General features: G+C 37.1%; 5 protein-coding genes, 1 long non-coding RNA gene and 3 pseudogenes across 10 annotated transcripts; 5 read left to right on the top strand and 4 right to left on the bottom strand.

Annotated features, from left to right (window-relative positions):
* Positions 1 to 1,427: 1,427 nt before the first annotated feature.
* LOC148847409 (putative disease resistance protein RGA1) lies at positions 1,428 to 4,214 on the top strand (annotated as a pseudogene). Its single transcript, XR_016101266.1, has 2 exons — positions 1,428 to 3,982; positions 4,086 to 4,214. The product of XR_016101266.1 is annotated as a putative disease resistance protein RGA1 (transcript).
* A 1,524-nt stretch (positions 4,215 to 5,738) lies between these two features.
* Positions 5,739 to 11,056, bottom strand: LOC148847408 (protein ABSCISIC ACID-INSENSITIVE 5-like). 3 transcript variants are annotated; one of them, XR_016101379.1, is made up of 5 exons: positions 10,651 to 11,056; positions 8,191 to 9,385; positions 6,488 to 6,559; positions 6,348 to 6,377; positions 5,739 to 6,178 (listed from the first exon to the last, which is right to left on the bottom strand). XR_016101379.1 is itself a non-coding variant. In XM_088952261.1 (5 exons), the coding sequence occupies exons 2-5, from the start codon at positions 9,282 to 9,284 to the stop codon at positions 6,071 to 6,073; spliced, it is 1,299 nt and encodes a 432-aa protein (XP_088808387.1). In that variant the 5' UTR covers positions 9,285 to 9,385; positions 10,651 to 11,056; the 3' UTR covers positions 5,739 to 6,070. The 3 variants fall into 3 exon arrangements, 2 of the variants coding, with proteins under 2 accessions (XP_088808387.1, XP_088808389.1); XM_088952261.1 differs by having other exon boundaries at positions 8,196 to 9,385; XM_088952263.1 differs by having other exon boundaries at positions 8,196 to 9,385; positions 10,533 to 10,661.
* Positions 11,057 to 24,395: 13,339 nt separating this feature from the next.
* Positions 24,396 to 25,706, top strand: LOC148847407 (uncharacterized; annotated as a pseudogene).
* Positions 25,707 to 30,435: 4,729 nt separating this feature from the next.
* On the top strand, positions 30,436 to 31,451 carry LOC148847406 (RmlC-like cupins superfamily protein). The gene has a single exon (XM_088951679.1). It carries the CDS (start codon positions 30,473 to 30,475, stop codon positions 31,142 to 31,144), a length of 672 nt encoding a protein of 223 aa, XP_088807805.1. The 5' UTR covers positions 30,436 to 30,472; the 3' UTR covers positions 31,145 to 31,451.
* Positions 31,452 to 31,720: 269 nt separating this feature from the next.
* On the bottom strand, positions 31,721 to 33,133 carry LOC148847405 (anamorsin homolog pseudogene; annotated as a pseudogene).
* Positions 33,134 to 37,321: 4,188 nt separating this feature from the next.
* Positions 37,322 to 41,463, bottom strand: LOC148847404 (shikimate O-hydroxycinnamoyltransferase-like). Its single transcript, XM_088947965.1, has 2 exons — positions 40,656 to 41,463; positions 37,322 to 38,363 (listed from the first exon to the last, which is right to left on the bottom strand). Exons 1-2 carry the CDS (start codon positions 41,064 to 41,066, stop codon positions 37,452 to 37,454), a joined length of 1,323 nt encoding a protein of 440 aa, XP_088804091.1. The 5' UTR covers positions 41,067 to 41,463; the 3' UTR covers positions 37,322 to 37,451.
* Positions 41,464 to 44,254: 2,791 nt separating this feature from the next.
* LOC148847403 (shikimate O-hydroxycinnamoyltransferase-like) lies at positions 44,255 to 48,042 on the bottom strand. Its single transcript, XM_088952198.1, has 2 exons — positions 47,415 to 48,042; positions 44,255 to 45,309 (listed from the first exon to the last, which is right to left on the bottom strand). Exons 1-2 carry the CDS (start codon positions 47,823 to 47,825, stop codon positions 44,422 to 44,424), a joined length of 1,299 nt encoding a protein of 432 aa, XP_088808324.1. The 5' UTR covers positions 47,826 to 48,042; the 3' UTR covers positions 44,255 to 44,421.
* On the top strand, positions 46,902 to 49,495 carry LOC148847402 (uncharacterized). Its single transcript, XR_016101351.1, has 2 exons — positions 46,902 to 47,315; positions 47,391 to 49,495. It is a non-coding gene; the product is annotated as an uncharacterized LOC148847402 (long non-coding RNA).
* Positions 49,496 to 61,183: 11,688 nt separating this feature from the next.
* On the top strand, positions 61,184 to 70,436 carry LOC148847401 (diphosphomevalonate decarboxylase 2-like). 2 transcript variants are annotated; one of them, XM_088952115.1, is made up of 11 exons: positions 61,184 to 61,342; positions 63,051 to 63,283; positions 63,391 to 63,589; positions 64,693 to 64,756; positions 64,966 to 65,029; positions 65,154 to 65,234; positions 68,026 to 68,112; positions 68,491 to 68,648; positions 68,795 to 68,843; positions 69,707 to 69,831; positions 69,939 to 70,436. In XM_088952115.1, the coding sequence occupies exons 2-11, from the start codon at positions 63,068 to 63,070 to the stop codon at positions 70,159 to 70,161; spliced, it is 1,266 nt and encodes a 421-aa protein (XP_088808241.1). In that variant the 5' UTR covers positions 61,184 to 61,342; positions 63,051 to 63,067; the 3' UTR covers positions 70,162 to 70,436. The 2 variants fall into 2 exon arrangements, with proteins under 2 accessions (XP_088808241.1, XP_088808240.1); XM_088952114.1 differs by having other exon boundaries at positions 61,201 to 61,759.
* The last annotated feature ends 768 nt before the right edge of the window (positions 70,437 to 71,204 follow it).

Raw genomic sequence — 71,204 nt, 5'->3', positions numbered from 1 at the left:
CCTCCGCCAAATTGGTGACTTGCCTTTTCTGACCTGGCGACTTACATCCGCCAACCTGGTGGAAACCTAAGTGGCGACCTCATCCACAACTCAAGGCGGATAACAACACCTCATCTAGGGCCGACCTATGGTACCTTGTCAGTATCGGCTGAAGTGACCTCGATGTGAGGAGCGACCTCCCTCGAGGGCTTGCCGACCTGATTGAGGTCCAGGTGGTGACTTGCGAGACGTGCTCGCCGACTAATTCTGCATGCATCCCGTCACTCTCGGGTCTCTCAGAAGTTGGCTCCCACATTGAATGTTCTGAAGGAAACCGAATAAGGCACGAAGATTGGTCTACGTGCACGACTACCTTCGAGGACTTTGGACTGGTTAGGCATGTTTTCCCGGAGATCTTGAATTCAGTGTGTGATGCCCATGCCAAACAATGCCTATATAAGGGCCTTACCTCCAACCTCACAAGGTACATGCGCAATTTAGCTCTCGCAACTCTCTACCTCTCGCTTGGAGCTCTCTCAAAAATCTCCAACTCGTTGACTTAAGCATTGGAGTGCCCATCCCGGGTAAAGCAACATGGGAGCTTTGACATTGTTTCCTTGTAGGTTGCCCCAGTAAACTATACAACTTGTCATTATTCAGTTAGGCATCCAAGCCACCTTCTAGCTAGGAATTGCAGGTCACCCATTCTCTATCACTCAATCCTAAATTTAAGGATATATATATATATATATATATATATTTCTTGTCATTAAATTCTATTAATTAAATGTATACACAACAATTTAGATAGTATAAAAATATGTATTTTTAAAATTGACATAGGTGGTTGGCAAGAAATTCAATCATTTGGGTGAATTGGACCAACCCATGGTATTATGATTAAATAATAAAAATGCAAAAATAGATAAAATACATAAAACTACGGAAAATTAAGAAAATTTTGGGTACATCTTAAATACTATATATATTTGTTAAATTAAACAAAAATTAGTATGACAAATAAGAAGTATTTTTTATTAATTATAGAAATGCAATACCACATTTAAAACTAAATCATTTAAGAAATAATTCAATTACATTGGGCTTGGACTAGGGTTTGGACAATTGATTTTTTATTTTTTCAAATTATCAACCGAACTGATCCAAATTGCACTCCTATTTAACCATTCAGGTCAAAATGCACCCCCCCATGGTATTATGTCCAGGGCATGCTTCATTTGGTATATTTAATTGCTTTGGCAATAGGGCATGCTTCATTCTTTTCTTTCCTTGCTAATTTTAGCTTGTCCTAGCAAATAAGGTTGGAATATTCTTCCCCATATGAATACACAACATGGACAGGCAACACACATGGAGCTTTGATCTATTTAAGACAATTGGATTCACTTTGTTGCAAGTAATTTCTTGGAGCTCATTAGTTAGAAAGGATGGCTGAAACTGTGGCTAATGCTCTCATAGAGGAGATCATAAGTAAGTTGACCTCCATGGTTGCTAATGAGATCGGTTCGGCGTGGGGTTTCAAGAGACAATTGCGAAAGCTTCAGAACACTTTGGTGGGTATTCAGAATGTACTTGAGGAGGCTGAGACGCGACAGGTTATGGAGAAGAATGTGAAGAAGTGGTTGATGAGCCTGAAAGATGTCGCTTATGAAGCTGATGACATATTGGACGAAAATACAACAGAAATTCTGCGTCGCAAATTTGAGCTTGGAAGCCGCATCAAAAAGGTATGCAACTTCTTCTCACCCTTCTCCAACCTAATTGTATTTCGTCTTAAGATGGCTCATAAGATTAGAAATGTCAATGTGAAGTTGGATGAAATTGACAAAGAAAAGAATAGGTTTCAATTTAGCAGCACAGACACTACCAAAAACCAGAAAAGAAAAGAAGGACGAGAAACCTACTCTTTTCTTGACCATGCTGATTCACCAGCAGCATCAATTGTTGGGAGGGACGAGGATACATCAACATTTTGATTTAAAAATGTGGGTTTGTGTGTCTGATGACTTTGATGTCAAGAGGCTGTTAAGGCAAATCATAGAATCAGTAACCAAAAATAGTTGTAGCATAGATAATTGGGATACGATTGTAGGAAAAATTCGAGATACTTTAAGAGGGAAGAGATATTTACTTGTTCTTGATGATGTGTGGAACGAGGATGAAAGAGAGTGGAATCGCTTGAGAAACTGTTTAGTAGGAGAAGGTGCTAGGGAAGGAAGAAGAATCCTTGTGACGACGCGCAGTGAGAAGGTTGCATCTATGATGGGGGGTGAACCTCTAATGCACCATTTGAAAGGATTGCGCGATGAAGATTGTTGGTCCATATTTGAGCGAAGAGCATCTGGTGGTAGGGTTGATGTAATGGATAAAAATCCAGATTTGGTGAAAATTGGAAAGGAGTTGGTGAAGAAGTGTAAGGGTGTGCCCTTAGCGGCGAAAGCATTGGGAGGTCTAATGCGCACAAAAAGTAAAAAAAAAGGAGTGGGAATCGGTGAGGGATAGTGAAATTTGGAAGCAATATGAAAATGATGAAACTGAAATTATGGCTGCACTAAAGCTGAGTTATGATCATTTGCCTTACCTTTTGAAGCAGTGTTTTGCCTATTGTTCTGCGTTTCCGAAAGACTATTGAATTCATAAAGAGAGGTTGATAAGGCATTGGGTTGCACATGGCTATGTGGTTGAATGTTCTGATCAACAAGTGAAGGTCTTGGAAGATACCGCTGAGGATTATCTCAACAGCTTATTGTGGAGGTCATTTTTTCAAGATGCAGAGAGAGATGATTTAGGGAACATATGGAGATTCAAAATGCATGACCTTATGCATGATCTTGCACAATTAGTCAATGGGAATGAATGCGGTGTCTTAGAGTCGTCGTCAGACTCAGTAGATGATCAACAACTAGTAGACCAACAATTTGTTCATGAAAAAACTCGTCATTTATCAGTTGTTCCATCTAAAACTCCAAAGGTAATTCTAGAGATGTTGTCGTTGTACAGTGGTGGTGGAAGAAGAAGATTGCGTTCTATTGATCTCATGAACGATTTTCCATATTATCATCGAACTTTAAGTGCTTGCGTGTGCTGGACCTGCGTGATGCTAAGATTAGGGAGGTGTCACTCTAGATTGGAAGGCTGAAGATACCTTGACCTCTCAGGTACAAGCATTCAAGAATTACCCAACTCAATCACCAACCTCTACAGCTTACAGACATTAATGCTTGTGGCGTGTGGCAATCTCAGACACCTCCCACGAGACATGAGAAAGATGATTAATTTGAGACATCTGAATATCATGGGAACTGATATCCATGAAATGCCACAGGATATGAGACAATTAACCAACCTCCAAACATTGCTCGATTTTGTAGTGGGCAAGGACTATAGCCTCCGTGCTGGTCTAGGAGAGCTGGGTCCTTTGAATCATCTTCGCCGTTTGTATATCTCTGGCCTCCAGAACCTCAGTTCTAAAGGAAGAGAAGAAGCTAGACGGGCAATGTTAAAGGAGAAGCACAACCTTCTTACAATGGGGTTGGACTGGAGAGAAGATTTTGATGTTTTGGATGATGCTCTTCTTCAACCTGCTAGCCCAAGTCTGGAATTTGAAGTTGTCAATGATGTGCTGGAAGCTCTCCAACCTCACTCAAATCTGGAAGTTTTCTCCATACAAAGATTTCCTGGAACAAGATTGCCTTCATGGATTACAATGATTGAACGAGTGATTATTTGGGAGTGTCCTTATCTGATATCTCTACAAGGAGGGAACCAAGACTCGAGTTCAGTGTCACTTAAACAACTGAACATCAATAGATGCTCCAACCTGACATCTCTGTGGGAAGAAATCCAGGGCTTCACATCACTGAAAGAGCTGAAGATTGTAGGTTGTCCCAATTTAACCAGGAGATATAACAAAGGGACAGGAGAGGATTGGAACAAGATTGCTCATATTCCAAATGTCCACATTGACATGAATTAATCCAAGGTTCGTACAAATACATGTATCCTCCAACAAATATGATTATTAATCTTTTTAAGAATATATATTTATGCGAACTCCAACAAATATGATTATTAATCTTGTTCAGGGTAACTTAGGCTTTATCCCTTCCAATGCAAATATGTTTAGAGGTAATTTTTTCTCACTGCTCTGCTAGCTAGTTATGTACCAAACTAATTTTCCTAATTGGTCATTCTACTTCCTTTTTTCTAATTTTTATCTTCTTAAAAATTGATGGGAAATTGCTTGTTTATGATCTTTGCACAGGTATCCTGATCTTGTTTATACCCCTTCTTTCATTGATTTCCTCTCTTCCTTTTAGAAGATAAAAAGAGTAACCATACAAAGGCATCTGCAGGTGGTTTTTGGTTAATGCTTTTCATTAAAAATCACATAACTAATGTCTCATAATATTTTATTTCTGTTAATAGTTTTTATTGTTTTTCTTTTTTGGTATACAAAGAATCCCAATGTACAAGGAAATTATACATTGTAATCTACGAAGTTCTGTATATATATACTATATTCAATGCACTCAGAACTCAACCTTCAAGAATTGCTACTATTCTGTTTTTCAGAAGAAAGAAACAGCCCAATATGCAAGAAAATTTCACCCACCCAAATAGTATAGTAGTCCAATATTAATTAGGCCATGTTCCCCTCAAAAGTTTAAATTTTGGGTGGAGTTCCAATTGCATTAATTGACTAAAATTGGTCTAAGTTCTTGAAGGCCGTCCTGGTGGTGGATATTAGTACTCGTAGCAATTTGAATTTTGACAGGCCAGACCAAGCCAGGCAAACGGGATTTGATTCCGAGTGTCCGCTAGGACCAGCCAGAGACCCAACAAACTGAACCGGTGAAACCCCATCAGTTGGTTTTTGGAAGCTGTAACTGAGCCACGATCAGTTGGAAGCACTAACCAAGTATAGTTCATTGGATTCGTGAGCTTTGGTTGAAGTCGCTTTAACTAAAAGCTGCTTTGGATAAACCATCAAAAAAGCTTTAGTTTAAGTACAGCGAATTTGGGCTTTCCGGTCGAAAATTTCACCAAGCCGAATTCTAAACATTCTTATAATCTGTTACGATGGGGTCCACCTTGCAAGGCAACAAAAAAAAAAAAAAAAAAAAAACTGCCACGAGACCGAGTCCCGAACAGGGTTAGGAATACGTATACCTAAAACCAAAAGCGGTTGTGGCATCCCCGGAGTTTCCTTCAAAAAAATGATAGATTCTTTACTTGGAAATGGAATATTCCAATTATAAGCAACTTTCACAGAACGGCCACGTCGCTGAAATTGGTGTTTCATGTGTCAGTAATCATTCAATCACCATTCACCAAAGTTGCTTGGATTTTTGGCAGGCACCAGGCAACCTGCTTTATTTATTTTTTCATGGTTTTCAGATGCTTCGTTGATCATCCAATGCTTTCTTTTCCTATTTTATTTTCCTGAGATGTATATACCGTAAGAGCCAACCAGAGATGGTGAAAACTGAAAGCTCACACTTCCAAAACGGTATGTCTGTGGAGAAAGTTTTAAGATTGGTTTGGAGTTTGGACAATTGGACTGCAGTCTGGAGAGGTCGATTGGTATGTGAAAGATAAAAGAAAAGGAAAAGGAGAAGAGAAAAACCAGTATTTTGATACAAGAGACAAGAGGGTGGTCATGACTTTATTTGTTATTAATTCTTTCTCTCCGCGCAGCTTTGCATGCATGCAAACACAGAATAGACAAGAAGATCTATGAATGAAAACATTCAGAGTTTCAGTAGACCCATATATATGATTTTATACCCATCCATGATTTTATATAAACAATAATAAGATATTACTAATTACATATTCAAGAGCTACTGATCTTAAGCACTGTACCATCTACTGGTCTATCAGCAATCTCCATCTCCAGAGCCAAAGCTCAAAAGTTGAAGCTATGTGCGAGACAAGAGGATGCATTCATCTAGCTTCCTATCAAATGTCAATAATATCATCTTGTGTGCCACAGAAGCTCATCTCTTACTGTAATACATATCATTTCATCACAAGCTGAACTTGTATATTGCACTCTTTCATCATCTTACGAGATTTGTCCAGTGGGGCAGCTCACGGTCCTCCTCATCGACTTAAGCTTCACTGCAGTTTTCTGCGCCTTTGTTGGAGGCTTCGTCTTCAACTTTTCTTCCAGCTATATGCGCAGAAACAAAAAATAATGAATGAAGACAACACTCTATTCGTAAGAGAGGAGATATATAACCAGAAATGATAATAGCTGAATCCCCAAATGATAATAGACAATATTGGCAAACTAGCTAACATAGATATGACAAGACTGGAAGAGTAGTTTAATAAATTACCTCCTCTCTCCTTTTCTTCTCAGAAGCTGCCTGTTTCAACATGAGAGTAAGACAAGTTCAGTTAAAGCTCAGCACAACTAAGAAAAGCCCTGGAAAAATTTGTTAGCTTCCACAGATAACATTTGATTCATTTCAATTACCAAAGCTTCTTTGAGGCGAGCATTCTCCTCTTTGAGATGATTCAGTTCTGCTTCCAGCTCCACCGTATAGGCCTACAAAGTGAATAAAATAATAATAGAAGAGTGTAACAGATGGGAGTGAGTCTGGAAGAATACAGAAAGTTTGCAAATTAACGTCTACTCTCAGCTTTTATGTTAACAAGCTCAAAGATCGGAACTCTCTCTCTCTCTCTCTCTCTCTCTCTCTTCCCCACAAACAGACATCCTCTCACAGGCAGACATGCACAACCCACACATATATAGTTCATTGATGGTGTCAAACAATTTGAACTTTTGAAGGACCGTGAGATTTATGGGACAAACCTGTCTCCGAGAGTAACCAGAGATGTCTAACCTCTTCTTCTTAGCTAACTCTGCTTTCATATTCTCATTGAGAAGTAGTAAAGTAGGGAATACATGGAAGAAAAGTTAACCCAGATCAAGCCATCAAGGAGACGGAATCCAGAAAGACCCAAAGGGCAGGAGTGAACTGTGAAGGGTGGGTGAATCTTCCCTGCTGTGCTGTGTCCAGTCCGTGAAGATCGATTGTCTTTTTTTGACATCAGATCATCATCATGTTAGCTGTTACATATGTCCACAGTCCCACACTGATTCCAAAATGGTCTCCATAATCTTTTTTTAATGTGCATTAAAGAAGGAAAGACACGAGTATGCGTGAGCTTTTTAAGCCTTGAATGGGAGCAACTTATTATCGGCAGGTGGATGGCCAGGTGGTAACAGCCTCGAGATGCTTCTTTTTAACACTAATGGAGCGAGGGACGCCTGGACTTTCATTGCTCATCCGCAAGGAATCTGATTATTTTACAGGAAACACAACTTTCCATGTGTACCCAGTAGTTACCCAAGAAGTCCAGTCGACCAATCCTTTTTGGTTTTGGATCCAGCGGGATGAAGAGAATCCAATCATGATTCAAACAGGAATCTGCCGAATGGATGTCCTTTTAAGTGTCTACTGTCTAACCTCTTGGGTGTTGGGGGCTTGGTGATACAGTCATACTCATACAGATCATAACCTAATATTTATATGAGTGGGGAATTGGGACCCACCACTGAATGGGTCCCTTCTAAGGAAGTGCCGACTGCCAATTAATGGGTCCCATGGGAGAAATGGGACCAATTAAACAGTGGTCACGACTCACGAGTATGACTCACCCATTTGTGGATCTTGTAGTCCCAGCACCCGACCATTCGCCCAGTCTAGAGTCTAGTGGGAAGTTCTTTCCGCCTTTCAATCTGTTTTTGTAACCCATTTTTGGCAGGTGGACTAAAAATGGTGACCAAGGTCCTCTGAAAATGGACTATATTTATGGATCGTGGATATCACAAACTAAACTTTTCCAGTATGGTTGCGATCAGATGTGGGACCCATCACATCAAGGGCCCCATTTTGGTCGTCAGAGTGGCATCTCCCAAACACTTGTATCCCACCAACCCATTAGGTCAGACAGAGGAGAAACCCTGCTCAGAGTTAAGTTGATCCAAAGATTACAACTGTTAATCAATGACATCATCTTTGAAATAGATCGCATGGTTTCATGATTCATCCATGCTCAATTGATCTAGGATAAGGAGAGCTGGAGAGCTATTTTATAGGCGTATAAATGGTTATTACTGTCTATAATTCTCTTCAGATTATAGATTGTCTACTAATGTGATGGGCTTACCATACCTGTTTCCTGGCTCGAGACCTGGCCGCCGACTCCCTGTTCTTGATCATCCTGCGTTGCCTCCTCTCCACTACCTTCTCTACTGGACTGTCTATTAACCTCTTTCTCCCCCTTATCCCACTTATATCCACTCCATACTTATTCGCCGTTGTGTTATCCACTTGACTCGTGCACATCCCTTCAGACGTAACTGGACACACCGGTGGCCCCAACGTATTCGCTGCCGCTGCTGCTGCTACATATCCAGCTCCATTTCCTGTTCTACCGCCAAAACAAACCGTCGCTGGAAAACCACCGTTCCTCTTTCCATTTGGTGCATAATTCGATGGCTCTCCCAAAACCGTACCGCTTTGCGGGAATGTTTGGTACGACAGGACACCGTTTGCCACGCCGTTTCCGGTACTCCGTTGCTCGGAGAATCCAAGACCCAATAAGGGTCTCATTCCGAAGTTGGGGTCCACGCCCGCGTTATTATTCTGGTATAACCCATACTGCTGTGTCGCCGTCCCAGTAGGTGGAACAGTCGCCGGAGTCTGAAGCTGGTGCTTAGATGAGGGCCCACAAGCCTGCCGAACAATCCCAGCTCTTATTAAGAAATCCTCGAGAGTCATCTCTCCGAATGTGAGTTGGCGCTGTGTAGTTCCGGGATTACCTCCGTTGTTTGGTTGCTGCTCCTGTTGTTGCCGCTCTTGGTGTTTGTGGATTTCGGCCCAGACTTCGTCGACAGTTTTGTGGCATAGTGGAGCAGGGAGGGTGATTGAACCTTGTCGGAGTACGCTGGGTTGTCCGGAGTTGGCCCTGTTAGCTGCGGCTTCGTCTGGGTTGGATTGCGACCTCTCATTGTTGCAGCCAATAGCCTGGTTCTCTTCCGCAGTCCAGATGTTGTTGAGGAATTCGTCCATGTTCATTGATCCGAAGCTCTTCCCGTTCTCGCATAATGTGTGCTGGAACTCGTCCAGAGTAAGAGAGTAGATGGAAGACTGTCTTCCAAGCGATGACAACGAGTGGGTCTTTGGTACCTCCTCGGGCGGCTTTGCTGTCTTTATTTCCACCTCTACACAACCGCGAGCTTCCGACTCTGGAACCACCATCTTCTCAGCTCTTACGCTTTCTTCGGCTTCTGTTACTCTGGGTTTCTTTGTTCTGGAGAAAGAATCTCTGTTTCTGCGGTTGCGCCGAGCTAGTCCAGTCCCTGAAGAAACAGAAGAAAAATGCCAGAGAAAGATCAACCGAAAGAGATTTCTTCCGGAATGAACGAGAAATGGAGTTTTATGTTCAGACCGGGAACAGGCACGAGATTGCCCTTTCTTTTATTTTATTTTTCTGGAACGACATTTAGTTCCTAAAATACCCCTTCTTTAGGGGACAAAACCATATAACAATTAGGAATCCATCAACATTCTTTAGGCCCCACTCCCACATGATCGACTACTAGGATCAAAATCAACTAATCAACACGATCAGACGATTGACAATCATCTGATGATTCCGATCATTGACCGAGCAGCCATCCAGATGTGATCCATGTGGGTCCGGAGACAGCTACCATCCGACAGTTTCAAGGCTCTAGTCTGGTTAGTCAATTCAACTCTTGGCGATGGTAGCCTGAGTCAGAGATGGCCACGTGGTGGACATGCAAGCAGTGGGTCCCACGGTTTGGAAATCATTGTTAGGACCCACATAAAGCTCCTGATTACTGAACTCAACCGCTATTGGTGGAGGTGGACAACTCCCTTAAGATCTGGTCAAAGATCGAACGGTCAAGATCGCGAACATGACCTATTATAGCGGCCGATATGTTTCGGGAAGAGAAAGAAAGCATGGACGGGAGTCCCTTTCACAGATATTTATGAGGTGTCTTATAAATTTTATTTCCCAAAGTGGAAAAGGAAAAGAAAAGAAAATAAATTGTTGACTGAAAAAATGCCAAAGGCCGCTTTCCTAATTCCTCTGCAAGTGTGAAAATTTAGCTAAACCGAGTGTTAGAATCGTAATTTACGTCATATCAGAGACCTTAAATTGGTAAAAAAAGTGACTAAAGACGCCGTGTCGGCCACAATTCGGCACTCCGGCTGGTCCTACCTGTCCACCACCATGAGAGCAAAAGAAAGTTGCAGAAGCAGAAGAACGCTCTCGAAGATTTTAAATCATCAAAATTTGAGATTTTTATAAAAAACTAAAGAGAGAATGCAATGAAGATCATCAAAAAGGGGGGAAATATTAGTAAGGATAACAATTTTCATGTTCAGAGATTCAGAGATTTTTTTTTTTTTTTTTGGTGAGAACCGGTAAGAGATGCAAAGTAATCAGAGCAAAGAGCGAGGAGATTGATTACACACGGAAAATGAAAGTCGACGAAATCCGCTCATTTGTAGCGTTGGCAGCTAACTTCCGGACGGAACGGAACGTCTACACTCGATGAGAAAACTACAGAAAAGAAGTGGTCAAGACGTGTACCTGATTCTTCTCTTCACTTTAAATAACAGGATCGAGACACGTTCAGAAGCTTGAGAGTTGGGATAGCTACAGAGACCTCAACAAGTAATCTACAAGAAAGTCTGAGTTTCGGCTCCATAGTTTAAACGCAAATGCATTACTCAGAAATCCTTGATAACCGATCCACTGCACTGAACTGAACAATTGCATCTGAGGTGACTGCTATTAACTGGGAGAGAGAGAGAGAGAGAGGGAGGGAGGGAGGGAAAGAGGTTGTCTTCCCGTTGCATTAAATTCCAGTTTTCTGTGAGCTTCTCGCTGACAAAAGCAAGAGCATGAGAGAGAAGGAGCCACTCCTGAGTCCTGAGAGAGAGAGAGAGAGAGAGAGAGAGAGAGAGAGAGAGGGGGCTTGGGCTTAACTGGAACCGTCTATTTTATCTTCACGGGCTTCTTTATAGGCTTTTTGGGGCCCGTTTCCTTGGCATAGTTATCCTCGGTGTGTGGGCCCCATCCACTGTTGTAACTTGTAAGTCAATTAAGTTCGATTTTATACTGCATTTCAGTTCCGGCTTTTTCTTTTCATTTCAGAAAGTCTGGGGACTCTGGGTCGACGATCTTATCGACACGTTTTCGACACGCGTCCTCTCCAGACTCCTCCGGCCTCTCTGTCGATATCTACGCGTGTCATAGAATCTGCGCGCACGTGCGCTTTTCTATCCGATGCCCTGTTCATCAACGCTGATTTGCTGAAGGGTATTATGGTCTTTTAAGTTTCTTTTGGTTTGTCTTAATGATTATTCTATATATCGGAACTCTGCTCGGCTCTTTTGAGCGAAATATCGGAAACCAGGAGATGCTATTTGGGTAAAATCGACACAAAGGGTTAAGGTGTATACCATTGATGACGTGGTGCGGCGTAATTTGGTAATATCGTCTGTATGGGTCAAACGGGAGATCTCCTGCCAATAAATATGTTCCAACTCCCTTTACAACTTATCAGAGACTGAGATCCCATCCGCCATGTATGAAATGTACGGTGTCAAATCATGTTGGAATATGTTGGAACGTATAAGATTGGCAGGAGAACCGGACTGCAAGGAGGTGCATCCGGTTTAATTTAGAGCACGTGACGGTCGACTCGGTTTTCAAGCAGCCCGGCATTGTATCGGACTTTCGGGTGAACGTATCGGATCACGAGGGGGCTCCCCCAGTTTTTAATTGCTTCTGCCGTCTGGTTCGTAAAACCCCGGCAAGCCGAACTTGTAAACCGGGGCATTGACATTTGGAACACATTTTGGGCAAAAGCCCAGGTCCAACTCCTCTGGCGGGGAATTTTCAACTGTTGATTTGGGCTGGGCTGACAACAGATAGATTTAAGTTGGATTGGGCTGATATTGAGGCCTTGGGTTGGGCATCCTATCTTTGGGTCACAGTGATCATATCACTTGCTGTTTAAACAGGGCATCAACATTGCGACAAGGTTGGCTGTGTTTGATTGCAGTGCAATTTTATTTGTGCTAGTACAGATGTATGGGAGTGTAAATGAGAAAAATGTAAGATTTTGCTTAATTTTGTTTTCGGTTTTGCTTTGTGACTTAACTTACTTAATTTGTACTGCAATCAAATAAAATAAGCTAAAATTTAACACAAAAACAGATCAGAATTTACAGTCAAATCATTTGCATTGTTATAGTTTTGCACAAGTGTAAATTTATTTGCATTGCGACCAAATACAGCAAATATAAAAAACCTTATTTTTAATATAATACTAAATAATTAATACAAATAGGTTTTGCACCAACCAGGGCGCCACTAATGAATTACAAATGCCTAAATCAGGGTTTCAGCAGATGGGTTCCCATTGTTTCAAGGTTTCATTCACCCTCTACTATTGCTGCCGCTCAAACAACCAAATGATTGCAATATTGAAGCAGAAAATAGAGGACCAAAATAGTCTTAAGTCAGGATTTTCAGATACCTGAACTGGTAGCACCGTAAAATGGCTCCGACAATCTTTTCTCTTTTTCAAAATAGAAATTCCCCCTCATGAGTGTGTCCCTATTCCCATTTGTTCCTCCCCTCTCTCCATTATAACTTTATAGTTGAGATTTCAAAAATTAGAACAGAGAATCCTCCCGTTCTCCATCTGTGAAATTGAAAATGAAAATTATAAAAACGCAACTTCAATTTCTCCTCCAAAAAGAAGCCAAAAAACATCCACTATCCACCGCTACATATATCTCTCCCCCTCTCCTTGTTTTATCATCTTTCCTGCTCTCTCGTTTTTCTCGGGCAACAGCAATGGATGCCATCTCCCTCCATGAATAAAACAACAAAGAGAACACCCCTCCTTATTTGCAAACCAGATTAGCCCACTTTTTCACCAATAAAAAATATTGATGCATGGATCTAACGTTTTCCGTCTGAGTCAATGAGAGAAGGGAGGTTTTTGTTGATTTCTTTAAAAATCTAAGAAATGTTTATGTTAAAATGAAAGGTTTTTATGATTGTTAAAAACTCGAGAGGTTTTTATATTTTACCTTAAAAAATTAAAAACACACTTTTCCATTTGTCCGTGGGGCAAGGAATTCAAAGAGTTGTACAATATCGTTGTATATTGGAATAATTGTGACAATGTGACAATGATTCTTGGTTGTGAGTACGACGAGTTGTACAATTTTTTTAGGGGATTGACAAGCTTTTCGGTGTCACCGTGTCGGGTTTTATGTGTCTGCCTTGATCCGAGCCCAACAAAAAATGATGCTCCAACCCTAAACCGAACTGATTAAAGCACACATATTTTAATTTTAATGCTACAACATCAACAAATCAGACCTTAATATGGGTTTCACCTGCCTACTTGAAATTAAGGCTGACCCGGCTCTAATCCGATAGGATCCGGTCAGTAGGGTTATCCCTTAATCCGATCCACTGACATCTCTACCTTCCTGCTGTATATGTAACGGTATAAAGTTTTATTTTTTTGAAATAGAAGTAAGTTGAAGATATTTTGGGAATCTCAAAAGATTTTCTACTAGTCCTATTAAACGCATTTACTGTTTTAATGGAAATACGGGCCGTTTTGGAATGGACTAAGCTTAAAGCTTAAGCTTAGCTGCTTAACAAAAGCTGCTCAGCTAAGGAATGGTAGCTGAAAAAGGTCAAGTAACGGTGTTCATTACTTCATTTGGATACTTTAATAATCGATAAAAAAAAGAAAAAAAAAAAAAACGACGCCACGACGGTATCTTGAAAGGAAAGTAGTTCATGAAAAAATGAGAAAAAATAACATTTTTATCTTGTATTAAATGTTTTAATTAAAAACAAGAACAGAAAAGTTAGGCCAAAGCTACACAGGCGAGCTTGAGGAGAGAGAGAAGGGGCTGATCGGATTTTGATACAATCTAATCCGATACCATATGAATTCATTACAAAAAAAATCAGGTTCAATTCAATTTGATAAATATTTTAGATCATTTTGGATCAATTCAATTTAATGTCTGAATCGTCCCATCTATTCAAATATCAAATTGTTATAAATTTACATTGGTTAATTCCAACCAAAGCCTCATCTGTTAACACTTGTACTCTTATCTTTTATCAATGGATCAGATATCGATTCAATCTGACTTGGACCAACATAAAATCATTACAGTCTATATTAACTCTGGACTGATCCAATTCAATATCTTATTGGTCTGTCACATTGATAATGATTTGGACGGATTTCAACCCAAAACTAATCCATTATCTATTGACACCCCTAATCCGAACAAATCACCACCTTTGAATCTCCATGTTTTACTCCAAAAACGTTGCTGCTTTTCTGCTTTTCATGCCTAAAAGCAAGAATTGGATACCTTTCTATAGGAATAATCCTGGTATATAATATTTGGCTCTCGCTACCAAAGCCCCTTTTTTCCTCTATCAAAACGGTTTCCACAACGTGTCTCCCGCCGTTGATCACTTTAATTCTCTGCAACCTTCCTCACCCTCCCTTTCTTTGTTTTCTGGTTTAAAATTTTATTGAAACCGTCTTATTGTTAAAACGTGTTTAGCACCATCAATCTTTTTCAGTTAGTCTCCAAGATCGACTCCAATTATGATGACTTTGAAAATATAGAGTTGGAGATAAGAAAATGTATCTTTTTGAATACCTAATGCATATGATATTTCTTTTTGAATGGATCTTTGATTTAGTTTCTAATAAAATATGAGATAAGTGATTATGATGATAGATTATCTGTTTATTGTACACATTTGTATTTGGTTTGATAGAAAATAAGAGAAACAGAACTTGAGGGAAAGTTATTAAGAAATTTCAAAAGTTGTGTTAAAAATTTTCTCCCAACTTTCTCTTTTTCCTTTATATTCCACCAAACCAAACATGGCCTAAAGAAGATAGACTATGATTTTGATCATAAGTAAAAGTAGGAAAGTAGCCAAAAAAATATAATATTTCTATATGATGAAGCGCGACCCGGTCGGTCTTAACTGTCAACGACCTTGCTTCTGAACTGAATAGCAAGGAACCTGAAACGGAGGAGATGAGGAAGCTCTGGGGGGAACCCGGTGTAACGGCTCCGAAGCTTAAGTTAGAATCCTTCAAAAGCATGATAAAACCAGATAGCGCAAAGTTTGCATACCTTGTTTGTTGGGGGCAGGGGGCTCTTATAATCACTTCGCGCACTCGCTCCGAGGCCCTTGTCAGGTCGGGTATGATTACCCTTATGCTTGTCAATTCGGCCGTCGTCCTTTCTGCTGGGACAGAACCATCACTGCCTAACCGTCTCTCTAGCTGGAGATGGCGGTGTCAGTGGCGGTGGCAGGTGGCCGTTTAGAGAGCGGCCGCCAAGCGTCAGATCCCAAGTCAGTCAGGTGCGGCGCCCTCGGGCACGGACTTTCTCAGTGTCAGGCATGGTACGACTTGTTTTGTTTTGGTGCCCAGAAGGTGACGCAGAGTGGTGAGCGAGGCGAAGTCTTGAGTTCGGAGGTATCTATAGGGTAGGTCAGTTCGACGAGGTGTATCCCGAACTGTTACAAGGTTGGCCAGTTCGGCAAGGTATACCCCGAGCTGTTACAAGGTTGGCCAGTTCGGCGAAGTATATCCCGAGTTGTTGCGAGGTTGGCCAGTTCGGCGAGGTATACCCCGAGCTGTTACAAGGTTGGCCAGTTCGGCGAGGTATACCCCGTGCTGTTACAAGGTTGGCCAGTTCGGCGAGGTATATCCCGAGCTGTTGCGAGGTTGGCCAGTTCGGCGAGGTATATCCCGAACTGAAGGTAGGCCAGTTCGGATTACTTTCTGGTTTTGGGCCAAGGGTGAGTTCGGGCCCCCAGTAGGGAGTTCGGTCCGCTAGTGTCCCCTTGGTGTTCACGCCTTAGGCTTGCTTTTTTGCCGAGCTGTTGTTTTTTCCACGTGTCGCATAACTGTGAGGTCGGGCCAAATCTTCCTTCATCACTATACAAGAAAAGGCAAATAGAAGAAATAGATAGATTTTTCTCACTTTTATTTCATAATAAATAATTTTCAGTTTCTGTCAACATTGTATGAAATGGATGTTGAGCATCCAAGAAACAATTATATCCAAAAAATGAGTGTAACCTAAATGAAAATGTTTAAATGGGTGAATAGGGAAACTATAAAGGATATTATAAAAAAATGAACATATTCGGTAAAGGAAAGTAAACTGAGATGGCTTAGTCATGTGCATATAAGATTATGGTGTCGTTTGGCAAGTCTTTTTTAAAAGATTTAGCATATTTGATAGCCAAAAGATAATGTGAGCTTTTGCATTAAGATCTTAGTAGCTTGAAAGATTGTTTGGTTAAGGTGCATTTTCCTGTGTGTCATTCCACGTGAAGACATGATGAAAAAAGTTGAAAAGCTCTATTTGGAGTTTCCTGAAAATAGCCCAAAATGGGCTTTGCACACCTTGTTGGGGCAGCATCATTTGGCGACTAGATTTTTTCCCAACCAACGGGAAAAGACCAAAGCGTTGGCTGCCAGGCTTCTAAACAAATGATAGCCCACGTGAAAAGACACGCCAAATGGGGCCTATATTTTTAACAGTAGCTAGAGGATGTGATTTGTTACAAGTTAAAAGGGTTTAAAAGAACTAGGGGAAAGCTATTGATACAAATGGGTAACTAGGGGGTGTAAACGGGTCGAATTCGAATAGGATCAGGTAATATTTGAATTTGAATCCGATTAGAAAATCCGATATCCGATGGATATTGAAAATTAATATCCGAATTTGAGTTCGATTAAATATTTGAATATTCGATTTGATTAATTAATTACTTTAGATAATTAATAAATAGATAAAATAAATATTTTATTGATATAAAGTATATAAATATATAAATTATTTATATAACTTAACTATTATATTTAAATTATATAAAATATTTTATATATTATATATAAGAATTAAATAATCGGTTGAATTTGGATATTTTTTGAATTGAATCAGGTCATATCCGAATTTGAGTCCGATTTATTCGGTAAGAATATAGTATCCAAATTTGACCAACTAAATATTCGAATTGTCTAAATTCAATTCGATTATGTTGAATATCAAATTCGAAATCGGATTTTCGAATACCGCTGACACCTCAAAAAGGAAAAACAAAAAAAATATAAAGCAAGTTAGAAACTTTTTTTTTCTTTTTAGAGCAACCCAAAAGCTAATCCTATTCATAAAAAAAACGGCCAGTTAAAATCATACCAATGCAATGCCAACCCATATTTGTAGAGAAGGTAACTCCATTATTAAGATCTTGGTACTACAAGCATAAATGTATTTTTTGTGATTCTTTTTCTTTATTTTTATTTCCCCTACTACCATTACAGTTTGATTACCAAAGATAGGATTAAAGTTTTTAGTCAATTTGTTTGATCAAATGTCTGCTATAGATATGGAGATTATGTGTACTTGGGGCTGGGTTGAGTTTGTTTGGGTGAGAATCTTGTATTTCAGGTTAGGGGCAAGACTGGATATGTCCTCTCCTGTATTTCTTTTCTTTCCTTTTGATAATGGTTAATAAAATTTTAAGGAAAAATATAGTGATATAACAATGAGATTTAAGTATGGTTATAACAATATATAATTCAATTGGAACTATGAGATTTAAGTATGGTGATGTTTCCTCTCTTTCCTTTTACTTCCGTTAGGGTTCGATTACCAAAGTAAAGAATTTTAGGGTTTCAACTGATTCGACTATTTAAGTTATTGAGAAGAAAAACAACAATGAAGACTATTCTTACTAGAAAAGGGGCACATTCGATCAGAAACTTACCATCATATGAATCTTGTAGTAACTCTCTCTCATAGAAAGAAGGTTTCCGTATGTATATAACATAATATTTGGCAAAAAACCCAAAATACCCTTGGATCTCTTTTGGTAGTACAAGGAAGAAGAGCTACACAATTCTAGGGGTAGCATGCAGCCAATTATCTCCAATTACTATTCTTGCTGTTTTCCTTCTCTAGGGATGTAAAAAAGGCCACTACATAATGTTGGTCTCAAACTATTTGGGATCTTGGGAGGGTTAGACTTGATACAATTTTAACCTTTGGTATTTTTTTGCACAAAGTGGACATTCTTAGATCGGAACTCATTTTTCATGCTTGATAGCCCAAGATTTCCTTCTCTAGGGATGTGATGAACTACTGTGTTAATGATGTTCTCCCCTGCTAACACGTCATCTGTATGTCCCATTGCACCATGGCTCCATGGGATGTTGAAGATGCCTAATAGGCAATTCATGGGAATGGAAAAATACATTTAGATGTTAAAGATGATTAAAACCACCAAGTTATTTGAATAGTCAAATGGTCTATGGTCAATTAGGCATTTTAATTGGGCAATTGGATACAAGATTTTAGAAGGAAAAAGGCGTAGTTGAGGTGTAATGACCCACAAAGGTGATGGATATGCCCCAAGGTATAGTGAGATGTAAGCTTCAAATATAAAAAAAAGGAAGCTTAGTTAAAGCTTCTATGTTCCAAGTTTAGAGACCCCAAATTCTCAAATTGTTCAGATGACCAATCATAACTTTTTAGGTTGTCAAAAATTCCCCATCATCAAAATTTGTTTCACTAATGGGATCATTTAATGAATCATCAAATAATTGATATTAAATTTCTGGTTTAATCTATGCAAAGCAAACCTCATAAAAAGAAATGAAATTCATCCGAAAGAGAAATAAGAGGTGAAAATAGGAGAGATAGTACTTTCTTGCATAGAAATAGAGAAAAATAACAAATCTAAATTTTTGGTCAACCAAAAGTGTAGAATTGTAAGGAAAGAAACCCACTTATTTTGACCAAGAACGAGGAGAGAGGAGTGAGGGTTCTTTTTGGCCCATGTTGCATTGAACTCTTCAAAAACCCCAATAGTAAATTAGAATTCTAGTTGCCCTATTGGCTTTTCATGTTTCTCTTTTTTATTTGGCCCATAATTACTAAAGTGACTCTCCAATATATTTTACACTTAGGCTATATTTAGTTTGAAAGAAAAGATAGGAAAAGGAAGGCAAAGGCAGAAAAATTTATACAAGATTTGTAAAGGTTTCACTATCTTTTCCTTCCTTACCTTTTCCTTTAAACCAAACACAGCCTTAGTTAAAAATCATAAACTATTTTCTTTTTTCTATTAAATAACTCAATTGTAACCGGTTCTTGAGGCTTACATCTTTTCATGTGCCTCACTTCAAGGTTTATGCTTCACATCTCGAGTCTCAAGTCTTTTAAAATCATGACCAGATAATCATGGTTTTGGGGACCGGAGAAGGGACATGTTAATGGCCAAATGGTTTAACCATCCAATTTGGTTACAAAATCAATTTCAGAGCACGTAAAGTGTAACATGAAAAATTTGACCTGAGGGGGTGTTTGACTGTTTGTCAATATGTATCATATTGTTTTTTAAAACAAATAAAACTGCCACGTGTGCAATTCCACTCCCTTAGGCTATGTTTGGTTTGAAGGAAAAGATAGGAAAATAAAGGAAATGGTAAGAAAAACTATATAAAGTTTGTAAATGTTTCCCTATATTTTTCTTTCTTTTCCTACATTTTCCTTCAAACCTAACACAACCTTGGTTCTTTATTTATATTGATCTCTAAAGGAATTTGAGATTGCGTTACACTTGTGAAGGTGTTACACCAATAATTGGAAAAATGTTTACACATTGGAAAATATTTAGATATGTAAACATTATCTCTACTTGAACCACAAATTAAAGAGATTTTCTTCATCATATATGTCAGCTTCCACTGTTTTCAGTATTTGCTCTAATCTTTAAGAGGAAAAAATGTTTTATTCTCTGAGGTTGAAGTCTATTTGTGTTTTCATATGTGCATTTCTCTTTAGTTCATAATGCTTTCACAGATATCCATTATTAATGAATTTTAGTGACAAAACCCACATAAATTGGGGTTTGTAGTTGATTCCATTTTAGTTTTATTTGTCTTTCAAAAAAAAAAAATTAGTATTTAATTTCCATTTTCCAATTTGGTTTCACTTATTCATCCATAGTGGATATGTAGTGAAATCTTTATTATGTTTCATTATTTCTTAATTTTTCTTTTCAGTGAAACATGCATGCTTAGCTACTAAATAGCTTGTTGAAAACTTGTTGCTTTCCTATGATCTTTTGCTTTATATTTCTGCATAATCAATGCCACTTTAATGTTTACTATGAGTGTGAATTTTTTGGGGTATGAAGCTTAGGGTTTAATGTTTGTGTAAAACTTGAAATAAAGAATATAACCAATGAAATAAAGCAAAGGCCAACCCATAAGTCAAATAAGTACCAGTGCTGCAGAGGCATGAAGAGTAAGAGAAGCAATCCATATTGCTCTTCAATTATCAAAATACATTTTGTTAGAGTAAAACCAAACAGCATAGCTTCTAGAAGTAGAAATGAACTGTACAGTGTATAACTATATATATTGTAATATCGTAAACCTTATGTTTACACTCTCTCCAAACTGAGCTAGCTTAAGTGAGCAAAATGTTGTGTTTGATTTGAAAGAAAAAGGTAGGAAAACCTGTACAAACCATGTATAAATTTCCTACCTTTTCCCACTTTCTCTTTCAAACCGAACCCAGCCCAAGTGTTTTTTAAATGTGCTTGACTCAGATATCTTCAATTTGGGTTATTCCTCTATTTTATTATATAATTGTTACACATGAGGTCCTAAATGGGGTTCAATATTTTGTACTGGCTCAAAGCAAGCCCAACCTGCTCCAACTCCATCTTTTATCTTTTGTGCAGGTACAACTAGGATGTGGATTATTGGTCTTTGGGCAGCAGCTGGGTTTTCCTTTTCCTGGATTGAGTCTTGAGATTGGGCTGAGCCTTTGGCTAGCAAACTCTCAACTTCACTTTTACATATATATATAGCATAGATTATTTTTTACCCATAAATTTAATTTATTCAAAGTGAAGTGGCGTCCACCTTAAAAATTTGTTAAATTAAGTGTCCATTGATTTAAATCGGAATCAGAATCAGAATCAGAATAAAAATTAGAATTGGCTGAAATAGATTCTCATTCCCGGGGGAGGGGGAGGGAATGACTACTCTCATATGAGAAGGAAATGCCATACCACCAGGAATGAAAATGGGATCCTGATTTCATCCAATCAAACAGTTGAAATCAGAATGAATCACTCTAATTCCGATTCCAAACCCTATTCCTACAAACCAAACAGACTCTAAATTTATAAATCACATCATAACATCAACAGGGAATGGCATAGCCCGCCTTTTGCCCCAATAAACCCCGGCCTACAGAGCTCTTCTTCACGCACTCTCACCTGAAAAATAGGGAGACCAATTTGATCTCCTAAAACCAGTTTTCTAAAATTATTATTGATGTGGCTCAATTTACACCGATCTGATGAGTTGGATGAGGTGTAGGTCGAGTCCGCAAAGAAGGCAGATGTTAGAGTGACCAGGTAGTGAACCTAGACTAAGGAGCTCCGACAATCAAGTTAGTACCGAACTGTAAGAGCTAAAGAGAAAGAGAATTGAGAGCCAGGGAAGTAGAATGATAGCTAGAGAGTAGCGCTGGCATGAGCCGCATTGCCAACAGGTGCTTTTCCGTTTTCCTGCCATCTTAGATATCAGGGTGTTCTGAGGTGGCTTTGGATGTCCACGTGGCAGCGAGTGATTGCATACCATTCTTACCCATTATCAATTATCATAAGCCGTACGTAACATTATAAGAAGAGGGTTCATTAATTCTAAGGTTAGCAAGAAAATCAACTAGCTTATTTGCTTCTCTACTATGGTTTTCAAAATCAGACCGGACCGAATGGTTGGATCGGAAAAACCGGGAACCGGTCACCTGATCGACTCCGTTTCCCCCCCAAACCGCTTTTTTCCCCAAAACCATTGATTTTGGTCAGCAAATCACTGAACTAGCCTATTAACCATTTCAACCGTTTGAACGGTTTTGACCTTTTTCAATTTTTTATTTTTTTGGTCAGAACAGGCCGACCGTTTGAGTCAAACAATTGGACCATTTGAACTGCTAACTGGACCCCTAACCGGTTTGGTTTTAAAAACCATGTTCTCTACACTGATTGAACTAGGCACTGAAAGAGTCACAAAAGCTTTAATCCTAAACACTTAGTAGTGCACTCTCCACTGTGATGTTAGAAATGAGTTGCCAATAAAAGTTCATGGGTAATTGTGTAACCACATAATATAACTACAGATAAGGTTTCTTTGCAATTTACTTATAACAAACTATAAATGGAATTCACTATATTTTTTGGTAAAATGGACTTTATTAACTGAATAAACAATAGAAACATATAAGAATATACAATTGGTTTATATTTTTAACTTTTTAAATAATTAATAGTTACTTATATTTTATATACTACTTTTAATATTTTTTTTACAATTCAAAAAATAACAATAATTAATATCATCTAGGGTTGTTTATCAAACTGATGAAGTCGACCAACTCGACCTAAGTATATCGGTTTTTCATTATTTTCGATCGGCTTTGGTTCAACAATTTCCCAACCCGACTAGGTTGGGTTAATTAGTTTCGCTTTGGCCATTTGTAAGCCGACCAAAATTGAATGATCCAACCATAGATATATACATGGTTCAAAGTATCGATACACCCCTGTGTATTAGTAAGGTTGTATCAGTACTAAAAAATGCCCACTCAATGTTTTTTTTTTCAAAACTTGATTTTTAAAGATGTTTTTTAGTGAAATATTTGAGGGTCTCGAAATACCTGTAAATAGATGTATCGAGACCAAAAGATACGATACGATACGCCCCGTATCGGGCGTATCGTATCGATACTTTGAACCATGGATATATATTAATATTTTATATTTTAAATATAATTTTTAATATAGGAAAGTGAGAAGATTCCTATATTTCTTAGTCTAAAATATTTTATATAATAAATTTGATTTTAAATTTATTTTTTAATAATACCATTGTAATTTTTTAATTTAAACATAATATTTAAATTTAATTTTTTAGTTTAAATCTTTTGAACCAACCGACCAAATCGAAAATCAAGCCAAATCGGTACAACCCAAATTGGCCAATTTTCACTAATGTACAATCGATTTTGGGTGACCAACTCCCCAATCTAACGAAGTTGATTTGGTTGGCCAAACCACCTGCAACCAAATCATTCCAACCCATGAACGCTCCTAATTTTTGCTAAATTAATAGTCTAGTCACTAATAAACAACAATAGTTTAATCTCTAATAATTATTGAAAATATATTGATAATGAAAATATAATAAATAACTAATAAAAATACAATAAATACAAAAATATATATTAAATTAGTCAATAAATAGTGTAATCTCAAATAAAAGTTTAATCTCTAATAAATATTTATCAATAAAATATAACAAAAATACAATACATACAATAAATTAAATTTAAAAAGTTAAATAGTAGTAGTTTAGTCTCCAATAATTATTGAAAATATATTTATCACAACAAACAATAAATAATTACTGAAATACAATAAATAATAATTTTAGTATACATAAATGTATAATAAATATAGGTTAAGATTTTGAAATTATTTTTAATAAATATTAATTTTTTTGAAAGTTATTTTCTATAATTATTAATTGATATAAGTGAAATTAGTTATTTACAATATTGTTTAGTTATTTAAATAATAATATTATTTAAATTTCAAAATACTAATTAGTTATTGAATTTAATAATCTGTAAAATTTTAATTTATACTATTATAACGTAATTTCGTTATTTTTACTATTTAAAAGCTATCTAGGTTAAATACTTTATTCTTTAAAATATTTAGTTATTTAAATATTTAAATAATATATAAAATATTTAAAAAACAACTTTTTTGAATTTTGTTTATTTTAAAGTTATTATATAATATTAAATATTTTGTTATATAAGTATTTAGCTATTTTAATATTCTATTATTTAAGATATTTAGTTAGTGAAAAATTTAAATTTTACCCTTTTTTTATTTTCTTATTAATATTTTTTCTTCGTAATCGCACCTATCGCGTTCGCACTATATATTCAATGCGAAGTGAGATTTCTGTTCTTTTAACCTTTCTCTCCCTTCACGGTTTACGTAGACTTGTTGTTCCTTTAATCTTTCTCTCCCTTTACGGTTTATGTAGACTTGCTGTTCTTTTAACCTTTCTCTCCCTTTATGGTTTATATAGAGAAGAATCTATTCTCAAGATTCTCAATTCGCTCGAATTCAAAATAATAATGATCAGTTCAGTTGCTTCGTCGTTTTTACCTTTTCTCTCTGAGAACTTCGTTTCGGGTTCTACAGAGATATTTTCAATGACCCCAGATTCTGCCATTAATCCCCATCCTCAGCAGCAGAGCTTCCCTACCAATAATCTTTGAAAACGGATGTCTAAGCCTCATTCTGAAACCGCACTGGCCTTGAATACTTTGTCTTAGCTTGCTCTCTCTTATTCTTCTTCCCCAAAAGCTCATCCCAAGGGTGAATTGCCGGAATCATCTTAGGAAGAGATTATACCTAGCAAGAGTCTGGCTTCAATGGTCACTGAGTTCTTGGATATCAATGCAGGGCCCGTTTCTACCGATATCGATTGTGCGACGGTTTCCTCCAGTGATAAAGAGTTTTCTTCTGGTGTGAATTTCAAACTTTCCGCTTTAGTTGATGTATCTGACCAAAAGGTCACTTCATTACTGTCGTCCACTAAATCGTCATATCCTACACCAGCTCCAGTTAACTCATTGAGGCCCTTCAATCATCACAATAACCGGTATGGTTATCATTCTTCTCCAATGGGGTTTCTTCATAATCAGAGGGGGAATTGGTCTCGTTGTAATCAGAATATTTAGACTTATTCAAATACGTGTCACCAGCCGAAGAACCCACATCAACTGTTTCATGGATTTGCTAATGGTTCCATAGGGTTTCTTTCGCCACCGCCACCGCCACTACCACCGCCATCGCCACCTCTTCGGCATTCTTTCCCTCCTTCGATTGCAATTGTCAATCCTCCTTATGCCAATGTTCTTCCTCCATCTCCCCCTCCATTTCTAGTCTGCATGCCTTCGTATGGGTCTTATAATAATGCTTACTTTTCACTTACTGATACATACTATGGACCTTTTATGGAAGCTGTTAATGGCGGACCACCACCATATCCTCAAGAACCTCCTCTGCATAGGTTTCCTCACCACGAAGTTGAACTGTGCACAAAAATACAGAAGCAGATAGAATATTAATGCAGTGAACAGAACCTAGTGAATGATTTCTACCTGAGGGGCAAGATGGATTATGAAGGCTGGGCTCCTATTGATCTTATTGCAGGGTTCAGAAGGATAAAAGCACTAACAAGTGATGTTGACATGATAGTTAGATCACTGAAAATATCAACTACTGTGGAGGTAAAAGATAATCATGTCCGTAAGCGTGGAGATTGGATGACTTGGCCTCTGCAACGCCGTTCCATGAATGCAGCACAAACAAGCTCTGGGATTCTGAATGGTTTTGAAGATTTGCAACTGAAGGAGAAACCTGAAGCAGAAGCACATTGATCGATCGTGGAAAGAAATAAAGAAGAGAGCCTCCTGTGGTGATTTTTAAGCAAACTTGTGTATAGAAGTCTTTATTAGTCGAATCAAAATATTCTTTTATTGAGAGTACTTAGTTTTAGGGTTGTCTAAGTCTGTGAGTGTGTGAGTGAATGTAAGAAAAGAAATGAGAAGAAAGGTACCCTTTTCTCTTTTATATTACAATTCTTTCAACCTATGCTTCACAGTTCGCCATTGCGTTGTACCTGGGAACAAAGGCACCTAATTACTATATCAACACAGAATAGATCAAATTCATTACCATAAAAGATAGATAAATGAAATCATATATATGTCAACAAGCCCAACTAAAAATTACTATATCTGAAGTTTCAAATCCATAAGTTCCATGTAGATTTGATAGTGAACAAGCTATTAGAATTTTCTTTCCAAACCAGCTTATCATTTCCTTGATTAGACCAATTTGCTAACAGAAAGAAGCATCTCACTTAAAATATTTCTTTCCAGAGATGAAAGGCATTCTAAGAGACAGAGACAACACTTAAGTGTTAAAGAGTTAAGACTTCAAATACCTTGAATTCATAAAACGGACCCATAAAAAATTCTTTTCCAACAGCCTAAAACAAGCTTTTTATTACATCATCAAGTAATAAAGTTTTCAAGGGTATAGTGATCTACCCATCTTCAGTTTTCCAAAGCAATAAGATTTTCAGTTTAGCATCTTCAGCTGGTTATCCTGACCCAACTTTCTAAGAATTTAATTCAGACTGGACTTCTGTATTTGCCAATTGCTGGAGGGCATCCTCGTCATAACAGAGATAAGGTGCCCCTCTAAGTGACTCTAGATCTTCGATTATGCTATACCTTCAAAGAAGTCAGAAGTAAGCTTCCTGATCTGCTACTACCCACAAGGCTACCTACAAGACTGCCAGCGTACCCACAAGACACTTCCAACCGCACATCTCAGTTGTGTGGTTGTAGCAGATCGAGTAAACACACCAACAATCTATACTATTACCGGACATACAGTAGTTAACTTGCTTAGTCCTGATTGGTTTTCGTAACCAGTTCTACATGTCTTCTTGCTTGTAGCACATCCACAGTCCTAAAATGCTTTGTGTCCAAGCATGGAAGTAGAGGTGCAACTTGGGTGATCCCAACCTGAGTTTTCTGTATGGGTTTGGCCTGGGTTTTTGGGCTGTGGGCTGGGCCTGGGCCATAAGGCTTGGGTATGGCCTAAACTTGGGTTGCCTGAGCTCCGATTGAGACTCTAAAACTTGGTATTTCAGTGGATTTAAAAACTGGTCTCTAGAATTAGCACCAATTGGTTAAGATATTTTGTACCTTGCTTAGTACTTTTAAAATGGGCACCCATATTTTCATTTTTTATTTTGAAAACTAAGATTAAAATTGCTTTCTGTTGCAGGTATGAGAGTGCTGAATTTTGTTACTCTTATGGCTGCAAATGGATTGGATTCAGTCCCATTCCAATTTGAGTCCAAGTTGTTTGAGTTCAACTGTGATATTTGATTAAGCAATAACCGTATTGGATTGGAATTGAAATTAGTTATATTAGATATGGATAGTACTTCATTTTATTCAGATCAATCTATATAATTTAAAGTTCTTTAGGATTATGTGGGATTTGGGATTTAAATAAACCTATTCCTGTCTGAACTTCAATAATTTAATTGGATTTGGTAGCCTTCAAAATCATCCCTAAATCACCAAAATTGTAAAATTGTACCCATTTATCTAGGGATCGGTGCATTGCAGTTTATGAGTGCTTGTTCTATTCAAGGTTTTTAAAACTGAACCGGATAATAAATTGGTCAGGGATTCGGTTCTCAGGTCGAACGGTCTGACTATTCGAATCAAACAGATGGCTCATTCTGATAAAAAAATAAAAAAACAGCCAAACCATTGAACAATTTGAATGGTTCAGTCCGATTTTGAAAACCATGATTCTATTGCAAGATTTTCTCTGTCCGACAGTCCGATTTTAAAAACCATGATTCTATTGCAAGATTTGAGATCACCTAGAGAGTTGCAACCATTTCAAATCTCTCCAAACTCAGAAATTTTGACGTGTTTGCTGTTTTATTTTGGAGCTGCAGTAATTAGGGAGATTTGAAACATCTCGCTATCTTGTCGGATTTGAGTCTCGCCAACTTCAAAAAATTCAGGTTGTTATTATTATTATTCGGGAGATTTAAATGTCACTTCTATGAGAGAAATACTTGAGATATTGCTATTAGAGATACCTCAAGTCTCGCCAGGTAATCCAACACTACAATTACAAATAGGGGCCCTCCATTTTTGCATCTCTCATCTTCCGAGAAAAAAAAAATATTGCCTCTTTGACACTTTAACTTTAAACGTCCAAAATAAATTCCCAAACAGTTCTTAAAAATTCAACAAGTGCAAAAAGAGAAAGAGTGAAAGATAAGAAGAAGAAAAAAAAATCAGATTTAAATTAGGGTTTTGTTTTAATTTAAAATTGCTTTCTTTACCTTTTCTTGATTTCCTTCCTTTTATTTTCATTTTTTACGTGAGCCTTCAGGTAAAGGTTCAACTTTATCTAAAGTAACTTGGGAAAATGAAAAGGATTTACGTGAGCCTTAAATCCTAAATTCCTAATTTTGAAGTTTAATCTTTCTTTCATTCAAAACCTAGAAGAAAATTTGGTAGAGTTTCTTTCTAGGGTATTGGCGTTTTAATTATACCAAATTAAAATTACCCCCCTAGAAATATGTTCATAATACTATTGGAAATTCTCCTTATTTGTTTTCTTCAATTTTCATAAAATTACTTTGATTTTCTAAAATCTAGTTGTTGTGTTGTTCACATCACAAAATTGCAGTTCCTTAAATTATCCTTTCGTTGCATTTTTCTTACCTTTTTCACAAAGACAATTTTGATCCCCTTGGTGGATTCAACTTCCAGTGAACTCCAGACAAGGGCCATACACACTGCTCTCTAATCTTGTTAAACTTCATTTCCCTCTAATTTTCCTATTTACCTTGAATAGGTTTTTCTCTCATATCTTGATTTAGGCATTTGACCCTTTCAGGATTGTTTCAGTTTAATGAAACTATGGCCATACTATGAATACGAGGGGTGCCTTTTTGCATCATCAATGTAGAGCTTATGAGTTTGTGATGCCTTAAGAAGCTCATTGTTTGGTTATTAACAAGGTTCAAAGTATTGATACGATACATTCGTTACATCTTATAAAACTAAAAAAGGCATTGAACGGTGAATTTTTAGTACCATTATATCCCTACTGAAACACATGGGTGTATCAATATTTTGAACCATGGTTATTAACTCTCTATCTTTGGATGGATTGGAGACTATTGATTATGTTCATTTGTGAGCATAAGACGAATGGAAATCCTCTAACAGTAATAGTGTAACCTTTTGTTTTGAGCCTTTTTCCCTTCTCCATTTTCTCTCATTTTTTCCATTATCATTTCATTTCATCATATTGAATAATTGATCATTTTCCATTTGTTGATATCATCACGACATTCCTTCTGATTTCCTCAAAAGTCACATTCGCAGCTGAAGCAAGCACGAGAAAAATCAGGAAAATCATTCGTTATTATTTTACATCAATAGATTTACTATTGAACATGCAGCCAATCCACATACTTGTCTTTATAACTTTTAGGTGAGTTGGTCTTGTCATACTTCTGGCAGGCTGAAATTGCAAGATATATCTCATTCACCAAGAATATGGGGAGTCCCGATCTGCTCTTCACACTGACCTCACAGCATGTCGGGCCACACATTGAAAACATCTCTGTATTTGCATTATTATTATCCATGGGGATGTTTCCGCTGTGGGATGTGACTGTAAGATCGGTGTGAGGAGCAAATCCCAATTCATACATGGGGAGAACTCACAATAGAATGTCTTATTTAACTACCAAAGAAAAAAAAAATAGAATGTCTTATCTATTTATTACAATTTTTTTTAACATTTTCTAAAATTTCCAAGGAATCACACATTAGGGCCTACAGGTTTCAAAAACTGGGTTTGTTGAAGCGTTTTGACAAGTTCCAAAAAGAAAAAAACTAAGAGGATTGATTCTCAATTAGTCTTGAGACCTAAGCATGTAGAATAATCACATCACTTGTAAGATAATTTCCGTCTCCTACTTAGTATGAGAGGATAAGACAGCACTCACACCTACTTTTGATACTATTCCATCTCACTCAAGATCATCACATCACCCCACTTTCTACTAGAAGACAACACGACACATAAGAGATGAGGTGGAGCTAATAATTCCAACCCGCACTAGCGAGCTAGCGAGCAACGAATATTGTTAAATGACCAAACTGTTCCTAAATTCTTTGCCTCACATCATATCCATGTCTAACAGGGGTACTCTTTTTTTGATCTCTAATTGCCCTTATGACGTAATTCTTTATACCCTTAGTCGCACTATTTCTTAAGAACTAAGTAACTAGGTTTTTTTGGTAAATAGAAGTAACTAATTAGTTAAAAAGGTCAATTATCACCATGCATTTTCAACAAATGGATGGAGGCATCACATTGATGGGGTCTTTTAAAGAGATTAAATATGGCCATCGTATTCTATGATGCTTGTTCACTCTGTTTGGTCAATTTAAGGAATTGCATGCATATATGAAAGGCTGGGGCGTTTTAGTAATTTAACACTTTACAAGTCTATACATACGAAACCATCTCCAACATTTTAGTAGTCTGAAGCTATCGCTGAAAGGAGTATAAGAAAATGTTCCCAACCGTGACTGCTTTGCTAGTTTTTTTTCTCTTCCCTTGCTATACAACCTTGGCCTCTGACCCTGATCCGGTTCAAGATTTCTGCATACCCAATACAAACTCCAGTCTTTTACCTAGCTCAGTAGGATCCACCCGGCTCACCAACCTCCCTTGCAAGAACTCGTCTGAGGCCACTCCAGATGACTTTGTTTTCTCCGGCATAAAAACTGCCGGAAACTTCAAAAAGACCGGCTTCTCAGCCATTTCGGTAAACCCCATGCTCTTTCCAGGCCTGAACACACTTGGGATGTCATTTGTGAGAGCTGATCTTGACGTTGGGGGCATAAATGTACCCCATTTCCACCCAAGAGCGACTGAGCTTGCATATGTAGTAGAGGGCAAGGTTTATTCTGGTTTTGTCGATTCTTCCAATCGTGTATTTGCAAAGGTGATTGAGAAAGGAGAGGTAATGGTGTTTCCTAGAGGTCTGGTTCACTTCCAAATGAACATCGGAGACTCACCTGCAACAATTCTTGGAAGTTTTAATAGCCAAAACCCTGGATTGCAAAGAATTCCAACAGCAGTTTTTGGGTCGGGGATAAAAGAAGAGCTCTTGGGGAAGGCCTTTGGGTTGAGTGCAAGGCAGATTAGTGTGATGAGGAGGAAATTCATCCCCATTCCGTAAGAGCTTAGGTGTATTCTGAAGTGGGAGACTGGGAGTAGAACACTTCAAATTTCTCTTTGTTTGGTCCTCAATTAGGTGACTAGATGTGGAGGATAAAAGATTTTTGTCTTATTATTTTTATTCAACAAATTGGGACTTGTTCATACTTCAAATCATGGTTTATTTAAACCTTTCTTTCTCTATTTCTTGAAAGAAGAATTTTCCTTAGCTAAAGGAACTGGTAAATAACTGCATATGTTGTAACTGAGTTGGTAATGATGGTAGTGATGATAATAATATAGAATTTTACTTCCTCTTTTCTTTATAATTTTGTTGCATTCTAATCCTTAGTTTAGGTATTAAAGAGATCAGGCTAATCTAATTGAAATGGCTAACAGATCCATCTATAGAAGTTGTCAGTCTTTTTTTCCTTTTCGATAGGTTATTGAAGTTGTTAGTTAGTTCACAACTTGTAAAGGGGTTCTGAGATGTTTTAGAAATAGATTCTAAATCGATGATGGGTACCCTTATATGATTGACATTCAAGAAACATCACAACAGTCCTAGCAGTGACCTTGGTGGGTCATACTAAAAAACTTGTATAGAGAGTGTTAGCTCCTCCTAAAAGAAGAAGAATCCAACAAGCAACACAAAATGCAAAAACTGGAGAAATAAATCAGTTTTCTGATTCCTACATCAATTTCAGAATTTTTTATATAACTATTAATTTATCAAAAACAATGCAAAAATTGTTGATAAAACTTTGGTTTCTCCCCTTTGTCCAATATGGGTGGCTCATCACAATAGCAAGGAATTTTCACAGGGCAATTGAACTTGGTTATTATCTGAATCCGTTGAATTTTGAGACAAATGATGACAGAACTACATACCGATTCTGACACCACCTACACAGTCGGAAACCATCTCAGCAACATGATCCTGCCGATAACTTGTTCCTCGACGTTTAAATGCCAGCATCCAGGAAATTCACAGGTAGTGATACCTTCTCACCCAACTTGAATGGAGGGAGACCCCTGTAGGGGCATGTACTGCACCGGAACGCATCTCCTAATCCACAATTGCCACATGCAGATTGAGGGTTATTTATCTGGTCTGCAGTCAGTCCTAGCTTCTCCACCTTCTCCTCTGCCTCAGCCCGCCCACAAGTACAATTTTTACAAGCTTTCCTAGTGCTTCCAACTTCACAGTCGCCAACAGGTGGCAGTTGTGGTTTCTTCAGGTCATCTTCTGTCAAAAGGCTATCTTCATCAATAAGATCTGCATCGTCATCAATTTTGATTTTGGGCAAAATTTTTCATTTTCTTGATAGAAAATGATGAACCAATTTTCCAAGAAGGCTTCTTGGCCTTGATTGTAAGTGGTTGAATATCTTCTTGCTGCATGAACGGTTTCAATTGAACAGCTTGTGCTTCCAGGAATCCAGCTACCAGTAACTTCCCTTCCAAAGTAGTGCTTGGTTTATCCATGTTTTCTGCAGCAGGCTGAGAAATCTGAACTGAGACTGTTCCACCAGGTTTCAACACTCTGAGAATCTCCTCAAGCAACCGATTATCTGGTCCAAGTGTTCTTGAAATATAGACAAAAAGATCCATTGAGAAGGACTCAATCGGAAACTCTTTGAAGGACGAAGCTTGAGTGATGACTAGGGGGTCATTTTGTTGTCCAATCTCTTCACCCTCAAGGTCCTTAATTGCTGCTGAAATTGCACTGGCAGGAACAATCACATGATCTGTAAGCGCCAGCACGTCCCCTTTAATTGCATCCATATTTGGTCTTTCCTCAATCTTAGCAACAATCACGACGATTTTATCCGCAAGCAACGAGGAACAACGTGATCTGCAATTAAAAGACCTCAGAACTTCTCAAACCCTAGATTTATTTTTTTAGTTTTGTTATGATTCGGCATGCCTTGGATTTCTATTTGTCAGAGATCAGTCACGCAGAGAGAGGTAGAAAGGTGGAAGAAAGAGAGAGAGAGAGAAAAGGAGAAAGTCTAGTTTGAATTGGAAGTCAAAAAACCTAAATCCCATTCGGCCGGACATGTGCTTTTATTATTAAAATAAATGGAAAAGACATATGTGCCCTTATTTAAGTAAGAGCACTGGTTCTAACATAATATTACAGATCAACAATCTTAATATAAGTATAAAGACAAAAATATCCCTTACGCTAACACTCCCCCTCAAGCTGGTGAGTATATATCATATAATCCCAGCTTGTTACGTATATAGTCCACTCTTCCCCGACTCAACCCTTTTGTAAATAATTTTGCCCACTAATTTCCTGTATTAACATATGCAGTGTCTAATTCTCCATTCAACACTTTCTCCTTCACAAAGTGACAGTCAACATCAATGTGCTTGGTTCTTTCATGAAATACCGAATTAGAAGAAATATGAACTGTAGCTTGATTGTCACAATAGAGTTTCATTGGATTATTGATGTTGTACCCTACTTCCTGTAGAAGGTTCCTTAGCCACACTAATTCACAAGCAGTATGCGCCATGGCCCTATATTCTGTTTCTACACTACTTCTTACCACGACTGTCTGTTTCTTACTTTTCCATGTCACCAGGTTACCCCCAGGAAAGTGCAATAGCCTGTGGTATACCGCCTATCAGACATAGAACCGGCCCAGTCAACATCAAATACCCTTCTATTTCAAGTTTTTTGCCACTTTTGTATATCAAACAGTGACCTGGAGCCCCTTTTAAATACGTCACAATTCTCAGAACTGCATTCCAAAGAGGAATCAGAGGTTTCTACATGAACTGACTTACCACACTAACCGCAAATGAGATGTTTGGCCTAGTAATAGTCAGGTAGTTTAGTTTACTTACAAGTCGTCGGTATCTGTTAGGGTTTTCAAACACTTCATCCATATCACTGCTTAGCCTGGTATTTGTGTCTATAGGTGTTTTAGTTGGTTTAGCACCCAACAAGCCTGTTTCTTCCATCAAATCAAGCACATATTTCCTCTAGCACAAATTAATACCATACTTAGATCTCACTACCTCTATCCCCAAGAATATTTTAGTATACCAAGGCCCTTTGTCTGAAAATGTTCCTGTAGACAAGTCTTTAGTTTGTCAATACTCATGTTATCATTCTCGGTAATAACAATATCATCTATATACACCACCAACATTATTTTTCCTCTCGGAGAGTCATGACTGAATACAAAATGATCAACTCGGCACTGTTTCATACCAAACTTCTCTACCACCTCACTGAACCTACCAAACCATGCTCAAGGAGACTGAAAATTGTACTCTTTACACCACAAACCCTACGCCTACGACTACCTGAAATCTCACTACTATATGATCACAACTCTTCCTTCGAAATACACAAAAACAACATAAATCCTAGCACACTACTATCTGAAACCCTAGCATATGATCTGAAACATGCTTCCTATTTGATCCATAATAGAAATCGTGCATAGAAATCTCTTACCTTATCATTGAATGAACAACCACACAAGTAGAAAATCAATCCACATAAAATAGCCACTGCACCACACATATAAACCCTCTTCTCTTCATCGATTAGGGGAGGGCTTCTTAGAAACCACAACAACCGACCACACAAGACACCACTGGAGGCATAGAAACCACCAAGGGAAGAGGGCGATCATTCATTTTCAGCCCTTTCTCTTATCTCCAGTTGAATGTAGGAAAATCAAGAGAAACCCTAGATTGGGTGCATAGAGAATAGAAATCTAGGCAGATTCAAGTAGCTCTGGTACCATGTTATGATTCGGCCTACTTTGGAGTTCTATTTGTCTGAGATCAGTCATGTAGAGAGAGGTAGAAAAGTGGAAGAAAAAGAGAGAGAAAATGAGAAAGTCTGGTTCAAACTGGAAGTCAAAAAACCTAACTTCCATTCGGCCAAACATGTGCTTTTATTATTAAAATAAATGAAAAAGACATATGTGCCCTTATTTAAGTAAGGAACACTAGTTCTAACATAATATTATAGATCAACAACCTTAATATAAGTATAAAGATAGAAATACCCCTTACACTAACAAGTTTGAAGAAGGAAACTGTAATAGTCGCATGCTCCTTAATTCAAAAACCTAAAAGCAATCGTCGATTTTTCCCTGAACAAAAATAGAGAGCTAAGAGAAATGGCTAAATAAATCAATCATATTTTAAAGTACAATGGTTCACCAACCGTAGATGAGTTTGAGATAGCTATTATTACCGATGAAATAGCGAGAAAAGATGGCAATGGCCGGTGGAACGAGATCTTCAAACCCTCCTCGGAACAAAAAAAGGCTCAAAACTAATAAAAAATTGCTAGACTGTGCAAGTCGGATGGGGTGCAGCCGTGCAAATCCAAAGTTACCTTTCGTAACGGCGTAAAATAGTCGGAGATCGACCGTCGACTAGCCCAAGTCAGCGAAGTCCACGAAGAAGACGATGAGGTGATTTTTCTCTGCACCATCTAGAACTTTCTTTCCTCACTCAGTTAGGGTTGATAATGGGCCGAGCTGGGCCGGGCGAGCGGGCCTCATTCTGGGCCTATAAGTTTTGTGCAAATATAATCAACAATGTGACTATAAAAAAAAAGTTGTGGGTTGGGGTTGGGCCTGAAGTATTAGGCCCAGGCCTAACCCTGAGATTTGCGGGGCTGGGTCCATGTACAAGAGCTGTCAGATCCGTCAGTACTGTTGTAGCTCCAAATACTCAATGGTTGATCTCAAGTATTGGAGCAATGACACTAGATCAGCGCCACATTGGAAAAAATGGTGCTCCAGGAAACGAGCATTTGTTTGGAACCATTTTTTCATAAAAAATGATGCTCCAAGTCATGCTTCGAAATCAGTAAGTCATAGCTTGGAGCAATGTCAAATTTGGCGTTTCCTGGAGCTGCAGCTCATTGCTGCCATCAGGGCAATGATGTGACATTGATGTGGCATTGGATAATGGGTATCAGTGCTAAAAACGTTTCCTGGAGCAATGGTATCAAACAAAAAAAGTTACTGCTGCTCTAGAAATCGCCTTACCTGGCAGCAACGATTCCAAACAAAAATAAAGACACCCTCCAAGCCATGCATCAACAGTACCATTTTCTCTGTAGCATCGATTCCAAACATATACTTAGTCGTTCACGAGAAGTCATTACACACTGATACATAGCAATGAGCGTGGTTGTCAAAATCCCCTAATTTTTAACTTGTAATATGATGTTCAAAAGTTGTTTATATTTGAGAAAATATGAATGTAATTTATAGAATAGGGATAGGTGGCAGTTATTAATATTTTAATTTGATATTTGAATTCATATTATTTGGGATTTCTAATTGGGTTAAATACAATGGGATGACCCGAACTATATTAGGAACCAGAATTTCTATACTAATATAATTTGGTTTGGTCTAAGAATTTTTCAAACCGTAATTTACTGGTTTGGTCTGAGATCTTCTCCAAACTAAATCATGAATGCTCCTAGTTGATGTTATTCTGTTTGGTTTAGGGGTGCAAGTTAAGTACTTGATTCTAGTCTCCATGAAACCTAAACATATGCTTAACCCAAGCCCATTCAAGTAAGATTGGCAACCGGACAGGGATCATATTCCCCATCCCTAACCCCGATTTTTAAATAACTTGCTGTTCCTAGTCTTGATCGTTATCGAGGAGAAAAATAAAATTTCATCCTGAATTCCCAATAGATGTGGGTTGCTCATTGGGGATTCGAATCCCTGATTCTTTTTTAATTAAAAGCTTCCTTGGAAAAAAAGGTTTACTTAAAAGAACAAAAAATATTAATATGAATTTGTTTAGCATTTAACTAACAATATTAGTCATCCAGATAACATAGAAGTTGAAATTTGTCCAATATATATAGTGGTATTATGAAAGTTATACAGTATTTTCACTCCCTATCCTTGTTCCTGTTCCCGATCAGGTATCCCAAATACTCTATCTCCATTCCTAATTGGGATTTGTTCCTCGTTAAACGCACCTCACACTAACCTTACAGATCCCACCATGTATTGAAAACATCTTCATATGAATAACAACATAAAATATGGAAGATGTTACCAATGTACAATTGAAAGTCACTGTGAAATTTGTGTGAGAAGTAGATCGGGTCTCCCCCATTCCTTCTGAAACCGTCTCCATCCTGATTTCATTTGGTTGGCGTTCAAAATCCTAAAGAAAATGAGAAAAATTGCCATCCCTAGACCCAAATGGCATCCACTAATTTGATTGAACTCTATTTTGGAGACACTCTGGAACAAAAAACAAGATTTGCAAAAATAATTTGTTGCTAAAAACACATAGTTAAAGAACTAATTATAACATATCCTTAGTCCCTTAAAGTGGTAGAATATCTTCTCAAAGAGTTGCATGTGATCCGATTGCAATGAAACGGCCAATGTGGCGCTCCCATCTTGGGCTGGGCTGGGTAGGATATATGCCATACCCTCATGGAGAACAGTAGCTGGGCCCATATATATGGGCCGGCCCCATCCAAAATCTGCATCATATATTGGTAGTTGAGTCCAGTTCACAATCCCCATATTAGGGCATCGAAATGTATCGGCCCCACGTACGAGGGCCGTTAGATCAGGTTGTAACTCTAAATAATCAATGGCTGATCTGAGGTATTCGTCGTTCATCCGCATCAGCTGATCATGGATTCTTCCCACAGCATACGCCAGAGGCTTGGACCGGAGGTCACCGGCCACGCCAATGGGTGAAGTTACCAAGGTTCCATTCCCGAAATAACCCTGAGGGAGTGGGGGCCGCAGCCTGGACCGCAAATCAACGGCCATGTAGAGTTTGGTATCTTGATCATCACAGAGGCCACGTGCCTTACACACGCAGCGCCACACGTGTCCAACGAGCACTTCGTAGGAGCTGTAGTTGAGTGTGTTGCTATCCTCTTCGGCCTTTGCCTTGAGGGCGTTGATTTGATCAACGGTGATCTTGAGCTTGGCCACAGCAACGTGGGTGGGACCGGATTGGGATGTGGGGGTTTTCATGGATGGAGGGGGAAGATACTCGATGTGGTGGAAGGCAGGTGTGGGTGGGTGACGCGCGTGTAGCTGGGATCGATCCAATGAGGGTGGGATTTTGAGTTGGAGGCCACGTGTCAGTTCAGACCATGAATTGATGAAGTGGATAATGGAAGCTCCGTCCACCAGGGAGTGGTGCATTGCCACTCCAAGAGATACTCCACCACACCTGAATCGAGTTACCTATATAACAATTGGGACAATTGAGAGAGTTCAGGCGGTAAGCTTTTACAAGGAAATAAAAATTTAGGATAGTTGTAAGCTTTTTACAAGGAAATAAAAATTTAGAATAAATTACTTAAAATAATCTTTTTGTCACATTCCCTTCTCAAACTTTGTATATTCCTAAGGAGGCATTCTTTTTTGGATTTTGAGAGGGGAAAGTTGGTCAATGGGATTTTGGTTCCCATTGACTAAGAATCTCATATTTTTTTTTTTCACATTTATGTGGGGACTAGTGAAAGTTTATTTTCCTGGGTATCACTTACCCGGATAAGTGATACTCACCTAGGGGGAAAACTACCAATACTTGAATGGGACAAAAATGTCCCTTTTAATAATGGAATTTTATGGATAAAATGATCATTACTTTATTTACATAAAAAATAAAAGAACATGGATAAATGCATTTACCCGGGTAAGTGTTTCCCAGGAAAAACTTACCCAGGTAACTACATTTACCCGGGTAAATAACTTACCAAAAAGCGAATGAGGCCTAAATGTTTTAAAAACCCATTCATAACTAGAATCGCTTTGATAACCAGTTTTTGGGTCAATAAATTATTGATCTGGTTTCTGGGTCAATGGTTTTTGGGAAAATAAAGCTTTGGGATTGAAATGAAAGCGGTATATATTCACCAGTTTCTGGGCTGAATGGTCCAACCATCCGAATCAGTCACAAAATTGCTCATTTTCACTAATCATAGTCATTATAATAGTTTTTTTTTTAATTAAAAAAACTACATAAAATACAGCCACGAAAATGAAGTACCAAATAAAATTTTTACTTAGATTAATCTATACCATCAAAATTTTTCAGAATTGGAATAAGGAATAATTTATTCCCATAATCTGTTTGGTTCAGACAGAAATGAAAATTAGAATCAGCTGAAATAGAACTTCATTCCCAAGAAAGAAAGGAAGGGAGGGAGGAGAAAGTGAGGTGCAAAATTTTCAATTAATCTAAGCCTTGCAATTAAAGCATTAAAATCTCCAAAAACTCTAGGGCATCTAAACTAGAGTGTCTTTAGACCATAAAAAAGGCTCTTAAAAAATCAGTTCATGAATCTCAACCATCGAAATGGTGTATCAAATTAATCCAAAGATCCAGGTGTTCTAAATGGTCTTTAATATCAGTGAATTAATATGAACCATCCAAATATGCCACATATAACAAATTAAATCAAGGCCATAAAAAGTGTATCAAATCAACCTAAGAGGTTGGACCATTAAAGCAGTCTGCTATATTAGTGTATTAATCCAAGTGATATATTGATATTTTTTGCTAAAATCTAATGACATTCCAAACTTAAGTTTGTTTGGTAAACAATTTAAGCTGATATATCATTTGCATATTTTTTACTTATAGATTATAGGCCTTTTCTAATACACTATTTACATAATTTTATTTTAGAAAATTTCATGCAACAATTGAATGGTTGACATCAATTGAAATATTGATTGGTTAATGATTAATTCACTATTTAAAGAGACCACTTTGATAGCATAGAGCCTCAGAACATCACTTGGATAATTGAACTTAAATCACTAATCTTAAGAGATTAATCTGATGGTTTGGATCACTGGGTTGATTTGGTATATAAGTTGCATGATCTGAATTTGATACAACACCTTATTTTTTTCTAAGAATTTGATATAAAATTTGTAGGAGAAGTACTATTGGATAGATATTAGGACACCTAATGATGTTCATGGTCCAGTTCGGTGTGGTTTGGAGAAGATTCAGACCAAACCAGTAAAATATGGTTAGAGATTTGCTCATACCAAATCAAATCAAACTGTTTTATTTTGGTGTGATTTCTAATCCTGTTTAAGCCATTTTACTGGACTTTAACCAATTGGAAAGCCCAACCAACATTTATCCCTGCATAAATAACAAATATAGCCTTTTAATATGGCAAAATCTTTTAGTCATTGATAATGGTATCCTATGTAAGCATCAAATTTGGTTAGAATAATATAATTTTAAGAACTTATGGTCAATTTTATTTATATATATATAAATAGATAGATAGAGAGAGAGATTCACAGACCAAAGCAAACTGCCAATTTCAGTTGGACCATATAATGAACACCCCAATCGGTTGATTGGGGTTAGGGGTTGTAATTTGAGTTGGGTCATGGTTAGGGTTCTAATTCTTTGGATTGATGATCTAATTCCAATCAACTATAGCCTGATTTGCACCCCTAAATTCCCCAACTACAATTGCTTTGCTTCTATAATGTAAAGTGTACCTGTAACAGAAGGAGAGGATAAGAAGAGATGTGTTGGGAGTAATCCACCACTGGAATGAGCTGCCTGAGCTCCTGAGTAGGAGAGAAGTCTCCGAAATCATCGATAGTGGAACCTGTTTCAGCCTCAACGAGTAAAACGCCCTTGCCATTGCAGTTGATCTCGAGCCGACCACCCTCATTATTTCCGTTCAACCTTCCGGCGATGGGATAGAAAGGAACAAGAACCTTGCTCAAAGCCTCCTTGAGGAGATGAAGGTTGAAGAAGTCGGCAGAACCATTGGACCTGAAGAAGTAGACAATGGGAGTGTGACTTCTTCGCACCACTAGATCCGCGTTAGAGATCCATAGGGTCTGCTCCGGTGTAGACTCGGCTGGCCGCACCATTGTCGACTCTTTCATGTTAATTATCATCTTGTGAGCGGAAAATTTCGTTGAATCAATAATCAAGAATAACAATTGCCACAAGACTCTCTCAAATTAGGTTGGTATGAAGAAACAGTCGTACATGGCTGATGTAAGAGTATGGGTGAAATTATTGCAAAGTTTAAGAGAATAAGTTTCAATGAAGGGGAAGCATCTCAAGTTGGAGAAACATTTAGTTTAGTAAAGGCAAGGGGGTATATGTCCAAGAGTTCTGGGCAACCCCAGAGATTATTGAAAAACGTGCTTGCAACCTTTGGAATTTGTATGATTTCACTTTCACTGGCAAAATTATAGAGGAGAGTTGGGGGACAAAGGCACAGAGCTGAGCTGTGTAATGGAAGAAGTTGACAGGACAGACGAATAGTTGCCCATATCTGCTATAATCCTTTTATTAAAAACCAATCAAGAAATGGATCACATAATACAATAGGTTTTCCTTTTCCTTTGAACAAAAAGAAAAATATATCACCGAATTGCAGGTAAAATTAGTTGGACCCATGAAGTATTATGACAATTCTAATCAGTTTAAGTTAAATCAAGGGCAGAGCCAGGGTGACTCGGGTGAACCTTAATCCCCACTTAATACTATTCCTTTTCATTTAAATTTTCTCTCTCCCCCACTCCACTCAATGATTAGCCCCCTAATGCCTCATCCATATTTATTATCCTATCCCCATCTATTTAATTATGTTTTGCCTTGGTAGACAAAATTATGGCTCCTCCCCCAACAAAAAGTCATTAAGCTTAGCTCTTTTAATAGAAAATTCGTCACATTTTTTTGTTTAATTACCACTTTCCCCATTCTTTTGTAAAATATAATTGATTTTCGTCCATGGACCTTTGATCCAGGTTGTATAATCATTGAATTGACCCAAACAGTATAATCATTGAACTGTTCGAAGTGGATAACTATTGTTTATAATTTAAATGTTTTGTTCTATTTATGATGTATGCCATGGTTTTCGAATTATCATTGACTTAGATGGTTGGACCGTTCAGCTCAAAAACCGTTAAGACAACCGGTTTCTTTTCACTTTTAACCCATATCTTGGCCAAAAACCATTCACTCGTTCGACCCGAATAATGATTTTTGTTTTTTTTTTTTATTTTTTAAATTGAAATGGGCCATCTGTTACCTAATGGTCGGATTGCTAACCCAGAGCCAGTGGCCAAAGCGATTCCAGTTTTAAGTCGGTTTTTAAAACAATGATGAATTTCATAAGTGACCCATTTCAAATCCAATGAACCAAAAATGGTTCCAATTTCGATTTGACTTTTAAAACAATGGGCTTTGAGGTTAACTTCATTAATGAGGTTATATAGGTTAACGAGGTAACTTAATTTAAAGTTGATTAATTACGTTATTTAATTTAAGTTCATTTAACTTAATTAAATGAACTAATTAGGATAGTCATGTTACTCATTTTAATAAGGTAACACTTTAATTAGCTAATTAAATAAATTATTTATTAATTAGTAATTTTAATTAATTTGCTAACTAAAATAAATTAGTACCTTAATTTAATGAGGTAACTTTACACGTAGTTGATAGTATCAAGAAAAGATTAAACTAGAATTGAGTTATTTTGTTAATGAAACTTAGTTAAGATAATTAAATTTAATTATGTTAATTAAATTAGCTCTATTTAGGGAAGTTTAAGTTAATCTAAGTTAAACTTCTGTTAATGTTAATTTAGGGTAGTTCAAGTCAATTGTGTAATTTTACATGTAGCATGTGTAATCCTACATGATTAAAAGCAATAATTATGTTTAATGGGCTATGTTTATGTTTTAAAAATGAGAGAGAGAGAGAGAGAGAGAGAGAGAGAGAGAGATTTTAAGAATATTTTTAGGTAATTGGAAAGTGAGTATTAATAGAAACAAACAAATTTAAGACAACATGTTTCCATTAGGGGTGGGAAAGGGTGAGGGAGCATGTTGAGGTAGCAACTATAGAGGCTTGGAAAGGGAATAATGCACCTCCTCTTGAATTGCAGGGTTACGGTAATGGAGCAAGAATATGGCATCTTATTGTGGCCATCCTTATATTAGTGTATGTACAGTTGGAATTAGGATGGAAGATATTATTATATGTTGATTGATCATATGTCATATAGTTGGAATCAATGTTTTGAAAACTGACCTGAAGACTGGTTTTGCCTCTGAGTTGCATGTCACCAGTTTGACCATCTAGATCGAATGGATCAAACCATGCCACACCAATATATGTATGTATGTATGTATGCATTGTTTTATATTTTATTTGTAAAATCTATTAAGTATTGTGATTTGAGGCGAAAAAAAGGGTTTTGGCAAAAACATCAAAACAATGCATAGATCTTTAAAAGTTATTAAAAAAATAGATCACCAAAACCAAACATAGAGTACATAGTCATGGCCTCCAAAAGCTTAAGTACACATTTAGTATGCAACTCATGATCCAATCACTGGGTTGAATGGGCTAATAATCCAACCACAATGTGTAGCCAATTTTCAGGTTTTAGTTAAATTATATCCAAAATCATGACCAGATAACAATTCAAACAATTCAACCAGTTGGATCAACCACAGGTTTAAAACACTGGTTGGAATTATCATTGAACTTTCATGTATTTTTGAACTGTCTAATTGATGTACTCTATAGATAGAGAGTTGGTATGGGAATTTGATTGATTAACTATATAAATATAAGAGTATGCTGTTCTAATGCGTTAATATGGATCATTCATTTGTCTCTTGGGTCACTTTGGAATCACCTCTTCACACCTATATATTACACCCATGGTCTAGGGATCTAATAATCTTGATTAGTATCACATATATGGGGCCAAGAGAGAATCAATGTGTAATTTTTATCGTATCCTTTGGATTTTGATACGCCTATTTACGAGTGTTTAGGGGCCCTACTCTTTTTTAATAAAAATTGTGTATTTAACTTCTTAAAAATGAAAATTTGAAAAAATACTAAAAAAATATGTTTTACGTGTACCCAAGTATCATATATCTCTACCGATACACAAAGACAGATATTTTGAACCTTGATAGAAACAAAATCAAAGATCAATAAATCCACAACTGTGAGGCCCTAAAAATAGCACAGATGTTTTCACTCTTGGAGTTTCCACTCACCAATATTAGAAGGGAGGTGAAGAAGGAAGAAGGTTATTTGTTTGCAGTTTTTGAGATATAAAATTTGCATCGTTAGTAAGTGCAAATGGGATAATAAGTACACAAATTTATACCATATGAGTGCAAATCACAATTAGAAGCACATAGATACCAAACTGAATTTAGAAGATTTGCAAACAAAGCGCTTTGGCAGGTCCATCCGTGCTCCCTAAAACTAAAAATCATACAATACCTTCCGAAAGACTTCCATGTGATCAGATTGCAATGAAATCGCCAATAACACGCTGCCATCATTGGTCGGGCTAGGTAGGATATAAGACAGACCTTCAGAGTAGACAACAGCGGGGCCTACATGGATGGGGCGGCCCCACCCAAAATCTGCATCATACAGTGGCAGTCGAGCCCAGCTCACCATCCAGAAATTAGGGCTTCGGAACATGTGGGGCCCACGTACGAAGGGCGTCAGATCAGGCTGCAACTCCAAATAATCAATGGCTGATCTCACGTATTCGTCGTTCATCCGGGTCACCACATCATGGACTCTTCCCACAGCGTATCCTAGGGGCTTGGACCGGAGCTCACCGCACAAGGCATTCGATGTAGTTAACAAGATCCCATTTCCAAAGTAACCCGGGGGGAGTGGGGGCCGCAACCTGGACCGTCCATCAACGGTGATGAAGATGTTGGTATCTTGATCATCAGAGAGGCCGCGTGCCTTACTCACACAGCGCCAAACGTGTCCAGCGAGCACCGCGTAGGTGCTGTAGTTGAGAGTGTTGTCATTTTCTTTGGCGATGGTTTTCAGGGTGTTGATTTGATCAACGGTGATCTTGAACTTGGCCACAGCAACATCGGTGGGACCGGATTGGGATTTAGGGGTTTTGATGGACGGAGGGGAAAGAAACTCGATATGATGGAACATACGTGTGGGTGGTTGACGCGCGCGTAGCGAAGATCTATCTAAGAAGGGTGGGATTTTGGGTTGAAGGCCACGCGCCATGTCTGACCATGAATTGATGAAGTGGATGTCGGAAGTTCCGTCCACCAGCGAGTGGTGCATTCCCACTCCAAGACAAACTCCACCACACCTGAATCGAGTTACCTGTAACCATTGAAAATAACCATAAGTTAGGGTAAAACAATACTTATAGTTTGTGGGGTCTAATGGCGGAGCCACGAATTTTTTTGGAGGGATTAAGTTAAACAATAAAATAAAATAAGAAGTGTAAGTAGAGTTTCAAGGGAAATGGGTCGGAAAAGTTTGGGTATATAATATATTGTTTAAAGAAAAAATAAATAATTTTTTTTAATTTTGGGAGTTGGAGGAATATTGGAGAGTGATCATTAAAAGTTTTTTTTTGGAGGGGGGTTTATTTACTATTAATTATATAAAGGGAAAATTCTCCAATTTTTTTGAATGGAAGAATCAAAGATTTGAGATGGTTAATTTTTTGTCAGCGTTTAGATGATTGATAAAAAAAATTAAATGATACTCAAAGAGCATTTGTATCTTTTTAAGATGTCACTTAAAGGCTGATTAACAGCTTGTTAATGAAAAGTACTGGATTGCCACGTTTTAAAAGTTCGAGTATTGAATTGTTGTATTTTAAAGCTTAGAAACCAAAGTGACAATAAAACCAAAATATAGGGTATTAATCGAGAAATTTTTCTTATATAAATGGTGATTTTAATTAATATATTTGGTTTGAAAAATGTAGAAAAACCATTACAAATCTAGTATAATTTTCCTACATTTCCTTTTCTTTCCTTACATTTTCATTCAAACCAAACATAACCTAAAGGTTTTTTTTTTTTTCTTTCCCACAAGTATACTTGGCTCCGCCTATAACCACTTGAGGTTAAGCGGATGGAAGATGGGCCACCCCGTTGTCTAATCCCATTTACATTTAGAAAAATAAATGGATTTGATTATACCTGATGTGGCTGAATTGGTAGGATCTTTGACTTGTAGGAGTAGAGACTTGGGTTAAATCTCGATAACACAAGGATTGGGGTCAAGGCCCAAGCGAGGGGGATGGACTATCCTTATTGTATAGCCACATAAAACAATAAATAAATAAATAAATAAATAAGTAAATGGATTCGATACTATCTAAAAATCTTATGCCCAATCTATTTTTATCATAAATGTGGTAACCGAGCATGTTTTGATTGGTTAAAGTTAGTACCATATCATTTCAGCATCATAGATTTTTTTTCTAAATAAATAAAATCTTTAATTTTATTTTTGTGTGTGCCCAGCCCATTTTCTCCTGATTTCCAATGCAAAAATTAAATATAAATGCAATAGACATACACACAACCATATCAAACATCCCCTAGATTTTGAGCATCCATTTTAATGGTTTAGATTCACATCTTTAATTAAAAAGATAACAATTGAAAAATATTTGTTTAATAATATTAATGGGAAAGGGTAAAGGCATCCTATAAATTAGGGTTTTGCCAATTCCTATCGGGCATGTGAGCGTACACCCCATTTTGCTCACATGTCTTTCATTGAATGACAGAATGGGCCCCACGTTACGAGGCAATGATCCAAGGCCGGGCCCTGGCACGATGACATTTTGCTGCTTCTCTTAGGCACCCATTCTATGGTGCTGGATTTGTTGTTTTGGTTAGGGTTTCTTTTTTTTTTATTGATAACACAGTTGTTTTGGTTAGGTTAGGTTTGTGGAATTCTAATTTGAGTTGGGACAGTGTTTGGGGTTCAATTCATGATTGACGGATCTAAACCCAACCAATCTCTAGTCTGATTTGCACTCCCTAGCTTTGACCATCATCGTTTCCCCAAAATCTCATGAATAATCCCACCCTATCAAATTTGCATTTTTCATCTGTCTGATTTATATCAAATTCAGTGTAAAATGAATTTAATATTGTATTTTATGAACAAAATGAAGAAAAAAAATCATGTTGTAGCAGAGACTTGGATCATTTTCCATTGTCATCGAGGTTAGGCATTCCTTATTTTAAGATTTATCTCCTTTTTACAGTAAAAATACTCCTATAAACATAAATTTTTAACAGAAAAAAAAGGAAATAAGTGATGGAGTGCCAAATGCAGCATTAATCTTGTTGTTTGAGGTTAGAATTCAGATCACCCTGCCCTAATTTCCCTCACTACAATTAATTGTTTTTAATATGTAAACTGTTTACCAGGAGGTTAACCAACGAGATCAGTACCTGTAAGAGAAGCAGAGGATAAGAGGAGATGTCTTTGCTGTAATCCACGGCCGGAATGAGCTGCCGGAGTACTGGAGAAGGTGTGAAGTCACCGAAATCATTGATAACGGAATTTGTTTCGGCCTCAACGAATAACACGCCCTCGCCATTGCAGTTGATCTCAAGCCGACCATCCTGATCATTTCTGTTCAGCCTTCCGGCAGTGGGATAGAAAGGCACAAGAACCTTGCTCAAAGCCTGTTTAAGAAGATGAAGGTTGAAGAAGCCGGTAGAACCATCGGAGGTGAAGAAGTAAACAGTGGGAATGTGAGCTCTCCGCACCAGCTGGTCTGCGTTAGAGATCCATAGGGTCCGCTCTGGTGTTGGCTCTGCTGGGCCCACCGTAGTCGACTCCTTCACGTTGATTATCATCTTCCACAGAAAACCCGAGTGAATCAAGAATGACAATTGCTACAAGCTTTTCTCCCTCTCTTCTCTCACCTAGATTTTCCCTCCAGTTCTCGGGGTCTATAGAGTAGAAAAAAGGATAAATTACAAAGACCCCAGTACTTTCTTTTGTAACAAGACTCTCTTATCCTGTGACCGTGAGACATAAACCCCCTTGGGCGTTAAGTCAGGTGACAGGAAAACGTTAAATTATCAAAATACCCTCATTGAACTTTTTCTATTTTCTTTTTCTTGCCCAACTTTTTTAACCTATGAAATGAATATGTGGTCCTGCAGAAGAAACTGCTTCAGAAAAAAATGGATCTATGAGAAAAATAATAAAAAGTAAGGTAAGTTGTCTTACCTAGCCTTTTTGAAGAAATTGTTCAGTTCATCCCATCTAGACATGGGTAAGCAGTAAGCCACCCTGTGTGAAGCCAAATAGCTCGGAGGGGTTGGTCACGAAGGAGAAATATTGAAAAGTTATGTTTACTAACATAGGCTTGCTGAACGTTTATCATTAATTTAAAGGACTCACCTTCCATCTCGATCTTTATTTACTTTTGCAGTTTGTAGCCATCTGTTCTGTTCCTATCTGTATCGGTGGGTGTTTTCTGTAACGAAACCGCTTGGGAGGATTGTTACTACCGTCACAACAAACCCAGATCCATGCCATCGGAGAGCAGCAATAGCAAGCCATGTCCCATCAAAACAGTGGTGGACTGGTGGTTTTGGTGCAAGAGAACCGCTCCTTCAATCACATGTTGCGATGGATGAAGTCCCTCAATCCTGAAATAGATGGCGTTACAGGACAAGAATACAACTTGTTGTCCACAACCGATCCCAACTCAACGCGTATTTACTTCGGTGATCGGGCGGAGTTCGTTGACCCCAACCCTGGTCACTCATTTGATGCAATATACGAGCAAGTGTTCAGTGTCCCATGGGGGCAGTCATCTTCTGGTGATGATAAGGTTGCGACGATGAATGGGTTTGCTCAGCAAGCAGAGAGCGTACAGAAGGGGCTGTCGGAGCCTCGGAGGTAGTGATGAATGGGTTCAGACCAGAAGTGGTGCCGGTTTTCAAGGAGTTGGTGATGGAGTTTGCTGTGTGCGACCGGTGGTTCGCGTCGATTCCGACTCTAACACAGCCCAATAGGTTGTTTATTCACTCTGCAACATCGCATGGTATAGTCAACAATGACACCAAGAAGCTGATCCAGGGGTTCCCACAGAAGACCATTTTTTATTCGCTTGATGAGGCCGAATTCTCTTTTGGGATATATTATCAGCACCCTTCTACAGGTGAGTGTCAGATGCCTCTTTCTCACAGAGTTGGGTGGTATGAGGATTAAAAAATGATTATTACAAGGGTAGAATGAGGATTAAAAAATATTGTAACGCGGATTTTTCATCTTTTTTCATGGAAGGGGCCTTTATCTCACAGTCATAGAATAGAAGGGTATTTGTACAGAGGGTGTTTATCACAGACCCACAGTACAGAGGCCTTTCTAATTTACCCTAGAAAAAAATAAATCGGATTTGGTTCTTCACACCATATTTGATAGCTTCTTGCAGCCGTGTGCTTGAAAAGATCTTATTCATTCTATGTTTTTATTCATAGGAAGATATTTTTAATAAAATATTTTTAATAAACGGCTGCAAGGGATGTAAGCATGGTTTTGTGAGGATCGTGTAAAGTGGTTGTTTTGGCACAAGCAAATAAGCGATGTAAGATGGCATTCGGCATCCCGCCACAAGAACCATATCCATAGTTCCATACATGGTGGGTTACAATTAGATATGGCAATTGGGTTGGGGTGTGTTGACTTCGGGTTGAATTTTGGGTTGGGCTGTCAAATGCTACACCCTAACCCTAAATGTTCGGGTTAGGGTTGACCCATGCGTTTATTCGGGTCATCCCAAAAAATAGCTGAAATTAAAAAGATAAAGAAAAATTACATATAAAATGTCAAAATTAAAAGAATTAATCTTCAAATTCCAAATATAAAATAAAAAAACTTGAATATTTAACAATTTAAAGAGTAAAGACAATAGAAAAAACAAAGAGTGGAAACTTCTAATAATGCATAAATAGTCCCAATTAGACTTGACAATCGGGTCAATGGATTGACCCATGACCCAACCCAACCCAGTTTTTTTTTGGGTTGGGTCAGGTTAGGTCATTCTCACATTCAGGTAGCTAAATATGAGACACTAACCCTGTTTTTTCGAGTTGGGTTGGGTCGGGTTCGTGGGTTGGGTCAACTTTCTGCCAGGTTTAGTTACAATCATACATACAGAGGTGAAGTTGGAACATTATGTAGGCTATAGAGTACAACCATACAAAATTCTAAAAAGTAAGGGTGCCCAAGATTCAATTAACTAAAGAGGGTTTCTCTCTCTCTCTTGGTGGGAAGAGGGTTATTCTTTGCCTGAGGGTCTCTCTTGGTGGGAGGGTTTCTCTCTTACATCTATAGATGTGTTTTTCTCTCTCACTCTGTGTGAGGCTTTCTCTCTCACATCTATGGATGTGAGTTTTCATTTATTTCTCTTCATATCAGCGTTTGTTGGAGAGGTTCTTTGGACATATTTGAGAGACAATAATTTTGATCCAGGCTTATGGAGCAGACTTGGGATCTTTGGTTCTATTCATTCTAATCTCCATTTTCTCTTTGTTTTTTTACTTATTTCTATTGGGCCTTGGTCGAATTTGTGTGTGGTGTGCATTTGGGGTCTGCCACAGGTATCCATTTGTTTCATAACGATGTTATCGTTCATAACAAGCCTTTTTCCGGCAATCTTTGAGTTCACTCCGGCAACATTTATTCTCCAATTGTTTTGGTTTCTATAATGACATGGATGGATATATATATATATATATATATATATATATATATATATATATATATATATATATATATATATATATTTGCACAATTTATGCCCTTATAGTTATAAGTTACAACTTCTTTTGTGCACGTTTGGCTTTTTGTGGGGCCCATTCCTTGAATGTTTGGAAGGTGGAGCATTAGGGAGAGTTTTGTAACAGGAGGCGATCTTGGGCCTCTCCTGCTTTCACGTTTTCAATATTGCCATGGATTGGGTGCCATGGTACCTGTTTTCTCTATACCCCTTGAGGGTTTTGCGTAGATTCAAACTCATTTGGTAGGGAGACACACTTGCTGGCTTTATCTCTATTGGAGGCATTTAGCCGACCTTTTTGGCGTTTCTTAAATTTGCGTCACTTGTAGAGATTTCTCAAGTTGTTTTTCTCCCAATGCTTGTGGTTACCTGTTTTTTTGTCTCAGCGCGCTTAACATGCTTTTTTCGTTATGTTTTTCATTGCTGTTAATTTTTCTACTTTATAACCTAAGGCTCAATTTGGAAGTAGTACAAATGCAAATATGTACAGTGTAAATACATACAAAATAATACAAAATATAATGTTTTTCACTCTAGATATTTGCATTTTTACTCCTTCCAAAATCAACCTAAGCATTTATGAATGAACATTTCCTATGTAAAGAAAACCAAATATTAGCACATATTTAAAAAGGGTAAAACACTTAAACCTGCCTTGGTTTTTCATGTAAATACTTAGACCTCCCCTCATTTTTTTTAATTTGACTATAACATCCCTTATTAGTTGATGTCATCAGACAAACACCTCCCCTCATTTTAACTATTTGTTAAGATCCGAACAAATTATTATTATTTTTTTAAATCCCAACTTTATCTCTTTAAGATCCTTTGATCATGTCTAACCGCTAAAATGAAATCTAAGAAATAGAGATATCTGAATAGATACAGGGAGATGCAATAGCTCAATAACAGTTATTCTTTCAAGATTTTTGTTCCCTGTAGATCTGGTGTTATTAGGTAGGACCTGTCAATATATATATATATTGAGAAGCTATCAATATTTTTTATCTCATTTTAGGTACAATTTAGAGAAGATAAATTTTGATGGTTCCTTATGCCACATTTAGGAACGATGCAAAGTGTAAATCCTGATTCAGGGTAAATTTGTACTCTGGTTCACTTTTTACTGTGTTTGGCAACATTACATTTTTGCATTGACAAATGACAGATCAATGCATATTTACATTGATAATAAGATTAAAAGTGCATCAATAAACAAGAAGTAAATTTGCATTCAAGTGGGCTTTTGATAAAAAATATATATATGCTTTATTGGAATTCGTATTTGCATCCATTACAGCTAAAAGTCTGTTTGGTAAGAAGGTAAATTTGTCAATGCAAAACTAACACAAACTTTGCAATTTATATGAACCGTTTTACACTCTACATATTTGCATTGTTTCCAAATGTAGTCTTAGACACAGGGGATGATTTAGTTTAATTTGAAAAAAGAGGGGACTAGGGGAGGTTTAAGTCTTTTACCTATTTAAAATTGAATTGAAATCAAACCAAACCAGCTAGTTAATTAATCGATTGGTTCGATTTGTTTGTTTTATATATCAGTTAATTTGGATGATGATTTCAGAGATCACCTTTTCTGGTGATTTCCTGATTTTTATCTGATTTCGATTTTTTGAGGATGATATGGCATCCAGCATAACATTGACTAATAACTCTAATACAAAAATAACCAGCCTTTGAAAATCAGTATCAAACAGACTCAAAACTGATACCAAACAACAATTTTTGATAATTTTTCAAAAATCACTGATTCCAAAAATCACCAATTTATAGTTTTTGAATAATCGGCAAAGAAAAATCATCATAAACGGTGCCAAACATTACCTTAATTAAACGGATTTTAGATTCAGATTACTAATCTTTTCGGTTTGGTTTTTCAGTTTCTCAGTTTGCAGCTGTAGTGTCATGTGGGTGGGAGATATTAAGGCATAAAAGGGTAAATTTATTGAAAGAATAGTTCGATTGTCCAAGTTTGTTACCAGCAAAAAGCGTGATAACACAGCATCCGTGGATTGGGAACATATCACATTATTGAAAAATCTGCTGGAAACATTTGTAATCTAGCAAATTCACTACAGAGAGAAGACGAGTCTGTTCAAGTTGGATATTGCTCCATGCACGAATAGCTCTCGGATGAATCAGGAAGGAAATTTTGGATGTAGAAATTGTGGCTCTAAATCCACCTCATTCCAATGCCACACAGCTCTATAGAGGTTTATATGTAAGAATTCAAGTTTAATTTTCTAATTCAAAGACAAGATTCATTTTGTTAATTACAAATTAAACCTGATTTAATCTCTTAAATTAAAAAGTTAAGTATAATATTAGAAAGGCGTCGTAAGTTAAAAAGGAAATCCAACCCAAATCCAAGTTCATTACATGAAAAATAGATCCAACATAAACAAACAAACAAAAACTTACTGAGTGACAAGCATTTAGAAAACGAGATCGAACGAGTCCCAATTAAGAGATAGCTTACACCCCAAATCAATAGGATTAGATTGTCATTAGATCACTTGATTCATGCATCATCACTTTCAGAGCTTTTAAGGAATTCAAATAGAGCATTTTACCAATCACCACTGTTCAAATATTTGTTTTAGAAACATGACTTTTAGATAATATATTTTTTTTAAATCAGATCGTTAAAGAATAAAAACATATTCAAGAACCCTTCCTAACAATTTAACCTTTTAAGTCGAACGATTCTTTGATCAGAGACTGTTTGATCAAATGGTCTAATTCTCACCACCCCATTATAATTAACTAAATTTCAGTATAAGGTATGGGTAGTTCTACGCTTTATCCACGTTCTAAGCATTATTGGCTTTCATATCAGAGGGTGTGTTAGAGAATAAAAGCATATTCATGGATCCCACCTAATAGATTAAGTTTTTAAGTTGAATGATTTTTTGAAAAATATCCCAATTCAAACCCAATGGACCAATCTGATATTAATAACATTGGAGATATTCCCAATGTGTGACTGTAGTATCCTCTGGGTAGGAGTGTGAGAAGAGTTTGTGGGTAGGAGATCTGAGCTCAATATTTTTAGATGAGTTGGATTAGGCAATAGTGTTGGTATCTTGGCCTGACTTAGATCATTCTCTCATTAATTTGTGTTTACTCTTAGGGGGCGTTATTTTTTGAGATTTTAAGAGGGGGGGTAAGTTGGTCAATGGGATTTTGGTTCCCATTGACCAAGAACCCCATGTTCTTTTTTCAGATTTATGTGGAGAATAGGGAAATTTTATTTTATTGGGTATCACTTACCTGGATAAGTGATACCCATTCCCTAGGTGGGTAAACAACTTTTCCACCTAGGGAAAAATTACCCATCCCCTAGGTGGGTAAAATGGTCATTGCATTTTTTACCTGGAAAATAAAAGAGCATAGGTAAATGCATTTACCCGGGTAAATATTTTTTAGCAAAAACTTATCCAAGTAATTGTATTTATCCAGGTAAATAGCTTACCAAAAAGCGAATGAGACCTTAATTCGCAAGGATGAGTTTGGGAAGAGGGTTTTGCACTTAACATATTTATATTTGTACTCTTCCTAAACTGAGCCCAAGGAACTGCTGTCAGTGGATGCAGCAGATCTGAGATGTAAGGATTTGAAGTTTGGTTCTATCAACTACGGAACCAAGTTGGGTTGTGTTGAGCTTTTTTTTTTGAACTCTTAATGGGCCTAAACAATAATCAGGAACCGATGTAATTGAAGTTCTTTGGTTTGGGTAATCTAACTTTCACCCCTAAGGCCAACTTCTTGGACACTCGCATGCACAAAGACACCTTCAGTAGTGTTAGTGGACTGGGTTTGGGTTGGACCAGTCCAAATCAAAACCAATATGAACAGGTTGGATGGTCCAATAAAACATTGAATTGGATCAATCTAGACTTAATGGTCTAAAATATTTATTGGATTAGATTAGACCTGGTCCATTTGTAATGGATTTGTATTGGACTGAGTTGGGTTGAACCAATATCCAGTCCATTAACAAAAGATAAAGAATAGGAATGTCACCATGTTTGGGTGGGACACAATCTGAATTCGGACCAATTTGAATAGATTGGATGGTACAATAACACATAATAAACTCATGTTGGACCAGATTGGGTTGGCCCAATATCCGGTCCACTGACAGTCGCAAGGTTAAAGAAGCATTGAGGTGGTTGGGCCCAATGCATTTTGTTTAGGGGTTTTTATCTCAGAATTCATAATTGATCATACAGTTTGGGTCAGTGTCAAAGGGGAAAGATGCCAAATTCACGGGGAGATGGTGTTTATAGGAGGAGTTGGGAATAAATACATTTGGAAAAATAATTTCTCAATTCGGAGGTGGACTGAACATTAAAATCCCTTTTGTTTATTGGGCCCATAACGGGTTTGGTTAATACGATTTTGGGATTTTACACATGTTAGCTCATGCAGCTGATCCCTAAAATTGATTGCTCAGATGATACTTATTCATGCCATTCCGTTGTACTGTTGGGTTTTGGTTGGTTAAGCTCTAAGAAAAAGATGGTAAAGAAAAGAAATCAAGAATATATTACCCATAAGACCTATCCACACAGCTTCCAACATGATCTAGAAACCCAATCAAAGTTCAAAATTATCATGTATTGGTCTGTATCTTTCAATACGTATTATAAGGGGTTTTGGGTAGAGGGGCCTAAAGCCTACCCTTGATTTATTTTTGAAAAAAAATTAAAAAAAATAGGCATAAGATACCTGTACATCCATTGCATCGTATCGGGTGTATCAATATTTTGAACCTTGAACCTATTCAATATTAAGTGAAAAAAAAGAAATTGTATTACAAACATGTTTGAAATTATGCAGTTATGGATCTGTTATCCCCAAGTCATTGGAGCCGCAAATTGAGAACATCTCTCAATGAATGACAACATGCAAGTAGGGAGATGTTCCCAATGTACGACTATATTATTGTGGGTAATGGCTTTTTATAAAATCATTCTTTGAATAATAATTATTTGGAGTAGAATTTTGATTTTATTTCTCAAAATTTAAGGCTGTATTTGATTTGAAAGAAAAGATGAAGAAGGGAAAGAGTACAAGTAACAAAAGCGTAGAAATGTGGAATTGGCTTTTGCTCATCCATGCAAATGAGAATTTCCTTGTATAAACCAATCAGTCGGGTGACCCAGTGGTTTTGGAGAGTCTTCTTTCAGTAAGTTCCCTTTGCACTAGGTTGAATGAACACAGAAATTTCCTCCACTACAGAATAAAAGGAAACAAACATTGACTAATGGTGGATTGGATTTTTCTTTTCCGGGTTGGGTAGGGCTCAGGTTGATCTAACCCAAGTTGCATCACTTGTCACTAGGTAGGTATCCCCTTGATTCAATTTTGGATATTGGATTCCAATAAGACCCTTTATTCATCTATCGTGGACAAGTTTTAAGCAAAAGAAAAAGAAAGGTAAATTAGCAAGAGATAATGCAAACCTATTGCTCTCTAGTGAGAATTATCAAAATCTGCCATCCATCCAACAGCAGATCCTGAGAGATGGTTGTGGGACTTCCTTGTGTGCTTGGTTTATTGTTTGTGAACTAAACAATCTTATAGAATTGCACTTTAATAAAGTGTGTAGAGTTACTGTGCCCATACTCTTTTCATAGAAAATGTCAACCATTTTTTTTAATACAAATTAATTAAGCTTGCATGTGGAAAGGTGAATGAAAAAAGTGAAGTTTTAAAATCTTAAAAAAGGAGAAATGGACAAAGAATGTTATAAGTACTGGCATTTAATATGCTATTTATTTTGAGAATAAATTTGTTAAGGAAATTTATGAGGAGAATTTCATGATAATGAAATTAAATTGGATGGGAAAAAATTGTCCTAAAAAATCATTAAAAGCATAATTTGTTGATTTTGCTTTTGTGTAAGTTAATTAGAAATAAATTGTGCATCAACTATCAAGATTATTTGATGTAGTATTGACATTGTTTTTGTAATTAATTACAAATTCACATGATCGTACCAAACTATTTATATTTGATGGTCATATATATTTAGAACCTGCTTACCCTGTTGTAGTTTTATAAACTATTTGTGACATCTTTTATTTCTGTTTCTTAACTACCACATACATTGGAACACTTTGCTAGGCTGAACTCAATCCAAACTGAAGTTTTTAGATTGAGTTAGGATTAGGGTTGGGGGGGGGGGTCTCACAGCTTGGGTTGGGTTCGGGTTGACCTCAATCCTACCTAACCTGGCCTGACTTGTGCCCCTAAAGCTTCCTGGTCCCTAGACAAAATGTTCAGACACCTAACTTGGCTCTTAGGCCAAGTGGGAGGGGTAGCACAGTTGGTGCGATAGATGGATTGTCTCAGCAGTGGTGTGGTTTCGAATCCTGCTATTTTCTTCTTTGAGCTGTTGATTCGATGCTATACTGTTCACTTAAAAGAGTAAAGGGGTGTTAGGCAGTGATTAATATATATATATCTATATATATATATATATATATATAAAATTGGCTCTTTGGTTCTGCAATGAATCCTATAAACAAGATTGGTCAATTATTGAAGCTGTTATCAATCTCCATTCACCACCCCTTGTCTAAGCCTTATCACAATAATATGAGGTTGGCTACATGAACCCTGTTTTTCCATTCCCTTATATTTAGTATCATAGTGGAAGCATTTGCATTGAGCTGAATCCTTTGAAATATAAATATTATTAAACTAGGCCTTAAATTGGCATAAAGGTGCTAGCTATACTGTTGGTTATTAATGAATGAAAACTTACTAAGAGACCTCACTTAACAATTTAAAATTTTAAGTTGAACAATTCCTTAACATGGTATTAGAGCCTATTTGATCAATTGGTTAAGTGTTTGATACTTCAAATCTGATGAACATTTCGTATAAGAGAGTGTATTAGAGAATAAAAATCTATTCAGGAACCTCACCTAATGGCTTGAGAGGGCAACTAGGGGGTTTTGGGGAAGCTGGCTAGTTATGTTTTGTATAGTCCACTACCAAAAGAAAGGAATTGACACCAAGAGGAGTGGGTGGCCAAGGCAGTATATAGCTTCTTCTTGGCACTGTTAACCATTTGTTGCATTCGTAGGTAAAATCCAATTTGTTAACTCACTTCCCTTGTGGGCGTGTGCCTGAGAAACTTGTATTGGAATTGTTAATAACCCTCCCGATTGTATTTTCATCCTTTGAAAGTTTAATAAACAACAGTTTTCTTTTGTCATTTCTATCTGCTAAAAACGCTGAAAAGCGTTGAAAACGTAGAATGGAATGACTGCAATTAAAGGTCAACAAAGTACAGGACAAGAAGCAAGCAACCGCCCTCAGCTGCAATGTTGAATGATTCCTCAGTCGTGAACCAAACTAAAAGTCAACAAAATAAAGCCTAGAAGTCAGATACATATACAAAATTTGACTGGAATAAATTGGTTTCACTTGACTAACATGCAAGTGATCGATTAAGCTAGAATTAAGAGGAGGTTTCAAACACGTTCCTTCTACCTTTTAGGGACAAATTCCCACAAAGAAAAAGATGAAAATTAAAGAAAATAGATGATTGCTTGGTTCAATGTACTGGAAAAAGTTTTTTTTTTCTTTTTGAAAATGATAATATATATATATATATATATATTGAGCCAGAGTTACCAGGCAATACAAAAGAGGTTGTTCTTCTTGTAGTATGACCCAATTATACAGTAAATAATATACAAAGGCCTCCTGCAGGTTTTGTAATTTTTGTTATAAATTATGTTTAAAAGGTTAATTTCATAGAAAAATTAACATAGATAAACAATTTACTATTTAATGTCATTTTAAGGTTGTTTTAATCAAAAGTGAAGTTTCAAGTTATTATAATCTTATAATTATAGATGCCAAGTACAATCAAGTCTAATTGAGTCAGGCCCAATTATCCCAATTAATAACTGGTCCAGTTTCCACATTATCTTGTAGAGCTAATTAATAATCAATTTGAAATTGGTACACCCTTTGATGAATTCGGGCCGGATTGGTTGGAAACAAAATCATGCACATTGGGCTTGGTTATCTATCATGAGTGAATACTGAATATTGATATGTTTACTCGTGATAGGTAGCCTAACCATGATTTTGTTTGCAACTCATCTAGTTACTCATGAATTAGACAGGTTGACAACAGCACACTTGGGTCTAAATTTGATACACACCATGTAACTGCCATGTTATGCTTAAATTACCTATTTGATAAAAAGTTTTGTTTTATTTTGCTAGCTATAACATTACTTCCCTTTATATAAGCATTTTTTGATAAGATGAAACCCAAATACAATGAGACCGGATCTGCTCCCCACACATGGCACCTTATACCGGCCTCATAGGCACATTCCACCATGCATTGGGAACATCTCCTATACTTATATTTTATTATTTAGGAAGAATGACTGATTAGTCTAAATTAGAATTTTATAGCCCCAACGTACAGGGGCATGAATCCTGACCATGAATTGATATCAAATTTACCAACAATTGTCATTTAGAATTCTGCATTGAGTTACAAAGTAGTTAACCATATTATTTACGAGAAATGTTCCCACTGCTTAGTGGGATTTACTGTAAAATCGTTGTGAGGCGCCCAGTATGAGCATATCCCAATTCAAATACAACTATTAACTAATCACCAGCTCTTAGCGAAGAGTTTGCTTTAGAAGAGAGAATGAGCTCTGTGGACATTTGGGTAAAATTCAAATTAATTTAATAGTTCAACTACCATGCGTTCACTAAAACTGGATCTTACGTGAATTCCAAATTTCAACCAATCAATCACATTAAAATTTATTTTCATCTTTAAAAAATGAAATTACAAATCTCAATCAATCACTATCCAATGAATGCATGACTTAAAATAGGGAAAAGAACAACTTTTTTCTTTCTTTGAAAAGACGAATTTTTAGTTATCAAAATAAAAGATATAAATTTCTAAATATATTTTATTCTATTTCTTTTTTAAATGAATAAAATCTAGAGTTTTTACTGTTCAGTCCCCATTAGAATTAAATAATTCCAACGGGATGTTGACGTTCACACAAGATTCTAATTTCTGAGTCTAACATAAGCAGAGAAAATGTGCAAAGTGTTCCAGCCGTCCGGCGGCTCCTAACCTCCCTTCCAGTTCACAAACCAATTCAGCATAGAAAAAAGCCTTTGTCAAGTCAGATCCTATTGTTATAATATGCAATTTGCTAATTAATGGTCAAGATGTATCATCAAACTACAATGTGCATCACTTGATCTAATCTTGTTTATTATTATTTTATTGAATTTTCCATCAAATGGCCCCTCCTCACCAACCACAACTATGACTACGACTTTGTTTGAGTTCACATGATTCCCAACTTCACATTCCAAATAGACACAGCACATGTTCTCACTCTTGGTGGTATGAGATATGCTAATGTGTTTGACAACGCTACCCGCTTCTATGGACCATGGTGATGGTCGTACATTTAAGTCCATTGGTTTTAGATATGACCTACCCAAAACCGACGGATGGATAGTAGCGCTTACATGGAAAAAAAGCTGGTGAATATTGCGGGTTGTTTCTGGTTTTGGAGCTATGTTAACGTGTTTCACAACGCTACCCATTTCTATGGACCGTGGTGATGGTTGTGCATTTACAAAACCGACGGATGGGAAGTAGCGCTTACATGGGAAAAAAAAGCTGGTGAATATTGCGGGTTGCTTCTGGTTCTAGAGCCAATGACGGATGGGCACGAGCTGTTGGATACTTGGGTTTCCATTATTGAATTTGGTCTATAGGGTTGGGTTGGGCAGGTTTTTTGTGCGAAGACAACAAGAAAAATAGACTAAAGGGAAATTTGGGTGCTAAATTACGAAAACATCCCTATCGATTTGCTGAAATGACGACAGGAGTTGCTCGTTCAAACATGGAATCCTTTTTGGAGTACAAGGACGTCCAAGGTCCAACCAATGGAGCCCATTCGGCTGGAGCAACATCAATTGGGCCTATGAAGATGGCCCATTTCTTTCAGAAGAAACACTTGATGAGGCCCACATGTAGTAGTTCCTAAGCCCATCAGTGAAAAATCTCTCATCTCTAAAATAGTCTAAATAACTAGTTTTCTTTTTCTTTGTACAAAAGAAATGACAGGATCTATGCTCAAGCTCTTCTAAAAAGAAATGACAGGATGTAGTTCATGAGCCCAACAGTGTTAACTCAGGAAGTTACTTTTGGGTTGACAAATTGTGTTATTTTATTGGGCTTCACCACAAAAGGATTTGATGGGCATCAATGGCAACGGAAAATGGGCTCTATTTTCTTTGTCAAATCAAGGTCCAATTGAAACTACAAATTGGTTGTATTTCGGTAATTTTGCTATATAAATGAACCCCACACGAACCCGAGTCTTCCGCTGTATTTGTCTGGCTCTCAGGATTGTGGAGTCTGAGTTGAGACTTGCTGTTTCCTTCTTTCAATCCTTAGTTGGTTAGAGACGCAGACCTCAACTCATCATTCTTCTGCAATTGCTCTCTCACCATTAATTTCAATTAGTTAAGAGATTTGGAACCTTGAACAATTGGGTTTTTGTTTCTTTATTCTTATTATTTTCTCATCTCTAAAACCGATTGGAATCCGTTTTTTCTCATATTTTTAATTTTTAATCTTCAAATCAGTAAATTATCATCTTTTTACGGGTCCGTTTGGTTGTCGAAAAACAGATGAAATAGAAATTATCTTTTAAGGAATATTCTCTTTGTCGTGTGCTTGTTTTGATGAGAAGAGAAAATTTTGAGACGCGAGTTACAAAAGCCTTTATATGCGAGGTCACACCAAAATGGTGCGACGCCACCGATAAAGGGAGCAAGTGAGAAAATTTTGTTGAGAGCACCATTCCGAGCGTCGTCTTCCTTCCACACGCCGTTTAACAGTCTTCTCGTCGGTGCCATCACCGGTGACTTCTTTCGCCGGTAAGTTCAGATTTACAATCCTCTCACTGTCCTCTACCTCTTTCCTGTTCATCCAAACCAAACTCCATTGCCAGAAAACACCTGAACTGCCGTTCAAGGTGTTCATTTGAACGTTGGATGGCTTCCGGGGTTTGTGTCGTCCGGCTTCCGACGTTTGTCTCGTCCACATAGGCTTCTTTTCATTTCAGGTTCAGAACCTTGATGTGGGATCTTGCCAGTTGGGCCCCCTTTTTCCAGCTTGGCTTGAAACCCAAAGTAGAGTCATGTATTTGGAATTGGATATATCAAATGCGTGTATTCAGGTCCTATTCCCAACTGGTTCTGGGATCATCTATGTTATCTTTGTTAAATGTTTCGTTCAATCAGTTACAAGGTTGGCTGCCAAACCCACCCAATGTTGCTCCCTTTGCAGATGTTGATCAAGATGTTCTTTTTAACAACTCTTCTAGCTCTCTCTGTAACTTGAAGACTTCTACTAAATGTTGATCAGGATGTTTAAGATGCTCTATTTCTCCACAATTTTCATTTTCTCAGTAATTTTCTGATAAACCATACTAAATCTTCAAAGATTTCAAACTTTTCAGCTTGAGCTCCATTTTGGGACTCTATAGGAACCACTATACACTATGTGAAAATCATAGAAATGTACTTCTTCGTCACATCTCTGAACCTTGTAGACAAAACCAAGAACTTGATTATACAGCAAGAAAACAGAGAGAAAACAATCATGACAGCGTTATATTTCACCAAGGATAACATCATCTTATTTTTCTTTGATAAAAAAGTCTACATTTGTCAATAATGTTATCTATATCTGTAACAGAGAGCACGCCAAAGAGGGGCTGGGGCAGGGACTGGGAGGAGGGAGAAATTAACATGAACCTTACTAGTGTGGCATTATCAGTCTATTCCTCCTTGTAGCAACTGGGTTCTTCTTTTGAAGTGCAATTTCTATCAGGATCTTCCTAAAACGTGCAGTTGTTAGAAGATAACATCAATTTCATGGTTATATATAGGGAAATCAACCTCATATCTGAAATAACAAAAATATAGGGAACCATGAGAATGGTCTTGGACAAGGAAACTATGTTCAAACTGGGATGGATCCAACAATCATGTAAAATTATCTCAGCAATCAAACACTGGGAAACAAATTTGTCCAGCTTTCTGGTTTCATTTGATCATTATAAAACTACATTTCTCAGCTTAAGTAGGCGTTTTTTCGTAGTTGAAGAGACTTCTTCAGATTTTGTCTTGAAAGGAAAGAATCAATAAATATCTCTTTTTTCAGATTTCGTTGTGGTCCAAATGGCGAATGGATTGCAGAACTGGGTACTAATGGTGACTGCTCAGACTCCAACAAATATCGCGGTCATCAAGTACTGGGGGAAGAGGGACGAAACCCTAATTCTTCCTGTAAACGACAGCATCAGTGTAACGCTTGATCCAGAGCATCTCTGCACGACGACTACTGTTGCTGTTAGTCCCAGTTTCGAGAATGACAGGATGTGGCTCAACGGGAAGGTGTATTTCATGGATATCTCATTTGTTTGTCTGGTTGAGGTTTGATCTTTTATGCTTTTTAGTATTTGCTCACTCCAGGAAATTTTAACTTTTGCTGGTTAGTGTAGGAGATTTCCCTCTCTGGTGGTAGATTTCAAAACTGTCTGAGGGAAATCCGATGCCGTGCAAACAGCGTTGATGATGGGGACAAGGGGATCCACATTAAGAAAGAAGATTGGGACAGATTGTACGTACATATTGCTTCCTATAACAACTTTCCAACTGCCGCTGGATTGGCTTCTTCTGCTGCTGGTTTTGCTTGTCTTGGTAAAATTGCATGCAGCCTTTGCTCTGTGGTGTTTTAAATTAAAAGTTGTACATCTTGTCTGGTGACTGGGAAAAAGTTTACAGGAGTAATAACTGTAGTTAAAAGTAGTTTATATTTATTGCAGCCAAAGAAAAAATTAGTTTATATGTATTTCAGGAATGGGGGCTAGACGAATTCTGACTAGCATTGGTGTCTGATCTTGTTATTCTTTTAGATAGGAAAATGTAGGTTTGTTGAGGAAATAGTTAGATAAAAGAACTGGATTCGGGGTTTGGAGTGATTCGATTGATATCTTCACTAAATATGTAGGCTGGCAGAATTGTTACACATATGGGAAAGAGCTTACACCAAATGACAAGGATTTCCATGGAACAACTGGATTTGGGGTTTGAAGTGATTCGATTGATACCTTCACTAAAGATATAGGCTGGCATAATTGTTACACATATGGGAAAGTGCTTACACCAAATGATGAGGATTTCTAACCTCTAACAGGGTGTTTGACAATATGTATGACATTGTCTTTAAACCAAAAGAATAATTGTTTTTCTTTTAAAGAAACAATATCAAACTTATTGGTGAACAACCCTGAAATTGTTCAAATTAAGATAATGCAGTAGAATTGCCATTTTTTATCAATAGTAGAATTGCCATTATTATTCTCAAAATCTAAATCCTTTCAATTTCTCGTATTCAGTGGACAAGAAAGTTTCTACCTTTATAAAGAAGATAAGAGAAGATATAAGCAACCATGTGTTGCCAAGGATGACTTAGCATGCTGACTATAGTTGCCATTTGGATTTACCATTCATGTTTATGATCTTTGGTCTATGACATCCATTTGCTTGTGCTATGCCAAAAATTTACCTAATACCAATGTCTCAATGATTTCAGAATGTTTGTTCACTAAACATATAATTCTGTTACTTTTTTTTTTTTTTTGCATCCTTGTCATGATGTCTTACTAATGTCCTGCCTAGGGCCTCCTTTATATCAGTTACCTTTTGTTGTACTGTGCAGCTTGAACTAAATGGTAATGTTTGGTCTATTTATTGAAACCATTTTACATGGTTATAATATGCTATTTTGTTCCCCTCTGCAGTCTTTTCCCTTGCAAAACTAATGAACCTAAAAGAAGATCAAGGGGCACTTTCTGCTATTGCAAGGTTTGTTTTTGTATCTTGAAATACATTTTTATACAAATCAATTGAACAAAGAATATCTTTGAGATGCTTGTCAATCTATCTGCATGATACTGATTCGATTGCCTTCGTGTTTCCTTGTTCCTACGTATTTATATTTATGGATGGATGCTATTGCATATTGTTTGTTTGTAATACCTATATATAAAAACAACTTGTTCGTACATATACAGGCAAGGATCAGGCAGTGCTTGTCGTAGTCTGTATGGGGGATTTGTCAAGTGGGTGATGGGAAATGTAAGTTTGATTTTTTATGAGTTATTTCTTTTTATTTTATTTTTTGTGCTTTCTGTTAAGAATATGTGCATGATATGTTCACTCAATATTCTCATTCTTTTTCTTTTATCTGTCAACTGTCAAGGATGATAATGGAAGTGACAGCATTGCTGTTCAACTTGCAAATGAGGCACATTGGAATGATCTTGTTATTATTATTGCAGTGGTATGCATCTATCTTACAATTTCTTCTGCCAATTAAATAGTTTACTAGTTGTTAGTTGTTACTTGGTACACAGTAATTTCTTCCCCAGATATATTGGGAATTTTTTACAATTTTCAACTATTTTTCTATTCCATTTTATATCAAAGTTAAATGATATCATTATTTTGTTTGCATATGATCTACACATCCTATTAAATTGTGTTTTAGACATTATGATTTACTTGAGTTCTTATTGATTATAAACTTGAAGTAAGCCAGCTTTTCTAGAATTATGAGTGCACTAATATCAAACAAATTCAGAAGGGGAGGGGGGAACTGAACCACACCAGAGAACCATGTTCTTTAAACTCCAAACTACCTGCCCTTACTGGCACAACCTTTAGCAGCAACTGTCCTTATCCTACACAACCTGACTTGGTCTCCCTCTCTCTACTGATTCTAGTTCTTCACCTTCCTCTATTAATGAATATCCTTTGTCTTAAACATCAAAGAGTAAAGTTCATAAACAAATAAACATGATATTTGCACAAAAAGGCTCTCCAGTGTAACATCAACCACCACTTGAAATTCATGAATAATTGTTGGATTTTGGTATCCTGAAAATAGAGTATATCAAATCTATCCTGCCATTGTCAATTGCCTCATCCATGTTTTGCAATTTCCTTGAGACAAAGTGGAAATTTCCCCATTTCCCAAATCCCAGGATGGAATAAAAAAATTCCAAATACGTCTCGAGATTTACTATATATCTAAAAAAGTTTCAATATATTAGTGAAATTTTCAAGTTATGTGAAAATATTCCAAGTTTCAAAAAAGGGAAAGTTTTATCAGTTTTGCCATAATCAATTGGAAACAACAATGAGGTATATACTAACTAACATTTCTATATGATTATATGGCCAAACTATTCAAGATAGAGATGATCTTGAAGAACCTTCAGGGAAAGGAAGCAGGATATAAAAGTTATTTGGTTTTTAGGCTCCATTTGTTTCCCAAGTCAGACTCTGAGATGCCAGCTGGATCCATGTCTGTTCTATGCATCACTGAAACAAACAAGAAAGAAAAAAGATACAAAATCACAGAATGTTTCCAAAGTATTTTCTTGAATATTTTCAACTATCAACAAATTTTCTTGAATATTTTCTTGTTGGCATCTTCTAGGTTGGGCTTGAAGCACTTGGACTCAATTGTTTCATAGAAAAAAGTTCATTGCCCTTAAGTTATGTTACTGACCCCAACAGAGATGGTAGGGCCAGTTGAACTGGGCTTGGAATTCTGGGCTGGTCTTGCATAAGCATTTAAGCATTCAAACCCTTGCTTGTTGCTAGTGCATCATTAGAAATAAACATGGGAACTAGCTTTCTACTCTTTGGATCCAGCAAATGGAGGTTAAAGGTGAAGAATTACTAGTGTAGCTTTGCATTTTCTTCACTGGATATATCAAGCAACGGATTAGGCAATTGAGCTTAAACTGTTGCATGATAACACATTTATTTTCTTGCTGTTAGATTGTAAATGCTTATTTCCTCAAAATTATTGAGTCCATTAATGTGCAACAGCTTCAGGGTGTGAATGCTCAAGGGAGGAACAAGGAACAAGCAACAAAATGAATACCTAACATTTATAGATGAGCTTTAAAGATTTTTCATCTTCTTGTATATACGTGTTCACCTTGTTTTTACATAAAGTGCATTCACTGTTTAAGTTAGCATTGACATTCTTTTTATATTTTTCATCTTTTTTAAGTCTTTGTTTTCTTTATTTTGACAGGTATTTCCAGAAAAATAATGAAGGTTTAAGTTTGTAAAGTTAGGTAGATATTGTAGCCTGCAAACCTTTGCCTTTCATTTGAATATAATTTCCATATATGGTTAGGGGTTCAAGTTGGTTATCCAACTTCAATAATTTACACAGCATCACGTTTGGGCCTATTCAAATTTTAGCAAATGCTCATCTTGAGCTTGCCCAAATTGCAGCCCTACATATGCCAATCAAGATTGATAAGATCGTCCTCTCAATGCCCTTTACTATTTCTAGCAATCATAGGGGTGCTGTTTTATCCAAGATGGTGTGACATGCATTAGTTTCATGTCTTGATTAACAGGCTTTGTACATGATATCATGTTCATCCAAGTTCAGTATTAAGGCATTCACATTTTTTTTTTTTATTTGAGGGGTAGGATGGTGTTGTTTTGTCCAAATCATTGCTTTGTGTTGGCTCAATAAAGATGACATGGCTACTATCTCCCAATTCCTTGTCTGCCATAGAAGCACATTTTATGTCTTTCAGCGTCGTAGTTTTTGATGTAATAATGTTTCTATTTATGAATTCATGTTGGCATACTAGTTGTTTCTTCATTTTGCATTTTGTGGTATTAACTTTGAGAATCCTGAAAGATAAGTCATGGTTCTTGTGAATGTGACTCACCTAATGGGTTATTAACTTGTTTAATTTATGGGGTGCCATATTGGTATCAGTTTTTTTTTTTTTTTTTTTTTTTTTTTGTTTTATGAAAATTCTTACATTTTACTTTTATGAACTTCTATTTGTATTGGGAGGTTGGGAATTTTGTCCGTCCTCCCTAGCATTATGTTTCTGACATGGTACTTTGTTATTCATCTAGACCAGATCTAATGGGTTCCATGAATCTGGCAATCATGATAGAACAACATTATCATTCTATAGGAATTGTCTTCTCTATTTCGTTCACTGTATTGCATCTTTAATAGATCTCTTGTTCATTTTGCAAGTTCATTGGATCTGTAACACTTTTTCTTTTTGTCATTCCAGGTAAGTTCACAGCAAAAGGAAACAAGTAGCACTACAGGAATGCGTGAGAGTGTTGAAACTAGTGCTCTTTTACATCATAGGGCAAAGGTATTTATTTCATCAGTTGTATGCTAATCAATTGCTTCTTTGATGATGCTATAAAATTATCTTTAGCATTAGAAAGCTATGCGTGAGAGTTTTGAAACTAGTGCTCTTTTACATCATAGGGTAAAGATATTTATTTCATCAATTGTATGTTAAGTATTTCAATTGCTTCTTTGACAAAAAAATATATCTTTAGCATAAGAAAGCTGTCTATATAATCATTTGAGAGTCATTATCATACTATAAGATTTTACAGCATCCATCATCCATGCCCTCTTATTTTTGAGGGGATTTCTTTATTATGCAGTCTTCATTCTTTGTGGTTGAAGCCTGAAGGTAATTCTGAGTTGTGAGAATCCATTCTTTCTTTGATTGTGATAGGAAGTAGTCCCAAAGCGAATATTGCAAATGGAAGAAGCCATTAGAACACGTGATTTTCCATCCTTTGCAAGATTAACTTGTGCTGACAGCAATCAGTTTCATGCTGTTTGCTTGGATACTTGCCCTCCCATATTCTACATGAATGATACATCCCACAGGCATGTAAACTTTTCTGTTATTCCTAATTCCATATCAAAATGATCACCAACTCTTTCCATTTTTTATCAGTATTTGCTACTCTTTGGATTCATTTAGATTCCCGTAATATTTAAGGCCTAATATTGGAGAAATTACTATATTTCAGGATTATAAGCTATGTGGAAAAATGGAATCGGTCTGCAGGAACACCACAGGTATGGTCTTTCCCGGTGCTCTATGGGAGTGATTATACATCTCTCAACAAATTAGACAAAACATTGAGGGGCTATGACATTATGATTTTAAACGAGGAAACTTTAGGGGGTGTTCAACAACATGGTTGGTTTTGTTTTTGAAATAAAAAATAACTGCCACATCAGCAGAATTATGTATATATATTTTTTGCTGAGGCTGCAGTTATTTTTGTTTTCAAAAACAAAATCAACTATGTTGTTGAACACCCCCTTAGTGGTTGCTTTTAACAATTTTCTGTAGACCACCTGAGATGTAGGTGAAATTTATAGTTTAATTGTCTGCACTGCAAGGTGTGCAGGTATATTCTGTACTTCATCCTGTTGTTGTTCTTGATCCAAATCCTTCCATCCCTTTTTGATCATCCACACTGTATGAATGAGTCAAATCATCATCATCGTCCACTCATGTCATTTTAATATTTTAATCAGACATGTAGGGTGCTATTAATTTATCGTGTGAAGAGCTAGTACGAGTCACCCATGTTCATCAAAGCACATGGACAAACATAATCAGCAAGCAGTAGTCCTTTGATCATGGGTTGCTCCCATTATCTGTCTTTAAATGGATTATCCATTTGTATTATTCCTATCTTAATTTTATATAGAAATTCAAGGCTTCTGATAAAACTTACCAGTTTAATTTTCCAAAGAAATTGTACGCCTTACTACTTTCTCAGCTGTGATCTTCATACTTCTCTTTGGTCTACCAACATCTGCACTTTCTTGGCAACCTCAAGTATTTAGAACTATCCAAAGTGGATCTTTTTTTGGGGTTGTTTGCAATAACAAATTGAAGTTGATTAACTTTTGGGACACTTTGACAGGTGGCTTATACCTTTGATGCGGGGCCCAATGCAGTTCTAATTGCACGTAATAGAGAGGTTGCTTCCCTTCTGCTTCAGCGGCTGTTGTTTTACTTTCCCCCACCTCCCGCTACCGAACTCACTAGGTATGTCATTTACATATACTATTAATAAAGTCAAAAATCTTGTGGAAGATAGGTCATTACGATATTACTTGCTTGAGGATGATTGGTGTATTAAATTTCCTCGCCAGTTACGTACTTGGTGATAAATCAATACTAAAAGATGCCGGTCTTGAGACGAGGAAAGATATTGAAGCTTTGTCACCACCTCCAGAAACCAAGGACAATATTCCTTCCCAAAAATATGCAGGTGATGTTAGTTATTTCATCTGCACAAGACCAGGGAGAGGTCCAGTGTTGCTAGCTGATGAAAATCATGCTCTTCTCCACCCTGAAACTGGGCTGCCGAAGTAAGTTATATGAAGAAAATAACTTGTGTTGTCATGTTTGAGTCATCTTCTCATGGATTTGACAAAGATCCTAAGGCTCCCGCCGGGTTGCTGTTGGATACCAACATAAAATGCTTGCAATATTGAATTTTCTGTATTGTGATACTAGTCCTTGAAATGTAGTTTAGAATTTCTCCTTAATTCTGTCAAGATCCCGGTATCCATCTTAGCGAGGACAAAGTTAGAACCGTTTGTCATCTTTTAGTGTTTTGAATTACAATTCAGAGTTTGTGAGCGTCAGTTCCTGTTTTGTGCTCATTTCATTTATGGACAGGGTAGTTAGCTATGGTGTGTTTCTTGATTTTTCCATATTTTGAGGAATTAGAAAATAAAACCCACTATTTATTTTCTGTTATGCCCCACATATTTTTAAATGTTCCAGATCATTAATGGCAGCTCCTTACAATTAGTATTAACAAATACTAGAACCATCTAAGGGTAATCTTAGTACATGGTCCGGGAAGACCACCTCTGCTGTGATTTCTCTCCTTGCAATTAGCTTTGTTTTGGGCACAACAAAAGGTGCACTAGTATTATAGCTTTAGATTTCTAATGCGGATAAACTCTTAGTATGGTTGTCCCTTGAGGAATTTGGAATGCATAATTAAGCAAAAACAAATCTGCATGCAAAGCTCACTCCATTATTTCCTTCTCTTGGTGATAAATGAAGCAGTTTCAGAAGAAAAATCTATAGGCTGTTCTGTAAATTCTAGCTGATATCAGGCTATTGGCCATATAGCAGGGAGCTCTTCCTAATCCAAGTGTCCTTGTGATTATATCGGAGAAACCACTTTTAAGTTTTAAGTGCAAACAAATGCCCACTAGCACCGACCTCATGATATTGGATCCAGGGTAACCTTTCTGAAACACAGTGCTGTAACTTAAAGTGTATGGGCCTATCTTCTAACTTTACCAAATGTGAACAGATCATTGTCAGGGAATGGATTATCCAGATCCATCGGACCAAACTCCCAAGTCCCATAACCAATTATATAGTTTTGATGCAGT

This window comes from Nelumbo lutea, chromosome 6 (assembly GCF_056320005.1).
Source record: "Nelumbo lutea isolate HS-2025 chromosome 6, American lotus-T2T, whole genome shotgun sequence".
Lineage (NCBI taxonomy): Eukaryota > Viridiplantae > Streptophyta > Magnoliopsida > Proteales > Nelumbonaceae > Nelumbo > Nelumbo lutea.
This window is presented reverse-complemented; position numbering and strand designations above follow the sequence as displayed.

Bases quoted from the DNA above. Each gene is read 5' to 3' on its own strand.
- LOC148847408 (XM_088952261.1), bottom strand. From the start codon at position 9,284: ATGGTGGTTCCAGAGTCGGAAGCTCGCGGTTGTGTAGAGGTGGAAATA. The intron at 6,560-8,195 runs GTATGGTAAGCC...TTCACTTTGTAG, and splicing joins GGTCTCGAGCCAGGAAACAG to GCCTATACGGTGGAGCTGGA. The intron at 6,179-6,347 runs GTAATTTATTAA...CTGCGCATATAG, and splicing joins AGAAGAAAAGGAGAGAGGAG to CTGGAAGAAAAGTTGAAGAC.
- LOC148847406 (XM_088951679.1), top strand. From the start codon at position 30,473: ATGTTCCCAACCGTGACTGCTTTGCTAGTTTTTTTTCTCTTCCCTTGC.
- LOC148847404 (XM_088947965.1), bottom strand. From the start codon at position 41,066: ATGATAATTAACATGAAAGAGTCGACAATGGTGCGGCCAGCCGAGTCT. The intron at 38,364-40,655 runs GTACACTTTACA...ATTGTTATATAG, and splicing joins ATCCTCTCCTTCTGTTACAG to GTAACTCGATTCAGGTGTGG.
- LOC148847403 (XM_088952198.1), bottom strand. From the start codon at position 47,825: ATGATAATCAACGTGAAGGAGTCGACTACGGTGGGCCCAGCAGAGCCA. The intron at 45,310-47,414 runs GTACTGATCTCG...CAATGGTTACAG, and splicing joins ATCCTCTGCTTCTCTTACAG to GTAACTCGATTCAGGTGTGG.
- LOC148847401 (XM_088952115.1), top strand. From the start codon at position 63,068: ATGGCGAATGGATTGCAGAACTGGGTACTAATGGTGACTGCTCAGACT. The intron at 68,844-69,706 runs GTATGGTCTTTC...ACACTTTGACAG, and splicing joins GGTCTGCAGGAACACCACAG to GTGGCTTATACCTTTGATGC. The intron at 69,832-69,938 runs GTATGTCATTTA...TTTCCTCGCCAG, and splicing joins CCCGCTACCGAACTCACTAG to TTACGTACTTGGTGATAAAT.